General features: G+C 54.4%; 1 protein-coding gene across 4 annotated transcripts; it reads left to right on the forward strand.

Moving 5' to 3' along the window:
- The first annotated feature begins 3955 nt into the window (after positions 1–3955).
- CDHR4 (cadherin related family member 4) lies at positions 3956–35893 on the forward strand. 4 transcript variants are annotated; one of them, XM_054033445.1, is made up of 20 exons: positions 3956–4028; positions 4456–4476; positions 8489–8691; positions 10217–10382; positions 11022–11110; positions 11557–11652; positions 12047–12150; positions 18194–18330; positions 18736–18919; positions 19590–19740; positions 20716–20812; positions 22017–22235; positions 23582–23721; positions 25183–25333; positions 25782–25996; positions 26599–26741; positions 26977–27018; positions 30198–30285; positions 31206–31239; positions 34036–34172. In XM_054033445.1, the coding sequence occupies exons 1-20, from the start codon at positions 3974–3976 to the stop codon at positions 34089–34091; spliced, it is 2391 nt and encodes a 796-aa protein (XP_053889420.1). In that variant the 5' UTR covers positions 3956–3973; the 3' UTR covers positions 34092–34172. The 4 variants fall into 4 exon arrangements, with proteins under 4 accessions (XP_053889420.1, XP_053889421.1, XP_053889418.1 ...); XM_054033446.1 differs by having other exon boundaries at positions 26602–26741; XM_054033443.1 differs by lacking the exon at positions 31206–31239 and having other exon boundaries at positions 34036–35893.
- The last annotated feature ends 34702 nt before the right edge of the window (positions 35894–70595 follow it).

Here is a 70595-nt window from a genome sequence, read left to right on the forward strand (position 1 = left end):
TCGGAGCTCAGAGGATGAAGCAGAGAGGCTGCAGGCCCAGAGGTCCAGTTTAAGGAGGCAGTGAAGCTGCATGGCTAACAAGGAGTAAGAGTGAGACCCCTAGGGAGTCTGACACACTGAAGAGTTCCTCCCAGAGACTGTTCCAAAGCTGGGGCCATAGCGCTGGTCAGGACCGGCTCCAGGGTTTTGGCCAGCCCAAGCAGCCAAACAAAAAACAAAAAGCCGCGATCGCGATCTGCGTTGGCAATTTGGTGGGAGGTCCTTCGCTCCGAGCAGGAGTGAGGGACCGTCCGTCGAATTGCCACCGAACAGCTGGACATGCCGCCCCTCTCCAAAGTGGCCACCCCAAGCACCTGCTTGGTAAGCTGGTGCCTGGAGCCGGTCCTGGCGCTGGTATCAAAGGAGTCACCGGGGCGATGCTCTGGAACTTCTCCATACGAAGCCAGCCAGGACTCTGGGGGAGCATGACTCCTCTCTGAGCATACTGTCTCCAGGGCAAGAAGCTCACACAGCTTCAACCTTCCTGGGTCTGACCTCAGAACATTCAGCATCCTCTTCCACACTGTGCGGTTCCCACAGTGAGTCTGCCCGGGCGGGGCTTCTGGGGAAGCCAGAGGGCCCTGCACCCCAACTCTGCAGTCAGATGTGACTCTCAGCCTGTAACGATGCTGGTTCTTGCGGGACCCTACTGAGAGTGCCTATTCAGGACAAATTGCAAAAAAACAGGGCAGTTACAGCCCTAGGCTGGGGTTTTTCCACCTCTAAGGCAAAACAAACCAGCCAGACAGTGAAGACTTTGGTCTCACCCCACTGGCTAACCACAAGTTACACAAGCAATTCGCTTAGACACTCCAGTTTCCCAGTATCACCACCAGTGCCACATGTTATGGGGACAAATGGTTATGAAAACCAATACCCCAATAAAAGAAAAAAGGTTCTCTCGATCCCAAAGGACCAAGCCCTAGATCCAGGTCAATATACAAATCAGATCTTACCCAAAAATCACACTGTTGCCAGTCCTTTAGAATCTAATGGGGAGGGATAGCTCAGTGGTTTGAGCATTGGCCTGCTAAACCCAGGGTTGTGAGTTCAATCCTTGAGGGGGCCACTTGGGGATCTGGGGCAAAATCAGTACTTGGTCCTGCTAGTGAAGGCAGGGGGCTGGACTCAATGACCTTTCAAGGTCCCTTCCAGTTCTAGGAGATGGGATATCTCCATTAATTTAATTTAAAATCTAAAGGTTTATTCATAAAAGGAAAAAGATATAGATGAGAGCTAGAATTGGTTAAATGGCATCAATTACATACAGTAATGGCAAAGTTCTTGGTTCAGGCTTGTAGCAGTGATGAAATAAACTGCAGGTTCAAAATCAAGTCTTTGGAGTACATCCCCAGCTGGGATGGGTCCTCAGTCCTTTGTTCACACCTTCAGTTTGTAGCAAAGTCCCTCCAGAGGTAAGAAGCAGGATTGAAGACAAGATGGAGAGGAGGCATCAGCCTTTTATATTCTTTTCCAGGTATAAGAACACCTCTTTGTCCTTACTGTGGAAAATTACAGCAAAATGGAGTCTGGAGTCACATGGGCCAGTCCCTGCATACTTTGCTGAGTTGCAAAGTGTATTTGCCTTCTCTCAATGGGTCAATTGTATAACCGATGGTCCTTAATGGGCCATCAAGCAGGCTAGGCAGAGCTAACACCAACTTGTCTCGGATGTTTCCTAAAAGCATAGCATAAGTTTGAAATACAGACAGTATAGAGCCAATATTCATAACTTCAACTACAAAATTGATACACACATATAGACAGTATAATCATAACCAGCAAACCATAACATTGTCTTAGACACCTCATTTGACCCCCTTTATACAAGATTTGGTGCCACTACAGGTCTTTGGTTGCAACCATGTTCTATATGGTCCCAGATTATGTCAATAACGTCACACAGCCAGCTGGTAAAACGGAAGGTTTATTAGTCGACAGGAACACAGCATAGAACAGAGCTTGCTAGCACCGAAATCAGTGACTTTCAGCCAAATCCATCTCAGGAAGAGGGGAGCCCAGAGCCAGGGCTCTGACCCTCCCCCTGCGCCCCAAGGCAGCCAAGACTGTTGCTCCTCCTCCGGCCTTTGTTTTGCTTCCTGGGCCAAGAGTCACCTGGTCGCATCCCCATGAAAATCCCCATATCGTCATACCGCCACCTAATGCTTCCCCAGGCTTTTGTCTCCTTTGCTGGTGAGAGGCAGGGAAGTCCATCTCACTCTGGGGCAATGCTTGCTAAGTGTCAGTGTCTGGGCAATTGGATCTGCCCTTGTATTCTCAAAATTAGCACTGATATGGGACCTAAGACCCAGATAGTCAGGCGACACCCAGATCTAGGTCTCTCCACCTGTCCTGAGAGCAAACAGCCCCTTTCCACCCAGTAGGTAACAATGCCACATAGAGGGGAAACTGAGGCACAACCAGGACTCATAAAAATATTACAGAAAATTCCCACTTCATCACAACCATCTCCTGGCCACAAGCCTCTGGACTGAGGGCCTCCTGCTTCGCCCCATGAGCTCTGCCCAGCAAGTGCAGCTGAGACAGATGCCTGAGAGAGATTTGTCCCCTCTGCTGGGACTAAGGCAGCCAAGCAGTACTGGCAGTGCCCCCAGGAGGTGGTTTCAAACAGAGGAGGGTTCTTAGTCAGATGCAGAGTACCTGGGCCATCCTTCGGCCAGCACCGAGCCAGCAGGCTTCAGCATCGCCCACGCTGGTCACGTCAGGGCAGCCCACCAGCCTCGTCTCGGGCTCTGCCTCTCTGATCCCTTCTTAGTCCCCAGAGAGAGCAACCAGCCTCTTCCAGAAGCCAGCTCTTTCTCCTCTCCTGGGCACAGCTCAGCCTGTTGTGCTTGTGGGGAAGGAGCCAAAGAACCAAGCATGAGCTGAACTGATCCAAAGGCCTAGCCCGGGCAGCTCCTTCTGGGCTGAGGGGAATGGGCATGGTGCCCCAAGCCCGCTATGGACCTCCCCACATGTGCAGGTGGGCACTGGTGCAGCCTAGCTAGGGGAGCAATGGGCCCAATAAGAGGGCTGCTTGGGACGGGCAGTCCCACAAAGGAGGCTTGCTTGGAGGCGAAGGCTGGGCAGAGCTTTCCTAGGGCCCTGGGAGTCAAGGATCAGTGCTCCATGCCCAAGCTTCCCCATCAACCTGCCACCTAGCAGTCTCTGCAAGGAGCTGGGTGGGCCTAGGGCACAGGCAGGGGAGAAGAAGAAGGGCCCCTCAACCCAGGGCTCAACCTGTGCTCATGGGAGAAGAGTCCCTGTTGTGGGGGGACAGACCCCAGGGCTTGGCTGAGCTGGGCTGGGGCAGGTTCCTGGGGCGGGTGGTGCAGCTCTCAGGGCTGGGGGAAGCCCCTGGGGTGGGAGGCGCAGACCTCAGGGCTCAGCTGGGCTGGGGGAGCCCTGGGGTGGAGGGCGCAGACCCCTGGGCTGGGCTGGGCTTGGGGAAGCCCCTGGGGTGGGGAGCACTGACCACTGAGCTCAGCTGGGCAGGGAGAAGTCCCTGGGGTGGGAGGTGCAGACCCCACAGCTGCACTGTGGGATCCCCTGGGGTGGGGGACACAGACCCAAGGGCTCAGCTGGCCTGGGGCAGACCCCTGGAGTGGGTGGTGCAGACCCCAGGGCTGGCTGGGGGAGGACCCTGGGATGGGACGCACAGACACCAGAGCTCAGCTGGGCTGGGAGAGGCTCATGGGGCGGGAGGCACAGACCCCAGGTTGAGGGCGGATGCCCTGGCTGGGGCTGTCTCTGTGTGAGCGGGCGGTGTGTCCCTGAGTGCAGCTAGGGCCCGGGTGAATGGGTGCTGCACTGGGCGCTGCCCAGCATCCATAGCAACAGCCTGGCAACCTGCTCTGGCTTCCCAAACAAGGGCAGGCAGAGCTGAGATGAGCTGAGCTGCATCCAGTCTCTCGGCACTGCCCCTTGGGGAGTCATGGGGCCACATGGGCACCAGTCCTTCCTGCTGCTCCTGGCTCTCTGTGCCACAGGTAGGCAGCTCGATACCCAGCGATGGGCCACCCACTTGGTAACAGGGGGAATCCACCTGCCAGCCTCCCTTACCAGGGTGCTGAGGGCAGGTGGAGGGCATGGCTCTGCCCCAGGGAGCCAGCGCAGCCAAAACCCTGTGTCACCGGCAGCCCTCCCACCCCAAGGAGCCAGCACTGCCCGAGCCCCATGGCAGCGGCAGTCCCCTGCCCCAGGGACCCAGCACCACCTGAGCCCAATGGCACTGGCAGCCTCCACCCCAGGGAGCCAGTACAGCCAATGTCCCATTGCACCAATAGGGTCCCCACAGAGTGTTGAGGAGCTGCCCATACAGGGAGGGGTGCCAGGGGCTGGGAGCTGCTGCAAGTCTTGGCTGGGCAGCGGTGGGCACGAGCCATCCCAGATAACAGTGTCTCCTTCTGCTTCCAGGGGCTTTCGTCAGCACCACAGGTAAGAACTGAGTGCCCAGGAACTGCCACCAGCAGCCCTAGTGCCCGGCATGCCCGGACGTGTGTGTGTGGGGGTGTGTGCTTGCACCCACCCAGGTGTATATGTGTGTGTCTGCGGGTGTGCCCTGTGAATGTGTGCCAGGTGTACGCTCCCCCTCCCTTCTCCACCCACTCGGACAGCGCTGCCCCTCCCCCTCGGACAGCACTCCCCTTCCGTCTCCACCCCCACAACAGTGCTCCCCCTCTGCCCCATCGGACAGCGTGCCCCCTCTCCCTCCGTACCCTTGGATAGCACTCCCCCTCTCCCTCGGACTGCACTCCCCCTCCCCCTCCCACTCCTGTTCAGTGCTCCCCGTCTACCTCTGTCCCCTGGGAGAGTGCTCCCTTTCCACCTCTGCCCCCTCAGACATCTGCCGCCTCCGACAGCTCTCCCCCCTCCCTCTGCCCCCCTGCACAGTGCTCCCCCTCTCCCTCCGCCCCCTTGGACAGTGCTACCCCTCCCCATATGCCCCCTCGGACAGCGCTCCCCACCCCCTCCATTCCCTCGGCCTACACTCCCCCACTCCCTCAGCCCCCGGGACAGAGCTCCCCCTCCCTGTTTGCCTCCTCGGACAGCGCTCCCCCCCTCTGCCAACCTCGGACAGCGCTCCCCATATGTCACAGAGTTCCCGGGCGATGCTCTGGAATTACTCCATACGAAGCCAGTCAGGGCTCTGGGGGAGCATGACTCCTCTCGCTGAGCATACTGTCTTCAGGGCAAGAAGCTTACCCAGCTTCCACCTTCCTGGGTCTGACCTTAGAGCATTCAGCATCCCCTTCCACACCGTGTGCTTCCCGCAGTGAGTCCACCCGGGTGCGGCTCCTGGGGAAGCCAGAGGGCCCTGCACCCCAACTCCACTGTCAGACGTGACTCTCAGCCAGCTGGTAAAACAGAAAGTTTATAGTCAGTTGATAGCACAGAAATCAGTGACTTTCATCCAAGTCCATCTTCCGGGGAGGCAGGGCTCTGGTCCTCCCCCTGTGCCCCAAGCCAGCAGAGACTGACTTGCTTCCAGCTGCCTGGCCCCTGCCCTGCCCATTGCTCCGCCTTTGTCTCGCTTCCCGGGCCAAGAGTCACCTGGTCGTATCCCCCTCCTGGGTCTCAGGTTACGAAGGGCCAGCCATAGCATTGCTGCAAGCAGCTGGAAAATCCCCTGCAAAAGTCATACCCCCTTATTCCCACCACCTAGACATTGATGCAATACACAGGGAAACTGAGGCACACACAAAAAGAACAGGAGTACTTGTGGCACCTTAGAGACTAACAAATTTATTAGAGCATAAATTTGTTAGTCTCTAAGGTGCCACAAGTACTCCTGTTCTTTTTGCGGATACAGACTAACACGGCTGCTACTCTGAAATCTGAGGCACACACAGCATTCATGCAAAACAGTAAGACTCCCCTAAGCTCACATACAACATAACAAGGAAGAATCCCCACCCTCTCCCTCCACCACCTGGACTGTGCTCCCCCTACCCTCCATCCCCTCAGACAGCGCTTCCTGTCTCCCTCCGCCCCCCCCAGACAGCAATCTCCATCCCTCCCTCTGGACAGCACTCCCCTTCTCCATCCACTCCCTTGGACAGCGCTCCCCCGCTCCTTCTGCCCCTTCGGACTGTGCTCCTCCTCTCCCTCCACCCGCTGGACAGCACTCCCCTTCTCCCTCCGCTCCCTTGGACAGCGCTCGCCCCCCCCCTTCCCCCTGGACAGAGCTCCCCGTCTCCCTCTAGTGCCTTGGACAGCACTCCCCGTCTCCCTTTGCCCCCTTAGACAGCGCTCCCCGCTCCGTCCCCTCAGACAGCGCTCCCCCTCTCCCTCTGCCCCCTGGACAATGCTCCCCGTCTCCCTCTATTTCCTTGGACAGCACTCCCCCTCCCCCCTGCTCCTTTGGACAGAGCTCCCCCTCTCCATCCGCCCCCTCAAACAGCACTCCCCCTCTCCCTCCACCCCCACAGACAGCGCTCCCCCTCTCCGTCCGCCCCCATGGAGAGCGCTCCCTCTCCCTCCCCCTGGACAGCACTATCCCCCTCTCTCCGCCCCTAGGCCCACATTCCCCCTCTCCCTCCGCCCCCTGATCAACACTCCACCTGCCCCTCTGCCCCCTCGGACAGCGCTCCCCCTCCAACTCCGCTCCCTAGGCCCACACTCCCCCTCTCCCTCTGCCCTCTTGGACCTCACTCCTCCTACGTCCTCCTCAGACAGTGCTCCCCCTCTCCCTCTGCCCCCGATCAGTGCTCCCTCTGCACCCTCGGACACCTCCCCCTCCGCCCCCCTAGACAGCTCTCCCCTTTTCCCTCCACCCCCTCTGTAACGATGCTGCCCTTGATGGGACACAACTGAGAGTACCAATTCAGAACAAATTGCTTAGAGACGGGCAATCTCAGCCCAAGGCTGGGGTTCCTTTGCACACCAAGGCAAATCAAACCAGCCAAACAGAGAAGACTTCAGTTTTACCCCACCGGCTAACCAGAAGTCATACAAGCAATTCCCTTAGACACTCCAGTTTCCCAGTATCACCACCAGTGCCACTCATTATGGGGCTGAATGATTATGAAAACCAATATCCCAGTAAAAGAAAAAAGGTTCTCCTGATCCCAAAGGACCAAGTCCCAGACCCAGGTCAAATGATAACTTAGATCTTACACACTTATAGCCAATTTATTAACTAAACTGAAATTTATTAAAAAGGAAAAGAGAGGGAGCTGGTTGAAAGATCAATATACATAGATTTGAGTTCAATTTCTTGAGGTCCAAATACATAGCAGAGATGGTCAGTTTATAGTTGCCAAAGGTTCTTTTAGAAATAGTCCATAGATTATAGTCCAATGTCCATATTCAGGATGACTCCAGTCAGTGACTGGGAACTCAATTTTTATGGTTTAGGGTTTCCGCTTCTTGAAACCCAAAGCAGATCTGAGATGAAGATGGATTGTACATTTCCAGCAGCCTTTTGGCCTAAAAAACCAATAGGCTTAACTTTCCTTCTCCCAAACATCATGGCAATTAGCACAGAGTAATTTATCCATTAAACAGTTCAGATACAGGTTACCACAACCTTCAAAGAGACATATAGACAATACTATTTCACTCAAGTGTCTTCCTAAATATTAATACGCCTTTTTTTAAATCTTTGAATCAAAGCCATGACAAGACTTGTTTGCTTACATCACAAGACCTGAACAAACAGCTACCATTCTATCTCTAACAATGCAGGCTTGCATTTCAAAGCTCTATTCATTTACATATCTTCCTAACAAGTCTTTAAAGTTTGGCCATGGGTCATGTTAGTCTGTGAGTTAATTAACTCTTTCTGGCCCTCTGTCACCTTTCAATGAGATATTATATGTTATATTATATTACACTCATAATGTCACACCCTCTGAGCGCGCTCCCCCACCCGCTCCATCCCCGTGGACAGTGCTCCCCCTTCTGCTCCGACCCCCTTGGAAAGCACTCTCCCTCCCCCTTCCTTCCCTCTCGGACAGCGCTCCTTGTCCCCCTCCGCCCCCCTGGAAAGCACTCCCCAACCCCATCCGTCCCCCTTGAACAGCACTCCCCCTCTCCCTCCGTCCTCCGAGTCAGCGATCCCCCCGCTCCCATCACCCACCTGGACAGCACTCCCTCGCCCCTTCTGTCCCCCTGGACAGCAGTCCCTGTCCCTCCCCCTTGGACCACATTCTCCCTCTCCCTCCGCTCCCCTGGACAGCACTCCCTCTCTTCCACCGCCCCCCTGGATAGTGCTCCACCTCTCACTCCCATCCCCCTGATCCCCCCACATCCCCAGACAGCACTATCCCCTCTTCTCACTTGTCATTAGCCGCACAGCCCGCACAGGTGTGGGGTGGCGTGGCCCAGGCCCTGTCCGCGCAGGCACCCCTGGGCACACCCCCAGCTGTCCCTGCTGCTCTGGGGGTTTCGTGGGTGCCCGCTGTGGCGAGGGCTGGACGGGCTTATTGTGCGCCTTTCTGTGCAGTGCTGTCTGGCCTGCCCACCACAGTGAGTGTGATGGAGAGCGTGGGACCGGGTACGATCATCATGGAGTTCAACCTGACCTGCCAGAATGAGAGCAGCGTCCCCACTCCTGCCCCCACCCTGCAGAGCACCCCCCCAACCTCCTTCTTTAACCAACCCATCGTCACCCGCCACACCAGCCCAACTGTCCACTACAGCGTGCAGGTACGTGCTGCCGCCCACAGTCCCCAGGAGGACAGACCTAGGCCCCAGCTGGCAGGGCAGCCCATCCTGGCAGTGCCCTGTGGGGCTGTGCTGCCAGACGCAGACACCAGACACCAGCAGCGATAGGCCAGATCAAGGCCAGTCTGGAGGCCTGGGCTCAGTGGGGACAGTGTCTGCAATGGGAACAAGGGGCGGCTGCACCGTCACCCTGCCCCCAGAGGCGAGAGAGGGGTATGTGCGCCCCCTGAGGGTGGTACATGATGCTGGGCAGTGAAGACCCAGGCGCCAGGGTCCCAGCCAGGCCAGCCGCACACAGCCAGCTCCCCCAGCCTCTGAGCCAAAGGCCCATTCTGAGCCAGTCAACACCTTGCCAGCCCAGGCCTAGGAGCCGTGTCCAGCAGGGCTGCACCAGCCTGGCACCCAGCATCCTGGAAGGGCAAGGGGGGTATTTCAGTCACACAGCCCTGGCTGCCAGTCCACTGGATCCTGGCACCCCTTGGTGCCAATGGCCCAGGGCCCATCCTGTGCAGTGCCAGGTCCCAGGCCCTAGCTCCTGCTGGCCCAATGCGTCCAGTGACAAGTCCCTGCCCCCCTCCCTCCCCACATGGGGTCAGCAGGCTAGCAGCAGAGCCACAGAAAGCAGAGCCTGCACGGCCTCCACCAGGGGAATCCCTGTGGTGCCAAGGGGGACCAGGGTTCTGCTCTTGGTGAGAAGCAGGCCCATTCCCTGCATGGCACCCAGGGGTGAGACAAGGGCAAAGGAGGAGACACAGGGGGACTAAGAGGGGGCTGTGGGCTGGGTCTGAGGCTGGGGAGTCCGGAACAGGAGCCCTCGCTGCATGCAGGATCAGGGGTGGGGAGGCAGAGCCCCATTACATGCGGGGTCGGGGGCAGAGCCCCTCTTACATGCAGGGTTGGGGGCGGGGCCCCGTTACATGCAGGGCCGGTGTGGGGGCAGGGCCCTATTACATGCAGGATTCTGGGCAGGGCCCCATTACATGTGGCGTCAGGGGTGGGGCCCTGTTACATGCAGGATTGGGGGGGGGTTACATGTGGAATCGACGGCAAGGCCCCGTTACATGTGGGGGTGGGGCCCCATTACATGCAGGATGGGAGGGGTGAAGCCCTGTTACAATGAGGGTTACATGCCCCATGTGGGGATGGGACTCTGTTACATGAGGGATTGTGGGGGCAGGGCCCCATTACAATGAGGGTCAGGAGCAGGGCCCCCATTTCATGCGGGGTTGGGGGAGGGGCTCCGTTACATGCGGGATTGGGGGAGCAGGGCCCCATTACATGCAGCCCTGTTACGTGTGGGGTCGGGGTGGGGCCCTGTTACATGCGGAATTTGGGGGGCGGGGCCCCGTTACATGCAGGGTCGAGGGCAGGGTCTTGTTCCATGCGGGATTGGGAGGAGGCAGGGCCCCGTTCTATGCGGGGTCGGGGGCAGGGCCCGCTGAATTGGGGAGGCTGGCATAGCTTGTGCTCGGTGCCAGAGCCTGCTGAGTGCTCGGGTTTCTGCTAGATCACGCTGAGTCCCAGTGCAGCGCTGGATGCTCAGCAGGTCAATCAGTACACACTGACCATAGAGGCCACCTGCCCAGGGGAGATGCCTGCCAATGGCCAGCTCTTCGTCGTGGTCCAGACCGTGGACGGGCCCCCCCAGTGCATGGCCAGGTTTGCTAGCCAAGGTAAGGCCCACCCTGTGCTCTGCCATGCCCAGCCCCTGCGCTCTGTGCCCAGCCCCTGCACTGTCCCCTGCTCAGCCCCTGCACTATCCCCTGCTCAGCCCCAGTGCTCTGCCCTGCCCAGTCCCAGCGCTCTGCCCCACCCAGCCCCTGCGCTCTGTGCTCAGCCCCTGCGCTCTCTACTTCCCAGTCCCAGCGCTCTCTCCTGCCTGCCCACCCCCTGCACTCTGCCCCACCCAGCCCCTGCGCTCTGAGCCCAGCGCTCTCCCCTGCCCAGCCCCAGTGCTCTGCCCTTTTGTTCTTTCCTGCCCAACCCCTGCGCTCTGTGCCCAGTCCCTGTGCCCAGTGCTCTGCACCACCCAGCCCCTGCCCTCTGAGCCCAGCGCTCTCCCCTGCCCAGCCCCTGCGTCCTGTGCCCAGCCCCTGCGCTCTGTGCCCAGTGCTGCCAGGGGCATTGGGGATCCAGGCCGGGATGGGGAGCCCTGCCAGGGCAGAGGGGGCACTTCTGGCGCTAACAGGACTCGCCTCCTGGCTCTTTCTGCTCTTGGCCAGTGGAACCCAGTGCAAAGCGTGGGGAGGTGGGTCCAGGATGGGTGGAGCAGCTTCTGAGCACACTCTGCCTGGCTCTGTGCTTTGCTGCAGTGGGGGACCTGGTGCAAGTCCCAGAGGATGTGGCACCCCTGACGCCCATCTACACCGTGGTCCTGCGGCGGCCGGCTAGCGGGCTGAGGGTGAGCATGGAGCAGGGCCTGGCCTCTCATCCCTGGGTGGGCGCTATGGGATGGCCCTGCACAGCCTGAACCTAGGGGGCGGGGGTCTGACAGGGCCCAGGGGTGGGGGAGAGGCTGTAGGGGCGGGGGGATCGGATGGGCCCCAGTGGCAGGGGAGGTGCTGTAGGGGCAGGGGGATCCAACAGGGCCCAGTGGCGGGGGAGGGGCTGTAGGGGTGGAGGAATCCAACAGGGCCCAGTGGTAGGGAAGAACCTGTGGGGGCAGGGGGGATCTGATGGGGCCCAGTGGCAGGGGAGGGGCTGTGGGGATGGGGAGAATCTGAGGGGCCCAGTGGCAGGGGAGGGTCTGGTCCAATGGGATCCAGTGCGGGGGGAGGGGCTGTTCTGGGCTGGGGGTCTCAGTAAGGGGGATCCAGTTCTCTGGCTCAGTCCCTTTCTCCATGGCAGTTCACCATAGAAGACAATGACACGCCCCTCACCATCGACCACGCCGGGCAGGTGCTGGCACCAGGTTCAGGCTTCATCCCAGCCCATGCCGGCCAGGTAAGTGCTAGGGTCTGCCCCCGCTTGGGCACCCTCCAGCCCTGCCTTCTCAGAGTAAGCCCGTCACCACCAGGCCTGCTTCTGGGGCATGCCTTCCCCGAGAACCCCCTGTACTCCATCTACCCCCAGGCCCCTCCCAGAACACCCCACCTCCTCTCCTCAGGCCAGGGCTCCCTCCCCACACCCCTGTGGCTCTGGGGCTCCCCCTTCTCTCCAGCCATCTGGGGAGACCAGATCAGTGCCCATGGGGCTTCAGCCCCCCCCCAACCCACAAACTCCCTCTCTGCCCTCGCCCATGGGCCCGCAACGCAGGGCCAGAGCTGGGCAGCACCACCCCATGCAGCATGGCCCAGGCCAGGGTCCTGCCAGCCTCACCCAGCGCCTGTATCTCCAGGCGTTCAGGCTACAGATCCTGGTGACCGACAGGAGCGGAAGAAACTGCAGTGGGGCCGTGACAGTGAGGGTGCTGCCCATCCACCACCCCCGCATCAACTTCACGTAAGGGTACAGGGTGTGGGGCGTGGAGGTGTGGGTCAAAGGGGTGCTGGAGGCAGGGGTGTGGGGTAATGTTGCCAAGGTGTAGGGCGCAGGGGGCAGAGTTGTGGGGTGCAGGTAATGTGTGCAGGGGGCAGGGGTGTGGGGTGCAGTATTTGGGGCACAGGGGGTAGAGTTGTGGGGTATGCGGCTTTGGGTCATGGGGGTGTTGAGGGGCAGGGGTGTGGGGCACAGGGGTGTGGGGTACAAGGTGATGTTTCCAGGGCGTAGGGGACAGGGGGCAGAGTTGTGGGGTGTGGGGATTTGGGGTGCGGTGGTGTCATGGAGTCACCGGGGCGATACTCTGGAACTACTCCCTATGAAGCCAGTCAGCACTCTGGGGAAGCCTCCTCTCTCTGAGCATACTGTCTCCAGGGCAAGAAGCTTACACAGCTTTGACCTTTCTGGGTCTGACCCTGGAGCATTCAGCGAGATCTTCCACACTGTGCGCTTACTGCAGCGAGTCTGCCCTGGTGTGGCTCCTGGGGAAGCCAAAGGGCCCTGCACCCCAACTTCGCAGTCAGACGTGACTCTCAGCCAACCAGTAAAATAGGAGGTTTATTAGTCGACAGGAACACAGTGTAAAACAGAACTTGTTAGCACAGAAATCAGTGACTTTCAGCTAAGTCCATCTTGCGGGGAGGGGAGCCCAGAGCCCTGCACCCCAAACCACCTGAGACTGACTTGCTTCCAGCTGCCTGGTCCCTGCCCTGCCCATTACTCCTCCTCCGGCCTTTGTCTCGCTTTGCCAAGAGTCACCTGGTCGCATCCCCCTCCTGGGTCTCAGGTTACGAAGGGCCAGCCATTGCATTCATGCAGGCAGCTCAAGCATCCCCTGCAAAAGTCACACCCCCTTATTCCCACCACCTAGACATTGGTGCAATACACAGGGAAACTGAGGCACACACAGCACTCATGCAAAACAGTAAGACGCACATAGGCTCACATACAACATAACAAGGGAAAATCCCAACTTCATCAAATCTCTCCCCTCTTCGAGACCAAACTGAGCGGGGGTCACTTTAGTCAGCAACCTGGGGAAGTTCAGGCCCCGCTCTCCTGGACAAAGCATCAGCTATAACATTTTTACTCCCCTTAACATGGACCACCTCCACCTCATAACCCTGGAAGGACAGACTCCACCTCAGAAGCCTAGCATTGGCCCCTCTCATCTGGTGCAGCCACGGCAGGGGTACACAGTGAAGCGCCACCCAAATAGATCCGGCTGCAGCCTTTTAAGAGCCCACCCCAGGGCCAGGCATTCCTTCTCTATGGCTGCATAGCCCCGCTCCCAGGACAGCAGCTTCCTGCTCAGGTGTACGATGTGGCCTTTCTCCCCATTTGCATTGGCCTGCCTCTGCACCGTGCCCAGGCCTGTGACTGGGGCATCGGTGAACACCATAAAGGGCTTTTCAAAGTCTGGGTTTCCCAGCACTGGACCCTTGACCAGATCCTACTTCAGTGTGCAGAGAGCCCTCTGGCACTGCCCAGTCCAGACCAGCTTGTCTGGCTCACCCTTCTTGCATAGATCAGTGATGGGAGCTGACACAGAGCTAAAGTGGGGCACAAGCCTCTGGTAGCACCTCGCCATCCCAATAAAGGCCTGGGTCTGTTTCTTAGTCTGGGGAGTAGGCCAGTCTCTGATCGCCCCCACATTGGCTGGCTCTGGCTTTAGGTAGCTGCTCTTCACCTTGTGGCCAAGGTACGACACCTCTGCCTTCCCCACCTTGCACGTCCCACCTTTTACAGTGAGCCCTGCATCCTGGAGGTGACTCAGCCCCATCTTCACCTGGGACACATGGTCCTCTCAGGTCTGGCTAATGACAGAAATATCATCAATGTCCACTAGAGTAAAATTCTCCATCCCCCTCAGTAACTGATCCGCCTGGCGCTGGTAGGTGACCGGTGCCTCCTTGAGGCCGAAAGGTAGCTCCAGGGACTTGTACAGCCCCAAAGGGATGACAAGAGCAGGTTTCAACCTGGCATCTGGATCCAAAGGCACTTGCCAGTAGCCTTTGGTGAGATCTCTGGTGATGGGGTACCAACTTCCCCCAACTTGTCTAGGATCTCATCAGGTCTAGGAATGGGCAAGCACCAGACATGGTGATGGCATTGAGCTTCCAAAAGGCACACAGAAGCGGATTGACCCATCTTTCCTGGGGACCAGCACAACGGGAGAGGCCCCCGGGCCTGGTAGATAGCTGGATCACCCCTAAAGCCAGCATGTCTCTGATCTCTCCCTCCAGGATCTGTGCTGTGTTCCCCATTACTCTGAATAGGAAACACCTGATGGGGGGCCTGGCTCCTGTCTCCAGCCAGTGGACAGCTTGATTAGTGAGCCCAGGCCTCTTGGAAAACAGCTGTGGGTTGGAAAACAGCTGTTGGTACAAATGCTGCATCTCTCGGATCTCTGCCTGCTGGGCAGGGGTTAGCTGGTCAGAGAGGGGATTCCAGCAAGGGACTGGCTCCTGTTTCAGGAAAGAGACCCACCACTGGCCACACACGGCCAGTACCAGCAACTCTCCCTGTCACAGTACGGCTCCATCATGTTGACCTGGTGCCCTCGATGGCTGTGAGCACGGTTGGGCAGTTCCACCACATTGTTCTCATTCATCTGCTTGATGACCTTGAAGGGCCTGTCCCAGGCAGGTTGCAGCTTGTTCTTCCTCACCGGGATGAGAACCCACACCTGGTCCCCGGTGCCATAGGCTGAACGGTCGTACCAGACCTTCTGCCTCCCTTGGGCCCTGGCCAGTTTCTCCCTGGCTGGACCCATGAGCTCAGTGAGCTTTTCCTGCAAGGTCAGTACATACTCCACTACTGATTCTCCGTCGGGGAAGGCCTTTCCCTCCCATTTGTCCCTCACCAAGTCCAGAGCCACCTTCTGAAAAGGCTCCTCTATGACAGGCAGGTGTCTCAAGGCTGCTTTATCCTTGTCCCAGGTCATTTGCACCTCTGGACAAGGGAGCCCTGGTTGGCAGCTGTCCCGCCCTGGCTGTGGTTCCCCACACTCAGCTGGGGTCTCCAATCCCCCTGGGCTCAGCTTTGCCCCTGCTGTCTCAGTAAGGGCAGGCAGCGAGCCCACTGCTTTGCTCACAGCATCAGAGCCAGCGTGAGCCACCTCCCTCATGTGCAGGGGGGCGTGGAGCATCTCTCTGTCCCACTCAGATCCAGGGCTCTGGTTACAGACAGGCAGGTACCCTGAGCTTAGCAGCTCCTACCTCCTGGCAGCCAGGTCATTTGCATTTTAACTGACCGCTTCTGTCTCAGCCGATTGGTTCCCTGGATTCAAATTCAAATCCTCGTCTGTTACAGGAGCAGGGCCTGTTCTGCTTCATGCCTTCCCTGTCTCTAATGGTCCTCTGACTCCTTCAATCTCAGCTCCAATTCCATCCATCTCAGAACCACGATGGGGAACCCAGTGGAGACTTCCTACTGGTTGGGGACGAGGCGGGGAGGTCTCAGCCCGCCTGCCCCCAGCCTCTCTCGCGGCCCCAGCTCAGTCAAGAGCCGATGTGGGCCCCAGGGTTGCCTGGCTGCTCCCAGCCACTGTCGCACCCCCAGCTGGATCAGGAACCAGTGTGGGCCCTGGGGCTGCCTGGCTGCTCCCAGCTTCTCTCACGGCCCCAGCTGGGTCAGGAACCGGCTCCTTACAGCAATCCTCCTCTTCCAAGTGAGCAATCAGCTGTGCCTTAGTGAGCTTTCCAATGCACAGCCCTCTCTCTCTGCACCACTCTACAATGTCCTTCTTAAGGAGATGGTTATAGGCCATCTCCACGGTTTTTCCCAAGTGGTCATGGACTCACAGGCCTGTGCTCTCTCAGCTCCCCACGGTCCCTGGGAGGAACCCCTTCAGTGTGACAGCCCTTGTCGGGGGTCCACTGTCTCTCGGGGTTAAGCCGTAGGCTCCTCAGCCTCCTGGAACCGCACCTCTCAGAGCCTTCGGCACACCCCCTTCGTTTTACTGCTCTCCAGTCACTTCACGGAATCACAGGGGAGATGCTCTGGAACTACTCCATAAAAAGCCAGCCAGGCTCTGGGGGAGCTTCCTCTCTCTGAGCATACTGCCCTCAGCCAGCCAGACTGTTTCTCTTCCAGCTGCCTGGCCCCTGCCCTGCCCGTTGCTCCTCCTCCAGCCTTTTTCTTGCTTCCCAGGCCAAGAGTCACCTGGTTGCATCCCCCTCCTGGGTCTCAGGTTACGAAGGGGTGGCCATAGCATCCATGGAGGCAGCTGGAGCAGCCCCTGCAAAAGTCACACACATCACCTAGACATTGGTGCAATACACAGGGAAACTGAAGCACACACAACATTCATGCAAATCAGTGATTCACATAGGCTCATACAAAACAACAATAAAAAATCCCCACTATGTCACAGGGCGTGTGGATTACAGGGTGATGTGCACAGGTGATGTGTGCAGGTGTTATGCTTATAAGAAGCACATGGGATCTTTTTCAGGGGAAAAGGCAATACGCCGCATTTCCTGAAGATACAACAATTAGCATATGCATTCAATCACACACACACTCTGTCCCGCCAGTCAGTGTTAATAGTTACCAGAGTCCGGATCAATCTAGTGGCCAGCTAGGTTGATCACTGGGGACTGGGCTGTCTTGGGATGTGGGGGGGATCAGCCCCCGTGGCCAGACTGTCTAGGGATGGGGAGACCAGCCCCCAGTTCCCCCCCGGGCCGGGCTGTCTGGGGATGGGGAGACCAACCCCCAGGGGCCAGGCTGTCTGGGGATGGGGGGGATCAGCCCCTGAGAACTGGGCTGTCTGGGGATGGGGGAGATCAGCCCCCACAAGGTCAAGCTGTCTGGAGTTTGGGGGTGAGGGTTCAGGGGCTGTCTGGGAATGGAGGGGAACAACCCCCCACAAACACACCTAGTCCGGGCTCTTGGGGGCTGGAAAGGGTGTTTCTTGCTGACAGCTCCATGGGTGGTAAAGAGGGGCCTCGTGACCCCCATTGTATTCTGGAAGTTGTGTCCCCTATGCCTGCACCTTCTGGCTAAGGGTTATGCTGGGATTGGTGCTGCCCTCAGTTGCCTGGCGCTGCCCAGCTCCCACTGCCTCTGCCCTGCCTGTGCGACTGGACTGAGGGGCCTGGGCCAGGCCAGGGATCAGTGGAGCGGGGGCACTCGCTGCTCAGGGGAGGCTGCCCACTGTTCATTACCAGGATGGTGGCCATGTACTGGAAGCGGGCACTGGCAGCTGAGTCATAGTCCAGGGTCTCGTTGACCTGCGGGATTCAAACCCAGGCAGCTCAGAGGTGCAGGGGCTGGACACTGTAACTCCCATAGTCAGGGCTGCCCACTGGGCCCTGCCATCCCCATGCCTCCCCCTGAACTCCACATGGGCCCTACTGGGGAGAGAACGTTGAGTCCTGGCTCCCAGGCCCCCCTCCCTCCCCACTCTAACCACTAGCCCCCACTCCCCTTCCAGAGCTGGGGATAGAACCCAGAAGTCCTGGCTCCAAGCCCCGTCCCCCCATCTCCCAGCCCCCATCCTCCATCCCAGAACTTAGGGTGCAGGGGGCAGAGTTGTGAGGCATCGGGATTTGGAGTGCGGGGGGTGTGGGGTGCAGGCTGATGTGCTCAGGGGCAGGGATGTGAGGCAAAGCTATTTGGGGCGCAGGGAACAGGGATGTGTGGCACAGGGGTGCCACAGACACAGGGAGATGTTCCCAGGGTGTAGGGCGCAGGGGACAGATTTGGGGCACAAGGGTGCAGGGGGCAGAGGTGTGGGGTGCAAGAATGTGGGGTGATGTTCCCCGGCATAGACCTGGAGGGGCAGGCAGCAAGGGGCCGTACGCAGGCAGCGCAGTGCGGCTGGGCAGCAGACCTGTCGGCCATGCCGGAGGGGGGGCTCTTGGAGAGCGCGTGGCAGCCTCCCCGTCCTGCTGGGGGACATGAGGGGGGCGAGGGTGCCTGGGGCAGGAGCTGAGTGGGTGCCTGGTGGTGGCGAGGGCGGCGGTGGCTGGGCTGACCTCTGCTGTGTGGTGAGCAGGGCGGAGTGGCGCAGTGTGGCCGTGCTGGAGAAGAGAGGTGCCATGCAGCTCGTCACACAGGTCCATGCCCAGGGAGACAACGTGCGCTATGAGATCATCGCCCCAGTCGCCCACGGGCTCTACACCATCGATGCAGGTGAGCCACGCTCCAGGCATACGGCCCCGGGGCTCTCTCATAACATGGCGGGGCCGTGGTGCATCTCTGGGATCCCTCAATATTGTGGCGGGGCCATCGCCATTGCCATGTGACTGCCGCCCCATTCCGTGGCAGGGCCGTGGCCAGGGGAGCTGTCTCTGCACCCACCCATAACGTGGCAAGGCCATGGCCAGGGACGTGTCTCTGCCACACCCCATAACATGCCAAGGCCATGGTCGCAGACATGTCTCTGCCTCCCCCATAACATGGCGGGGCCGTGACGCTGGCAAGTTTCCCTGCGGGCAGCCCTTCCCTTCAATCCCTGTCCCTGCCTCGTGGTACCGAGGGCTGCAGAGACCCCGGCCTGGTGCTGAGCATGTGGTGGCACCCTCCTGTCCTTGGCAGTGACTGGCGAGCTCCGCAACACCTACGAACTGGACCTGCAGCGCTCCCCAGAGGTGGCACATACCCAACTGCTGGTGCGGGCCTACAACATGCTGCACCCCAGTGACAGCGACACCATGGGCCTCAACATCACCGTGCTGTCCACGAACACACTGGCACCGCGCTGCTCCCCCGCCGTCTTCCTGTAAGGGTCCCTGTCCCCACACCCCATCACGTCTGGGAGCCAGATTCTGCCCCGGGTTCTGCCCTGGCTCTGGGAGGGCAGTGAGGTGTAGTGGTTGTGGGAGGGGTGTGTGGAGCCAGGACTCCTGGGTTCTGCCCCAGCTCTGAGAGGGAGTGAGGTCTAGTGGTTGGGGGGAGGGGGTGTGGAGCCAGGACTTCTGGGTTCTATCCCCAGTTGCGACACACCCTACCTTGCAACGCTGGCCAGGTCCCTGTAGCCAGGCCAGCTCCAGGGTTTTGGCTGCTCCAAGCAGCCCAAAAAAAAAAAAAAAAAAAAGCCGCAATCGCAGGAGTGAGGGACCGTCCGAGCAGGAGTGAGGGACCGTCCGCTGAATTGCCGCCGAACAGCTGGACATGCCGCCCCTCTCTGAAGTGGCCGCCCCAAGCACCTGCTTGGTAAGCTGGTGCCTGGAGCCGGCCCAGCCTGTAGCTCCCCTTGCAGAAGGGGCTACTGCCTGGGGTGCGGTGAATGGCCCGGCTGAAGCATCATGCAGACTGAGTGCTGGCCGCAGTGTGGCAGGGCTGCTGGGGGTACGCCTGGCACAAGGGCAGGAGAGAGGCCCCCTCCCTTTGCCCATGTCCTGTTGGCCCTTCACCTTCCCCACTGGTAACCCCTGCCCTCCTTCTGCCAGGGCTCAGGTATCTGAGGACACCCCCATCGGCTGGACTCTCGTGACGCTGACATGCATGGACCCAGATGCCAGCAACAGCTCCCTGCGCTACCAGGTGGAGGGCAATCAGCGCTCGCGCTACAGCTTCCGCATGCAGGGTCCACAGCTGCAGGTGAGCCCAGAGGGCAGGGCCAGGGCATGCCCGGACAGTGCCAGTGCCATCTGCAGCCAGCAGGGCACCATAGGGCATGGGGGCTGGATGCCAGGACTCCTGGCCTCTATCCCCAATTCTGGGAGGGGGAGAGGGGCTAGTGGTTAGACTGGGGGAGCGGGTCTGGGAGCCAGGCCTCCTAGGCTTTATCTGTAGCTCTGGGAGGGGGATGGAGGATGGGGGCTGGGAGACGGGGGGCTTGGAGCCAGGACTTCTGGGTTCTATCCCCAGCTCTGGAAGGGCAGTGCGGGCTAGTGGTTAGAGTGGAGAGGGAGGGGGCCTGGGAGCCAGGACTCGAAGTTCTCTCCCCAGTAGGGCCCATGTGGGGTTCAGGGGGAGGCATGGGGACGGCAGGGCCCAGTGGGCAGCCCTGACTGTGAGAATTAGACGAAGGTTTCTGACCGTCAGAGGGGTGAAATATTGGAACGGCCTACCGAGGGAAACGGTGGGGGCGACGGACCTGTCTGGTTTTAAGATAAAGTTAGATAAGTTTATGGAGGGAATGGTTTAATGGTAAAACATAGTAGTCAAGGAAAGCCAAGCAATGGTGGGTAAATAGTATAATGGCTAACGGGGTCGGGCTGGAGACTCTTGCCTATATGCTCGGGGTCTTACTGATCGCCACATTTGGGGTCGGGAAGGAATTTTCCTCCAGGGCAGATTGGCTGAGCCTCTGGAGGTTTTTCGCCTTCCTCCGCAGCATGGGGCAGGGATCTCTAGCAGGAGGGTCTCTGCCGATTGAAGTCACTAAAAACAGGATTGGGGACTTCAACAGCAGAGTCCAGGGAAGGGGTAGGGACGGTTTTATGGCCTGCAGCATGCAGGGGGTCAGACCAGATGATCATAATGGTCCCTTCTGACCTTAAAGTCTATGAGTCTATGAGTTTCAGTGTCCAGCCCCTGCACCTCCGAGCTGCCTGGGTTTGAATCCCGTAGGTCAACGAGACCCTGGACTACGACTCAGCTGCCAGTGCCCACTTCCAGTACGTGGCCACCATCCTGGTAACGGACAGTGGGCAGCCCGCCCTGAGCAGTGAGTGCCCCCGCTCCGCTGATCCCCGGCCTGGCCCAGGCCCCTCGGTCCAGTCACACAGTGGGAGCTGGGCAGCACCAGGCCAATCCTGGCATAACCCTTAGCCAGAAGGTGCAGGCATAGGGGACACAACTTCCAGAATACAATGGGGTCACGAGGCCCCTCTTTACCACCCATGGAGCTGTCAACAAGAAACACCCTTTCCAGCCCAGAAGAGCCTGGTCCGGGTGTGTGTGTGGGGGTCGTTCCCCTCCATTACCAGACAGCTCCCTCCCCCCCCCATCCCCAGGCAGCCTGGCCCCTGGGGGCTGGTCCCCCCATCCCTAGAGAGTCTGGCCATGGGGGCAGATCCCCCCGACATCTCCAGAAAGCCCAGTCCCCTGGAGCTCATCTCCCCCCATCCCCAGACATTTAGACCCAGAGGTCTGGTCCCCCCATCCCCAGACAGCCCGGCCCTGGAGGCTGGAAAGGGTTCTATCAAGGATTCACTGGGCGATGCTCTGGAACTACTCCCTATGAAACGAGTCAGGACTCTGGGGGAGCCTCCTCTCTCTGAGCATACTGTCACCAGGGCAAGAAGCTTACCCAGCTTCGACCTTCCTGGATCTGACCTCAGAGCATTCAGCATCCCCTTCCACACCGTGCACTTCCCGCAGCAAGTCTGTCTGGGTAGGGCTCCTGGGGAAGCCAGCGGGCCCTGCACCCCAACTCTGCAGTCAGACGTGATTCTCAGCCAGCATGTAGAACAGAAGGTTTATTAGTCGATAGGAACACAGCATAGAACAGAACTTGTTAGCACAGAAATCAGTGACTTTCAGCCAAGTCCATCTTGGGGAGTACTGGGTCTCCTCCTCCCCTTTGTCCTGCTTCCAGAGCAAAAGGTGTCACCTGGTGGCACCCCCCTCCTGGGTCTCAGGTTACGAAGGGCACCAGTCATAGCATAAGTGCAGGCAGCTGGAACAGTCTCACCTGCCCCACAGGTCTCAGCCAAAGTCACACCCCCCTATTCCCACCACCAAGATATTGGTGCAGCACACAGGGAAACTGAGGCACACACAGTATTCATGCAAAACAGTAAAACTGACATAGGCTCAACAGTAAGACGCACATACAACATAACAAGGGAAAACCCCACTTTGTCACACCCTCCATCCCCAGACAACCCAGCCCCACATAGTTGACCCCCCTAGCCTCTGTGATGCAGCCCGTGTGCCCGTGCTGGTGACGGTGACTCCGAAGAACGAGCACTCACCTGCATGCCCAGCCAGCGCCATGTTCAGCGTGCCAGAGGATGCTGCCTTCGGCGACACAGTGGGCCGGGTGAATGGCACGGACCTGGACTACCCCTTCGACAACATTGAGTACAGCATTGCTGGGGGTGCCGGCGCCAGCCCGCCCGCCTTCTATATCGGCCCACGCACCGGTAAGCTGCCATGTGTCGCGGAGTCCTCAGGTAATGCTCTGGAACTGCTCCCTACGAAGCCAGTCAGGACTCTGGTGAAGTCTCCTCTCTGTGAGCAGACTGTCTCCACGGCAAGAAGCTCACATGGCTTCCACCTTCCTAGGTCTGACCTTTGGAGCATTCAGCATCCTCTGCCCCTCCGTGCACTTCCCAAAGCGAGTCCACCGAGGCGGGGTCCTGGGGAAACCAGAGGGTCCTGCACCCCAACTTCGCAGTCAGACGTGACTCTTAGCCAGCCAGTAAAACAGAGGTTTATTAGATGACAGGAACACGGTCTAAAACAGAGCTTGTAGGTACAGGGAACAGGACCCCTCAGCCGGGTCCATTTTGGGGGCAGTGAGCCAGACAACCAAGTCTGCCCCTTACTCCATGTCCCCAGCCAGCTCCAAACTGACTCACCCTCCAGCCCCTCCTCCTCTGGGCTTTGTCCCTTCCCCCCCCCCCCCACCAGGAGGTCACCTGATTCCTTTGTTCTCCAACACCTTTAGCTATCACCTTGCAGGGGGGAAGGGCCCAGGCCATTAGTTGCCCGGAGACAGTGTTGGCCATTTATGCACACTTGCCCTTTGCGACAATCACACCCCCTTATCCCATCACCTAGAGACTTAAGACCTGCATAGGGGGAACTGAGGCACCCCTACAGTATTCAGAGGAAACATTAAGGACAGTCCCACTTCGTCACACCATGCCAGTCTGCATGGGCCTGTGCTAGCCTCTCCACCTGTCCCTGAGCCTGTTCCCATGCTCCCTGCCTCCTTACCCCTGCACCCGCCCCAGTTACTCCATCCCTCCTGACCCCATTACCCCTCTCCCACCCTGCCTCCTTACCCCTCCCACCGCTCCCATTACTCCATCCCCACCCTGACCCCATTACCCCAACCCTGCCCCAGCCCCAATTACTCCATCCCCGCCCTGCTCCATTATCCCTCCCCCATCTTGCCCTGCCCCTGTTATCCCTCCACCCGCCCGTTACCCCTCCCCCACCCTGCCCTGCCTCCGTTACTCCTCCCCCACCCACCCATTACCCCTCCATCCGCCCCACTACTCCATCCCCGCCCTGACCCCATTACCCGCCTCACCTTGCCCTGCCCCTGTTACCCTTCCATCCGCCCCCGTTACTCCATCCGCGCCCTGATCCCATTACCCCACATCCACTCTTATTCCTCCACTCCTCCCTCACCCTACCCTCCAGGCTAAGCCCCCTCCCCACCTGACCCTAGCCTGGACCCTGAGTCCCTCTCTTGAGGAGCCCAGGCTGTGGGTTTCTCCCCAGAAAGTTTCTGCATGGCTCCTTCTGTGTCATGCAGGTGAAATTCACGTGCTCGGGCCCCTGGACTACGAGAGCAAGCAGGTCTATATCCTGACTGTGCAGCTGCAGGATGTGGCCAATGATGCAGACCCACGGCACCAGCGCAGGGTGCTGTGTGACATCACCATCCAAGTGCAGGTGATGCTCCGCTGTGCGCCTCCTGGCCAGACCCGGGGCTGGTCCCACAACGCATGTGCGCCAGGGGGCTGGTTAAGGTTACTCAGGCCATCTTAACTTTGGCGTTCCCTAATTCTGGAGCGCTTGGCTCTGCCAACTCAGGGTGTCCTCGGCCCAGCAGTTTGGTTTGTGCCGTTCCAAGGGTTCAACAGGAGAAAACGGATCAAATCCCATGCAGGTATCTGCTAGGCGCCTCGGATGCTTGGGTTCAGCCCCTGGCCACAGGAGGGCAGTGTGCTCTCTATTAGCACAGGGGTGCTTTGCCTTTCCACAGTGCTCAGGCGTGGAGGGGGGTAGCTCTGCGGAAGCCTCCCTGGTTATCCCTCGAATTGGCCCGCTCTTCCCATGAGCCATGACAGCAGCCAGGCACCTAGAGCCCTGGGGTCCCTGGCCAACCCTGCCAAAGGCCCAGCCGGGAGCCCTCTGCCAGCCTGTGCCCGGTGCATGGCGGGGGCTCCCAGACTCGCCTGCCTCCTGAAGTGGAGGGATGAGGCTCTGCCACGTGGCTGAGGTGGGAACCCTGGTGGGTGGAGAGCCCAGACCAGGCTGGCTCTGCTGGGCGCTGGCCCAGTGTGGCGGACGCAGGGACCAGGCAGCCTCAGGGTCCCTCCAGGTGGTGATGAGGTTGCAGGAGGCTGTGCTGGTGCTCTGCAGGGACAGGCTCTTCATGGCCTCGGACCCAGCCCACCCGGTGCATTGGCAGCAAGGTCCCCAGCTCTGACCAGAGACAGAGAGCAGCATGGGGTCCCTCTGCGCCCCCCCCCCCACGGTGGGCTTGACAGAAGCTGGGGGGAGGAGGGGAAACCAACAGCCCATGGGCACCATGCCATCCACAGCTCTTTGGTGGAATCAATAGAAACATGGGTTACAGGCTGCTGCCAGCGTGGCCCTGCCCACACCCACTGGCAATGGGGCTGCCCCTGGATGCCGCTGGGTTGGCCCTGCCCGTGTCCACCAGCAATGGGGCTGCCCCTGGAGCATCACAAGCTGCTGCCTGGCATGGCCCTGCCTGTGCCCACCAACAATGGGACTCCCACCCCACCTCCCTCCTCTAGCACATGTCTGCCTGGCAAGAATGAGAGGTGAATCCATGCTGGTTGCGAGCGCAGTATAGGGCTGTGACACACACAGTACTGCTCTGGCCCTGCCAGCAGAGGGCAGTGCCCTGGCTTAGCATGCTGTCACTGTGTATCTGGAATGTCATGCTGCCCTGGTGCCCAGGGTCTGTCCTGCGGCCTAGTTCACAGGAAGGAGAGCTGAAAATGTGCCTGGCTCAGGGATGGCCCATTGCCCTGCCCTGGGACTGACCTGCCCAGCCAGGGGAATCCTGATCCCACCCTGGGCCCTGAGTGCCACTGCAATGCCACCCTTGCCACAGCCCTGGGGTGGCTGTTCCCAGCACAGGCCTCTGTGTGCCCCCAGGACACCAATGACCAGCCCCCGTGCTGCACGCCCCCATTCCAGGAGTTCTTCATCTACTCCACCCGGGACCCCAGCCTGCCCCTCGTGCAGTTGCAGTGCTCTGATGAGGACAAGAGCACTGTGCTGCCCCTGACCTACACCCTTGTGGGAGGTGAGTGGGTCCCGTCTCCATGCCCCTGGCCTAGCACAGGGCAGGGGTCATCTCTGTGTCCCTGGCCTAACCGTGGGAGGGGGAGCTGGGTGTCTCTGTGCCCTTGCCCTATCTGTCGGGGGGGAGGGGGGCGGAGGCTCTGTGCCCCGGCCTAGCCTCGGGGGGGGAGGGGGAGGAACTGGGTGTTTCTGTGCCCCTGTCTTACCTGTCAGGGGTGGGAGGGAGGGAGGAGGCTGGGTTCGGGCCTCGTAGGGGCTTGCGTCTCAGTCCATGCTCTGTGGGGACCTGGCAGGGCCTCAGAGGTAGTGTCTGCAGTGGGCATAAGGGGGCTCTGTGGTGGGGCAGTGAGGGGGGGCTCTCTGCAATTGGGGTGTGGGGCAGCATCCCCTCCCCACTACTCCCCCGGTGGGTGGTGGAGCCCGGGCTCATCAGGGCCTTTCCTTGCCAGGCAACACCAATGAGCGCTTCCGGCTGGCGGGCAGCACCCTGCTGCACTCCGCTTTCTCCTACCCACCCGACAGCATCCGTGAGCCCCACATCTTCGAGCTGCTGGTGGAGGTGACGGACAGCCTCAGCGCGCCTCGCCACAGCACCACAGCCACACTGGTCGTGCACGTGACGCCCTGGGCCACTACCACTCCCAGCACCACCACTACGCGCACAGTGAGCCAGGGAGCTCCGGGGTGCCCCCAACTCAGCCCCTGCCCATCAGCCTGCTCTTTTCTCCTGGGGTGGCCATATGGCCCAGGGTAACTCCCCCACCCCCCAGCATGTTCTGGCCCCCCAACCTGGCTGCCCCATGGCTTCTGTTGCCCCTTGTCTCCCCCCCATGTCCCCTCTGGAGGGCTGCTCCTACCCCCATTTGTTGTGGGCATGGCCCCTGGCCTTGGCAAGGGGGCAGGGATAAGCCTGCAGCTGAGGTGCCTGCTGGAGGGCTGGGCGGAGCCTGCGCTGGGATGTGGGGAGTAGTCTCCTTTCCTAGGACTCCAGTCTGTTTCCTGGAATCACCCCAGAGCCCATGCTGTGCCAGACTTTCCCGGCACCCCCCCTTTTCTGGCAGGGTGTCAGGCACAGGGATGCAGCTCTGGCAGGGTGTCGGCTGCAGGGATGTGACACGGTGCCCCAAGCCATGCTGAGGCCCAGTGCCCCATGTTGCAAGTGCATGGAGCTACTTTGTCTCATGAGAGCACAGCCCACAGAGCTCCCTGCCCCACCATGACCACACCCCAACTTGACAGGCCTCCCAGCACTTTGCTCTCTGCTAGCAGACCCTGCAGAAGAAGCCGCTAGTTGTCACCCGCATCGAGCGGTTCTGGGCACCCTCGCCCTGGTTCGTGGCGGTGCTGACCGTCTCCATGGTGCTGCTGCTGGTGGCGCTGGCATGGCTGTCGTGGAAACTCCTGTGCAGGTGAGTGTTGACATGCAGGGCAGCATAGGCTGGGCTGCCAGGCAGGACACACCCTGCCATGGCCAGTGGCCACCTGGCTGGGAGGGGCCTTCAGGGCTCCGTGTTGCGGGTCACCCATCTCTGCCAGGCACAGCAATCCACCCGGCCCCTGCTCCTGGCCCCTAGGACAACAGGGGCCCAGACCTCTGCCCTCCCCAACTCACCACTCTCCACTTCCCTGTGTTCCTCATTGCAGGCCTGCTCCAGGCAAGTCAGCGCAGCCACTCCTACAGGACAGGTGAGAACCTCCCCACACACCTCTGGGCACCATTGGGGCACTGGCCCAGCCTGAGGAAGTGCAGGGGACCCAGCCCTAGAGCTGGGGGTTGGGAACCCCATTGGAGCAAGTCCTGGGCCAGGGCCATTCCTGTTACCAGATTTGCTCGTTACTTTGGGGTATGCTAATTTATTAGGTTTCAGAGTAGCAGCCGTGTTAGTCTGTATCCGCAAAAAGAACGAGGAGTACTTGTGGCACCTTAGAGACTAACAAATGTATTTGAGCATAAGCTTTCATGGGCTACAGCCCACTTCATCAGATGCATAGAATGGACCATATGGTAAGAAGATATATATACATACAGAGAACATGAAAAGGTGGAAGTTCCCATACCAACTCTAAGAGGCTAATTAATTAAGATGAGCTATTAGCAGCAGCAGAAAAAAAACTTTTGTAATGATAATCAAGACTGCCCATTTCAGACAGTTGACAAAAAGGTGTGAGGATACTTAACATGGGGAAATATATTCAATTTGTGTGATGACCCAGCCACTCCCAGTCTCTATTCGAGCCCAAATTAATGGTACTTAGTTTGCATATTAATTCAAGTTCAGCAGTTTCTTGTTGGAGTCTGTTTTTGAAGCTTTTCTGTTGCAAAATTGCCACCTTTAAGTCTGTTACTGAGTGACCAGAGAGGTTGAAGTGTTCTCCCACTGGTTTTTGAATGTTATGATTCCTGATGTCAGATTTGTGTCCATTTATTCTTTTGCGTAGAGACTGTCCGGTTTGGCCAATGTACATGGCAGAGGGGCATTGCTGGCACATGATGGCATATATCACATTGGTAGATGTGCAGGTGAACCAGCCCCTGATGGTATGGCTGATGTGATTAGGCCCTATGATGATGTCACTTGAATAGATATGTGGACAGAGTTGGCAATGGGGTTTGTTGCAGGGATTGGTTCCTGGGTTAGTGGTTTTGTTCTGTGGTGTGTGGTTGCTGGTGAGTATTTGCTTCAGGTTGGGGGGTTGTCTGTAAGGGTTACTCTTCTGGGGGGGGCGGTGTTCTGTAATTCTATCAATATAGAATATTGTGTCACTTGTGTTTTCATATGGATCTCTACTTCTCCCTGCTGCAAGTCTCCTCCCAATGGAGCTATCCTGCAGGACCTAGGTTCCCCAGGGCTGGGCTCCTCCAGCCCCAGAATCAGATGAACACACACACACACACACACACACACACACACACACTAACAGAGCAAGTCTGAGTGGACCAAGTCAATCAGCACTCTCAAGCTGACCCCGTATATGGTCCTGGACTCAGTGGGCTGGGCCAAGCAGCACTTCCAAGCTGCCACCCTTATATGCCCCAGGTACTGCACTGGAACAGAGTAAGCCTGAGCAGGCTGGGTCGAGGAGCACTTCCAGGCTGCCACCCTCGTATGTCCCAGGTTCAGCACTTCCCTATCCCCACTTTCACATTACAATTGTTCTGGTAGTAACCCACTTGATGAGCAAACCCCACAGGATTTTTGGGCGCTACAGGGACCTTTAGCTTAGGTAAGAGGAGCATTGCTGCAGAGTAGATTGGGGAGCCAAAAACACAAAAGAGTAAAGTTCAGAGAGAGGGAGGAAAGCAACCAGCTTAACCATAAAAGTTATTGAATAATAGTGATAACCACACAAGGAGAGTCTAAACAAACATAACAGTTACATTATTAAAGATTATGAAAGTCAGATATAGAAAACTATACTTGAACAAACAAGTCAGGGTTAAAAAGTTATACATGAAAAGAAAACAGAGGGAGAGAGAGGGAGAGAGAGCTGGGGTCTCACCACTCCATGAAGCTTGAACTGGTCGGGGTTCCCAGGTGGTGGTGGTAGCTGAGGGTCCGGAGTGCTGGAGACAGGCAGAGTCCCCAGCACGATCAGGCAGGAAAAGATGAAGTCCCAGTGGAACTGATGCAGAGATTGGATCCAGGCATCAGAATACTTACTTGAGTGTGAGTAGGGGTTTTTGTAGGGAAACAACAAGGGAGAACACTAGATTTGTTTATGGGTAAACTGATGACTCAAGGGTTTTCTTTAGGCTAGACAATAGGAACTGATCATTCCTATGATGGGTGATGTTTCTTCAGGGAGCTTACAATGCAATTAGGCAGCTTCAGTATTTTGGATATCAATCAAGGATTCATTACTAGAATTGGTTTGATAACTGTGAGCTGGGTGTGTGCAGGCGTAGGTTCGTTAACATCTGGAGCAGAGATCCCCCATGATGCAGTGCTTCCCTGCTTTTCTGGTCCCAGAGTTCCGTGCGGTAATCTTTGTTCTCCATTCTGTATGCTAATGGAGATGCCTCCCTGTCCCATCTTTGATGCAGATGAGGCTAGGGGAGTACGTCTGGAGGGGGTTAGGTGTGTCTCCCACTGCCTTTTCATTGCTTTCTGTAAATCTTTCCTCTGATCTGTTTTGGTTCAAGCACAGGCTGGGGGGGGAGGGGGTCCTTCATCAGTCAGACAGGCTAGATACTGCATCCTGGTTCCCCAAGAACACAGAGCTAACTGGTATCATTTCCTAGGGAGGGGGATCCGCTCTGTCTCCGGGGCTGGGCTGCATGGGGGCTAGACATGCTAAACTGGGACTCGGCTGGCAGACAACGGATCCATCTGGGAGGGGCTGTGCCTTTGCCATGGGTTGGTACTGACCCTGGGCCCTTTGCCATGGTAGGGGTGCTGCGCTGCTGGAGACATTAGAGCTATCTCTGGCCAGTGTGGGTACTGGGTGCTAGGCTGCCCTGCTAGAGCAGAGGCTGGGACAGTCCCACAACAAATGGCACCTGCCTCCCATAGGGCCCTGCAGCTCCCAGGGGGCTTGGCACCCTACCACACCATGCTGTTTCCCTATGCCCCTCTCAGAGTGCCCTGTGCACCACAGCCTGCCCTGGTGCCTGTTGCCTGGCATGGGACCCAAGCCTCACCCGAGGAAGCTGCTTGTGCTCCATAGCCTGAAGGCACTGATGGCAGGGGCTACCCCACTGCCAGGCTGGGAGCTCCAGTGCCCAGCTCCAGTGCCTTGGTGTCCAGCAGAGGGTGCCCAGGCTCTGGGAGGGGCACACACCAGCGCAGGTGGTAGGGGCCTGGCTCTTTGGGGTCCTGCCCTACATGGGGCCCATGCCCTGACTGTCCTCTTACCCCCCTCAGGGCCTCGTCAGACTCACATGTGGCAAAGAACAACGCAGCCCCGGGAGAGCTGGACAAGGAGACAGGCCGCGCCAGCATCCTCAGCCTGGTACAGATGCCTTGTCCGAGCATGTGCCAAGCAGGAGCCCTGCCAAGGCTGCCCCCAGAGCACTGCCCCCAGCCTGTGCACCTGTCAGGCCCCCACTGCCACCTCGCCCCCTGAGGCTGGCACAGCCTGCGGTTGGCATAGCCCACGACAGCTCCCCCAAGATGTTGGGCGCCTTCCCCAGGCAGAAGGACCAGTTTGCGTGCCTTCCCTGTCCCCAGCACCCGCTGCTGGCTCTGCCCCCCCAGCGCACCTGCCCTGCCCCCCAGCACCCTCACTGGCTGTGCCCCCCAGTGCGCCTGCCCCACGCCCCCCAGCACCTCCTGCTGGCTAGGCCCCCGAGTGCACCTGCCCCACCCCCCAGCACCTCCTGCTGGCTGTGCCCCTGAGTGCAGCTGCCCCGTCCCCCAGCACCCCCTGCTGGCTGTGCCCCCCAGTGCGCCTGCCCCGCCCCCCCCCAGCACCTCTGCTGGCTGTGCCCCCGAGTGCGCCTGATCCGCCCCCCAGCACCCTCACTGGCTGTGCCCCCAAGTGCACCTGCCCCGCCCCCCAGCACCTCCCGCTGGCTGTGCCTCCGAGTGCGCCTGCCCCGCCCCCCAGCACCTCCCGCTGGCTGTGCCCCCGAGTGTGCCTGCCCCGCCCCACAGCACCTCCCGCTGGCTGTGCCCCCCAGTGTGCCTGATCCACCCCACAGCACCCCCCGCTGGCTGTGCCCCCGAGTGCGGCTGCCCCACCCCCCCAGCACTCCCTACTGGCTGTGCCCCCCAGTGTGCCTGCCCCATTCCCCCCTCAGTGCCCCTGCCCCGCTCTCACAGCACCCCCTGCTGGGGGAGGTTAGTGTTGCCCTATCCGTACAGCTCTGGCTCTCAGGTGGAGTTTGGGGCTCTGCACTGAACAGTCACTCTCTGCTCTTGTCTCCACAGCAGGAGCAGTTTGATGGCCGTGCCCAGGACCCCAGTGAGTGCCAGGCCCTGGCCCTCCCCCACCTCCTCCCAGCCACTGCCAGCTCCTTATCCTCCCCCACCTCCTTCCTTGTAGTGCCAGCTTCCTGCCCTCCCCCACTTCTTGCCAGTCAGTGCCATTTCCCTGCCCTCCCCCACCTACTCCCAGCCTGTGCCAGTCCCCTGTCCTCCCGACACCACCTCCCCCCAGCCAGTGACAGCCCCCTCCATTCACCTGCTCCTCCCAGCCAGTGCCAGCCTCCTGCCCTCCCCAACCTCCTCCTAGCACGTACCTGCCCCATGCCCCATGCCTAGTTTGCGTGCCTTCCCTGTCCCCAGCACCCGCTGCTGGCTCTGCCCCCCCCAGCGCACCTGCCCCACCCCCCAGCACCCCCTGCTGGCTGTGCCCCCCCAGTGCGCCTGCCTCAGCCCCCCCAGCACCTCTTGCTGTGCGCCTTCCCCCAACCTCCTCAATCATTGCTGCTGTCTTGGGCGGCATTTTGGCGGGGGGGTCCTTCCTCCGTGGCAGCAGTTGGGCTGCCGCTGAGGACAGCGGCAGGACTTCAGCGGCAGCTCCTTCGAGTCAGGCCCCGCGGTGCCTAAAGCTGGCCCTGATGCCAGTACCTATCAAAATTGAGTGATCCTCTGGCTGGCGTTCTCAATAGCCAGGGTAGGGATTGACCTGTGCATGGAGACTGAGTTATCATATCATCTTTGGGTGTATAATCCTTCCAAATCAGAGGTGAGGCACATCAGCAGTGTAATATGAAGAGGCTTACATCACTTATGCCCATTCTATACTTATCTTGTGGGGAGTTCTGAATGTTTTGGATATCATACTGACACCTTTCACTCAAAATATTTGCTTGAAAGCTTTCCTCAACTTAACAGGAAAATGAAAATGCCTCTGATGTGCCTCACCTCCTCCCAGCCTGTGTCACCTCTGCCCTTTCCTCACCACCTCCCAGACAGAGTCGGCCCCCTGCCCTCCCCGCACCTCCCGTCAGCCAGTTCCGGCCCCTACACTCCCCCCACTCCTCCCAGCCTGTGCCAGTGCGACGGTGCTGCCCTGGGAGCCAGCTGAGGTCACTCAATCAGGGTGAACTGCAAACAAAACGGGGCAGACAAACCCCAAACACTGGTGGTTATTCCAATACTTAGATTTACCAAGCCAGCACAAAACAGCTTCTATAGTACCTCACTGGTTACTCAGAAGTCCAAACAACGCAGTTCCCCTAAAGTACCCAGCCTCAGGCCTCTGTCCAGACACACCTGTCAGATATGATGATGATTACTGAAAATCTTATCTCATCATATAAAAGAAAAGGTTCTTCCAATCCCAAAGGATCAGCCACATACCCAGGTTCAATTATAACTTAGATCTTACCCCAAATACACGCTATAGTCAATTCTTATTAACTAAACTAAAATTTATTAAAAAAGAAAAGAGAGAGTGTGTTGGTTAAAAGATCAATATACATACAGACTTGAATTCAATTCTTGAGGTTCAGATGCATAGCAGAGGTGAGCTTGTAGTTGCCAAAAGTCCTTTTAGATATAGTCCACAGGTTATAGTTCAATGTCCATATTCAGGGTGGCTCCAGGCAAAGACTGGGGATCTCAATCCTTGTGGCTTAAGGTTTCCCCTCTTGAAACCCAAAGCAGATCTGAGATGCAGCAGGATTGTGTCCCAGGGTTCTTATACATTTCCAGCAGTCTTTCGGCCTGAGAAAACAATAGGCTTAATTCTCCTTCCAAACATCCTGGCAATTAGCACAGGGTAATTTATCCATTAAACAGTTCAGATACAGGTTACCACAATCTTCAAAGAGACATATAGACATTAATACTATTTCACTCAAGTATCATCACAAATGTTAATATTCCTTTTTTTGATCTTTGAATTTAAAACTATAGCAATAGACAAGACTTGTTTGCTTACATCACAAGCCCTGAGCAAACATCTACCCTTTTACCTCTAACAATGCAGACTTGCATTTCAAAACTCTATTCATTTACATATCGTCCTAACCAGTCCTTAAGGTTCACCCATGTGTCAGGTCAGTCTGAGTTAATTAACTCTTTCTGGCCCTGTCACCTTCCAATGATATATTATATTACACTCATAACGTCATAGCCAGTCCTTCCCCCACTCCTCCCAGCCAGTGCTACCCCCTGCTCTCCCCTGACATCCTCCTAGCCAGTGCAAGCCCCCTGCCCTCCCCCCACCTCCTCCCAACCAGTGCTACCCTCTTCCCTCCCCCACTTCCTGCCAGTCAGTGCCAGCCCACCCCCTTCCCTCCCAGCCAGTGCAGGCCCCCTGCCCTCCCCCCACTTCCTCTCAGCCAGTGCAGCCCCCTGCCCTCCACCACCTCCTTCCTTGCAGTGCCAGCTCCCTGCTCTCCCCCACTAAGCGAGAGGGCATGGCTGGAACCAGGGCTTTGCAGGTGAGACGCCATCCCATAGCAGACTCTTGCCCCCTCTCGGGTTGTGAGGGGAGAGCTGTGCATGTGGGCAGGGGTGGTCAAAGGGCCCATCGCCCCCTCACTTTGGAGAACTTGAGCACGTCTGGGGCACTAAGACGGTTGAGCCCGACCATAGGGGCGGCCATGCCACATCTGAGTGCGGGCCCTTGGGGCAGGGGCAAAGTGTCACTCCCACTTGGCCCCTTTTGATCACTCATGTCCCCGCCACGTTACAGCCCTTCCAGCCCCACAGCCTGTGTGCAGAGCCGGGCGGCTGCCCCTAGCAAGAGCCCAAGAGGGATGTGGGCCCTGCCCAGTCTCATGTGTGCTGTGCTTTCTGTCTCAAGTTACAGGTCAGGATTACCTCTTCAACAGCAGCACCGGAGCGCGCCGCTGGGTCTGAGCAGACACTGCCCCCCGGGTGTGAGTGGGCACCCCGCCCCATGACGCTCCCCCACCCTGCACTGGGTCATAGCAGACACCACCTGCCTTGGTCTGAGTGGACACAGCCCTCCCCCTCCCCCCCACTGCTATCCCCCTGCACTGGGTCTGAGCGGGCACATCCCGCCCTGGGTCTGAGTGGTCACAGCCTCCCCCCTCCCCCCATCCCCGAGTCCTCCTAGCACAGCCTCTGCGGACAGACCATGACTGTGTCCCTAGAATGGGCCAGGCTGTAACTTTCTGCTCTGTGCGCTAACCAAGGACCATCTGCGTGGGGTCCCAGACACCCAAAACACCCTCCTACTTGTACCGTGCCGGCTGAGTCACTACAATGCCAGGGGCGCAGTGCTCCCTTTGGGGGTGCAGGTCTCCCTCAGTGCCCATCGCAGGGGGACTCGCTGTGGGGAGCTTACAGAAGCAGGGGGGCTGGAGGCTCCAAGGGTTGGACCCAGGAGGTGATGAAGCTGCGTGTCTTACCATAGGCAGCGAGACCCTAAAGGGGCTGGCAAACTGAGGGGTCCTGCCAGGACAGCTCCAGAGCCAGGAGGCAGGGTTCCACCCAAAAGAAGCGAAGTCGTCTTGGGGTACCAAGTTAAGCACCAGGTTCACTGGCCATTTGGGCCCGGCTAGAGTAGAAGGTTTATGGGGCCAGCCATGCCCCATGTCATTCACTGCACCAAGCCATGCCTGGGAAAGGGGAAGAGTCGTCTGGGCGCCACCGACACAAAGGGCCGTGGCTCAGGCCAGAGGCGCTGAGAATGGTGTTCAGGGGAGGAATCTGCTAAGGAGCCAGTTGGATTTTAGCTTTAAAATCTAACAAATGGACTTTGCGAACTGGAGAAGGGCCCTGGCTCACAGTGCTCAGGATAGCAGCACCTGGCACGAACCAGCCCCTCTGCACCCCTGAGCAAACCAATGGCGACTAGTTACCCGCAACTGTCCTGAGCAAACCGCCAGCCCCCCACAAAAGTGTCCTGAACCAAACACCAGCCACCAACCCCACCTCCCAACTGTCCTGACCAAAACACTAGCTGCCAACGCCCCCCAACTGTTCTGAGCCAAACACTGACCACCACTCCTCCCCCAATTGTCCTGAGTAAAACACCAGCCACCACCCCCCACGACTGCTTTCAGAAAAACACTGGCCGCCAAACACCACCTATACAATGGTCCTGAGTAAAACACCAGCTGCCACCCCCCACAGCCCTCTAAATGTCCTGAGCAAACCACCAACCACTAACCCCACCAACTGTTCTGAGGAAAACACCAGCCGCCAACCCCCTGCAGCTGTCCTGGCAAACCTCTGGCCACCCTCCACACTCAATTGTCCTGAACCAAACACCAGTCGCCAACCCCCACTCCTGACTGTCCTTAGCAAACCACTGGCTGTCAGCCCCCCTCAACTGTCCTGAGCAAAACACCAGCCGCTAACCCACCTGTGACATTGCACTCCATAATGTTTTATGGAAATATGCTTATGAGTGTGAATATAATGTAACTGGAATATGCTTTATAGAAAAGGTCTCTTTACAAAGCTTATAATCTACTGAGTGTGTTCATCCTATTTGTATGTATGTATATATCATTCTTGTATCGGAAGCTAGAAATATAAAGTATAACTCTGAGGTCCTATTGTAATTACGCAAAGTGCGGGCCATTAATGGTGGTGTAGAATCTTGATGGCTCCCATTGACTAGAACAATTGACTGTAAATGGCTCTGTTTACCTGCAAGCCTGCCTGTATAGGTGTAGACCAGCCCGTGGGTAATGAAAAATGAGGTCTTACAGGTCCTGATACTGGAATCCATCTTAAACCTGGTGCTTTTCCATTTTAGAAGGAGGGGTGGGGATCCAGAGAGACAAAAGATTCCCACCTTGTGCCAAAGCTATAAAGGGGGTGGAACAGAAAAAACAAGGTCCCAGTCATGAGAAAGCCCCTGCTTTTCACCTAAGATGCCTGCTGGAACTAACAAGGACTGTACCAGGGGAGAGGATTGGACCCAGACTAGGAAGGAGTTTAGTCTGTGAAAGAAGCTTTTGGAACATCTCTGAGGGTGAGATTTACCTGTAAACAGTTTCTTAATACATTAAGCTTAGACTTGCATGTTTTGTTTTATTTTGCTTGGTAACTTTGTTCTGTCTGTTATTACTTGAAACCACTTAAATCCTACTTTTTATACTTTTTATGCAATCACTTTTGTTTATTAATTAACCCAGAGAAAGTGATCAATACTTGGGGGAGCTGTGCATATCTCTCTATCAGTGCTATAGAGGGCAGACCCTGTATAAGCTTTATACAGAGTAAGACAGATTAATTTGGAGTTTGGATCCCATTGGGAACTGGAAAAAAGAACAGGAGTACTTGTGGCACCTTAGAGACTAACAAATTTATTAGAGCTTCGTGGACTACAGCCCACTTCTTCGGATGCATACCATTGGGAACTGGGTGTCTGAGTGCTGGAGATAGGTGACCTGCTGAGCAGTTTTTGGTTAAAGTCTGCAGCTTTGGGGGCGTAGACCAGACCTGGGTCTGTGTTGCAGCAGTCTAGTGTGTCTCACTCAACATACAGGGTTCTGGAGGTTCCCAGGCTGGCAGGGAAAATGATCTCAGAGATAATCTCAGCACTTCAAGTGACAGTCCCAAGGAGTTCTCTGTGACCGAACCCGTCACATCGCCCCCCCCTCCCGACTCTCCTGAGCAAACCACCAATGCCACTCAACTGTCCTGAGCAAAACACTGGACACCCCCGCCCTCCCCCCGAGACTGTCCTGAACCACTAGCCAACAGGACCCACCCCCCCAACTGTCCTGAGCAAAACACCGGCTGCCAGCACCCCCCCTTTCCTGTACAAAATATCAGCCACCAGCAAAACAGCTGCCATTCCCCCATTCCTGACTATCCTGAACAAACCACCAGCTGCCAAACCCCCTCCATCTATTCTGAGCAAAACACCAGCCGTCAACCCCCCACAACTGTCCTGAACCAAACACCAGCCACCAATACCCGCCCCCGCGACTGTCCTGAGCAAAATACCAACTGCCAACCACTCCCTGACTGTCCTGAGCAAAACACCAGCCACCACCACCCACAATTGCCCTCAGACGAACACCAGCTGCCACCCCCCTGACTGTCCAGTGCCAAACACCATCCACCTGCCCCCCCCATTGTCCTGACCCAAACACCAGCTGCCAGCACCTCCCAACTTTCCTGAGCAAAACACTGGCCCCCAGCCCTCCCCCCAGAATGTCCAGAGCGAAACACCATCTGCCAGCTCCCCCAAGCTGTCCTGAGCTAAGCACCAGCCACCACCACCCCACCCCAACTATCCTGAGTAAAACACTGGCTGCTAACCTCTCCCGCCCCGCACTGACTGTCCTTGGCCAAACACCAGCTGCCAACCACCACTTCCAACTGTGTTGAGCAAAACACTGGCTGCCAACTCCCGCTCGACTGTTCTGAGCCAAACAGCAACTGCCACCCCCCTGACTGTCCAGTGCCAAACACCGTCCGCCAGCCCCCCCAATTGTCCTGAACCAAACACCAGCCGCCAACCCCCTTTCCGGATTATTGTGAGGAAACCACCAGCCCCCCAACCCTCTCTCCCTGATTGTCCTCAGCAAAACAGCACCCCCCAACTGTCCTGGGAAAACCACCAGCCGCCAACCTGCCCACTGTCCTGAGGAAAACACCAGCCACCAACCCCCTGTAGCTGTCCTGGCAAACCACCGGCCACCCCCATCCGATTTTCCTGAGTCAAACACCAGCTAACAGCCCCCCACACACACCTCCCCAACGTCCTAAGTAGCCCTTCGGCCACCAATCCCCACCCCCAACTGTCTTCAGCAAAACACCAGCTGCCAACGCCCCCAACTGTTCTGAACCAAACACCGGCCACAAATCCCCCACTCCCTGGCTATCCTGAGCAAATCACCTCCCCCACCCGACGACTATCCTGAGCCAAATACCAGCCACCAGCCCCCCCCTACTGTCCTGAGCAAAACACCAGCCGACAGTCCCCTCAACTATCCTGAGCAAAACGCCAGATGCCCGACCCCTCCCTCCTGACTGCCCTGCACCAAACACCATCCATCAACCCCCCCCAACTGTCCTGAACCAAACACAAGCCGCCAACCCCCATCCCAATGTCCTAAGCAAAACAAACACCCCCGCAACTGTCCTTAGTAAAACACCAACCACCAATTCCCCTCACCCCTCACCGACTGTCCTAGGCAAAACACCAGCCGCAAGCCCCCCCACTCTCCAGAGCCAAAAACCAGCTGCCAGCCCCCGTCCCGACTGTCCTGAGCAAAACACGAGCTGCCAACCGCCCACAACTGTCCTGAGCCAAACACCAGCCATCGAACCCCACCTGTGACTGTTCTGAGCAAACCAATGGCAGCCAATCCCCCCAACTGTCCTGAGGATAACACCAACCGCCAACTCCTTACAGATGTCCTGGGAAACCCCCGGCCACCCCACCAGACTTTCCTGTGCCAAAAACCAGCCGACAGCCCCTCCCCCCCACCATAACTGTCCTGAGGAGCCCACCCAGCCGCCAACCTCCCACCCAGATTGTCCTGAGCAAAACACCAGACACCAGCCCCCAAACTGTCCTGAGCAAAACACCAGCTGCAAACCCTCCACCCACCCACTGCCCAGAGCCAACCACCAACCACCAACGCCCCTTCAACTATCCTGAGCAAAACACCAGCTGCCCGGCCCCTCCCTCCCGACTGTCCTGCACCAAACACCATCCATCAGCCCCCTCAACTGTCCTGAGTAAAACACCAGCCGTCAGCCTCGTCGACTGTCCAAAGTAAAACACCAGCTGCCAGCCCCCGCAAAACTGTCCTCAGCTAGACAGCAGCTACAACTCCCCACCCCAACTATCCTGACCAAAACATCAGCTGCCAACACGCCCCCCCATTGACTGTCCTTGGCAAAACACCAGCCGCCAACCCCCACTCCCGATTGCCCTGAGGAAACCACCAGCCGCCAGCCCCCCCAACTGTCCTCAGCAAAACATCAGTCGCCAACGCACCGCTCCTGGACTGTCCTCACCAAATCACCTGCTACCCCCACACCTGCCGCCGACTCTCCTAAGCAAAACACCAGCCGACAGCCCCGCCCCGCAAATTATCCTGAGCAAAATGCCAGTTGCCTGCCAGCCCACCCATCAACAGTCCTGAGCGAAACACCAGCCGCCAAACCCCATCCCCGACTGTCCTGAGCCAAACACCATCCGCCAGCCCCCCCCCAACTGCCCTGAGCCAAACACCAACCACCACTCTGCCCCCCCACCCGCAACTGTTCTGAGCCAAACCCCAGCTGCCAGCACCCCCTGACAGTCCAGAACCAAAAACCAGCCACCAGCTCCTCCCTCGGCTCTCCAGAGATAAACACTGTCCGCTAGCCCCCCCAACTACCTTGAGCTAAGCACCAGTCACCAACCTCCAACCCCGACTACCCTGAGCAAAACATCAGCTGCCAACCCCCACTCCCAACTGTCCTAAGGAAACCACCAGCCTGACCTTAAAAACCTCTACAGAAGGAGATTCCACCACCTCCCTAGGTAACCCATTCCACTGCTTCACCACCCTTCTAGTGAAAAAGTTTTTCCGAATATCCAACCTAAACCTCTCCCAGGTGACTCTCTCTTTCTGCATCATGGTGGGCTTATTCTTTAGGGACTCCTCCTTTCCACCGCCTGACCAGCTGTCCACAAATTTGTGGCCCGCTGCCCTGCGCTCTGCAGGTCCTCTGGCTTTTTGTCCCACAACCATATTCTCAGGTCGGATGGGCAATGTTCATACAGTTGCTCCAGTACAATCAGTTTAACCATGTCCTCCTCACTCTGGGCCCCATCTGCCCACTTATGGACATATCCCTCCATTCGGAGGATCAGTTCCAGATATGTGAACTCAGGGGTTTTGCGCTGACTTCTGAACTTTTTCCGGTACACCTCGGGAGTCATCCCACACTTGTGTAGCAGGGCCTTTTTGAACAGGTCATAGTCCCCTGCCTCCACCCCTTCCATTTGGCTGTACATCCCCATGGCTTTGGGGTCCAGTAACGGGGTGAGAAACTGGAGCCCGTCTGCAGGGTCAACCCTGTGCAGCTCTCAGGCCTTCTCAAAGGCTATCAGGAATTCATCTATGTCCTCCCCTTCCTTAAACTGGGACAGGATGCGGTTATCAAAGCTCCATGCAGTCTTGGGTCCCCCTCAGTCACCGCAGCAGGGGGCTCTCTGCTTCTCAGCCTTGCCAACTCCAGTTTATGCTGCCACTGTTTTTCCCGATCCTCCCACTCCTTCTCCTGATCCTCCAGATCTTTCAGTTTGAACTTCCTCTCCCATTCCAGCCGCCTCAGCTCCAGCAATGAAGAGCTCTGCCATGAGGATCCCCTGCTGGCCACAGTGGTCACAGTGCCCTCGGCGTTCGCCGGGCTCCTTCCAGCCCCTCCCCTAGCTATAGGTAGGAGGGACCTCGGAATGTGCTCAGCAGCAGTCTGACCCCTCCCAGCCGGGACAGACACGGGTGCCCGTGCTGCATCTGCCAGGCTGCTTCCCTCAGAGACAGGGATCAGCTTCTCTGAGCAATCTTCCTCCTTCAGCTGGGGAATCAGTTGTGCTTTGGTGAGCTTTCCAATGCACAGGCCTCTCCGCTTGCACAGCGCGACCAGGTCCCTCTTAAGGAGATAGTTATATATCTTCCTGCTGTTCCCATGTTGCTGTGGACTTGCAGGCCTGTGAGCTCTCAGCTCTCCACAGATTCCAGGAAGAACCCCTTCTGTGCCAGCCCTTCTCCAGGTCACCACCTCTCTCCCAGGGTCAAGCCACAGACTCCTCCACCCCTGCAACCACTTACCGCGGTCCCCAGGGGGACCCTGTTACTGCAACAGTCCTTCTCGCTGGTCATACCCTCCCAGGGGTTAAGCGTAGCTTCTCCACCCCCCGAAACCGCTCCTCTCTGAGCCTTCAGCATGCCTGGTCCTCGTTAATCCCCCTTCATTTTACTGCTCCCCAGTAACTTACTGCAGGAAGTGCTATCCACGGGGTATAGTACATCTCACCACTGCCACCAGTTGTCATGAAGTGTGGGGGAGTCAGGGCCCCACCCTGACTATCCTGAGCAAAACATCGGCTGCCAACTCCGCCCCCAACTGACTGTTCTTGGCCAAACACCAGCTGCCAACTCCCACTCCCAACTGTCCTCAGCAAAACACCGTCCGCCAACCCCCCAGTCCCTGACTGTCCTGAGTAAATCACCCCTCCCTGCCACACACTCTCCTGAGCAAAACATGTTACACTGATAAAAATACACAGGATCTTTTCAGGGGACAAGGCAATATGCCACGTTTATTATGAGAACACAACTTGATTTATAACCAATAGCTAATATCTACAAACACATACACACACATCAAATGTTCTGCAGCTGCTGTATCGTTACCAGTCCTGAACGTAGCTTGAGTCCATAGCTTGAGTTTGCAGCTTGAGTTCACAGCTCATAGTGGCTAACTGGCCAGAAAAGCCAGGCATGAGGAAGAACTGGGTCTCTGTCGGGCGCGCACTGATGCCTTTCGATGTTGTCAGCAGATCGTTACCTAAAGTCTTCCATCTTACCCATTCTTTTTATAGGCTTTAGTTTGAACAAGAGTCTTGCTGTGTCACATTGCCTCTGGGTACTGTGTGACTGATCACTCATCAATTGCAGATGTGACTTTCAGCCTTGGACCTGACTTTGATGTGGTTTCAATTGCACCTTTGTTCTTTTCTTTTAGGGTGGACTCTTCTCACTTTGTCAGGGCTGTTGTCTGCATCTTCAGCCGTTGGTGCGTGTTTGCACTTCACTTTATCAGGACAGGCTGGGGCTGGAGGTTGATGCCATCATCCATGCATACCTCATTCACACATCTGAACTAAGGCCTTGTCTACACTTGCAAGTTAGAGTGCATTAAATTAGCCCCGGGCACCCTAATTCCTGAGGTGTCCACACTGGCAAGGCACGTAGAGCACCCTGACTCCATGCCTGGAGCACCCCCGGTACAGCACGCAGCTGTAGCTGTGGGGATGTTGTCATCGACCAGGTCCAGCTTCCCATACATACCGCGTCAGCAGCCCTTTAAACAGCCAAAAGCACACTCAACTGTCATTCTGCACCAACTCAGCCTGTTGTTGAACCACTCGTTGCTGCTGTCAAGGCTCCCTGTGTAGGGTTTCATGAGCAATGGTATTAAAGGGTAAGTAGGGTCTCCAAGGATCACAATGGGCATTTTGACTTCCCCTATGGGGATATTCTGGTCTAAGAAGAAAGTCCCGGCTTGCAGCTTCCTGAACAGGCCGTGTTCTGAAAGATCTGTGCGTCATGCACCTTTCCGGACCAGCCTGCATTAATGTCCATGAAATGCCCAAAGTGATCCACAAGTGCCTGGAGAACTATAGAGAAATATCTCTTCTGATTTATGTATTCAGAGGCTAGGTGGTCTGGTGCCAGAATTGAAATGTGTGTCCCATTTATCACCCCTCCCCATTTCTGCAAAGCCAGCCACAATGTCACGCATGTTGCCCAGAGTCACAGTTCTACTGGGCAGGATTGAATTAATGGCCCTGCAAACTTGCATCAACAAAATTCCAACGGTTGACTTTCCCACTCCAAACTGGTTAGTGACCGATCAGTAGCTATCTGGAGTTGTCAGCTTCCAGATTGCAATAGCCGCCCACTTCTCCACCATCAGGGCAGCTCTCAATTTCGTGTCCTTGTGCCCAGGGTGGGGGAGAGCTCAGCACACAGTTCCATGAAAGTGGCTTTTCTCATCTGAAAGTTCTGCAGCCACTGCTCGTCATTCCAGACTTGCATGACAATGTGATCTCACCACTCAGTGCTTGTTTCCCAAGCCCAAAAGCAGTGTTCCATTGTGGTGAGCATGTCCGTGAATGTTACAAGCAATCTCATCTCATCTGCGCTATGCGAGTCGACATCATCCTCGGACTCCTCACTGTCACTTTGTAGCTTAAGGAGTAACTCGACTGCAATTCATGAGGTGCTGGCGAGACCCATCAGCATATTCCTCACAAGTTCAGGATCCATTCCCGCAGACCAAAAGGGAAGACAATGCCCCCTCGACAGTTCTGAGCCAGGTGTCCAGCGCCAAACTCCATCTGCCAGTCCCCCCAATTGTCCTGAACCAAACACCAGCCGCCAGCCACCATCCTGACTGTCCTGAGGAAAACAACGTCTGACAGCACCCCCACGACTGTCCTCAGCAAAACATCGGCGGCCAATCCCCTGCTCTTCACCTGCACCCCCCCCACTGACGACTCTCCTGAGCAAAACACTAGCCGTCAGCCTCCAGCCCGCAAACTGTCCTGCGCAAAATGCCACTTGTCCCCACCCCCACGGCCGACTGTCCTGAGCCAAACACTGGCCACCAAACTCCATCCCCGACTGTCCTGAGCAAACTACTGGCCGTCAACCCCCACAACTGTCGTGAGGAAAACACCAACCACCAACTGTAATAATGCTGCCTTTGGTGGGACACTTCTGAATCAATTCAGGACAAATTGCTTAGAGCAGGGCAGTCACAGCCTAAGGCTGGGGTTCCTTTACACACCCAGGCAAACCAAACCAGCCAAACAGAGAAGACTTTGGTTTTACCCCACTGGCTAACCATAAGTCATACAAGCAATTCCCTTAGACACTCCAGTTTCCCAGTTTCACCACCAGTGCCACTCGTTATGGGGACGAATGGTTATAAAACCAATACCCCCCAGTAAAAGAAAAAAAGGTTATCCCCATCCCAAAGGACCAAGCCCCAGACCCAGGTCAATATACAAATCAGATCTTACCCACAAATCATGCTGTTGCCAATCCTTTAGAATCTAAAATCCAAAGGTTTATTCATAAAAGGAAAAAGATATAGATCGCTAGAAAGCTAGAATTGGTTAAATGGAATCAATTACATATAGTAATGGCAAAGTTCTTGGTTCAGGTTTGTAGCAGTGATAGAATAAACTGCAGGTTCAAATCAAGTCTCTGGAGTACATCCACAGCTTGGATGGGCCATTCAGTCCTTTGTTCAGAGCTTCAGTTTGTAGCAAAGTCCCACCAGAGGTCATAAGCAGGATTGAAGACAAAATGGAGGAGATGCAGCAGCCTTTTATAGCCTCTCTCCTGTGGGTGGAAACCCCTAGGTTCTCCTGTGCAAGATCACAACAAGATGGAGTTTGGAGTCACATGGGCAAGTTACATGTCCATGCATGACTTTACAGGCCGATGCCATTGTTTATATGTTAGTTTGAATGTTCCCAGGAAAGTTCAGGTGTGGATTGGCGTCTACCAAAGTTAATTATCAGTTAAGTGTTTCTTGATTGGGCACTTATTGAGAATAGTCCCTGTGACGGGTTGAGTCACAGAGACCCCCTTGGGACTGTCACCTGATCTGCTGGGACTATCTCTGAGCCCGTTTTCCCTGGCAGCTTGGGACTTCAGTACCTTGCCTTGTTTGAGCCAGACACTCTTGCCTGCCGCAAACACAGATCCAAGTCTAAACCACGTCCCCCACAAGCTGCAGGTTTAACTGCAAACAGCTTAAGAAGTGCTCCTGTCTCCAGCACTCAGAAACCCAGCTTCCAATGGGGTTCAAACCCCAAATAAATCCATTTTACTCTGTATAAAGCTTATACAGGGTAAACTCATAAATTGTCTGCCCTCTATAACACTGATAGAGAGAGATGCACAGCTGTTTGCTCCCCCATGTATTACTTACTTACTCTGGGTTAATTTAATAAGTAAAAAGTGATTTTATTAAATACAAAAAGTAGGATTTAAGTGGTCCAAGTAAAGACAGACAGAACAAAGTAAATTACCAAACAAAATAAAATAAAACACGCAAGTCTAAACTTAATACAGTAGAAAACTGAATGCAGGTAAAACTCATCCTCGGAGATGTTCCAATAAGCTTCTTTGACAGACTAGCCTCCTTCTAGTCTGGGTCCAGCAACCACTCACACGCCTGTAGTTACTGTCCTTTGTTCCAGTTCCTTTCTGGCATCTCTTGGGGTGGAGAGGCTATCTTTTGAGCCAGCTGAAGTCAAAATGGAGGGGTTTTCCAGGGTCTTAAATAGACTTTCTCTTGTGGGTGGAAACCCCTTCTGCTCTCCTATGTAAAATCCCCTCCACAAGATGGAGTTTTGCAGTCACATGGGCAAGTCACATGTCCATGCATGACTTAGTTTTTTATAGGTCAACGCCACATTCCCAGGAAAGCTCAGATGTGGACTGGTGTCTTTAAAAGTCCATTGTCAGCTTAAGTGTTTCTTGACTGGACAATTACTGAGAATAGTCTTTTCTCAAGAAGCTGACCAAATGCTTCACTGAGGCTACTTAAAATCAAACAAATACATAGCTAATATTCATAACTTCGGATACAAAAATCATACATGCCTATATGCAAATAGGATGAATATATGCAGAAGAACATAACCTTTGCACAGCTATGTTACACATCATATCTAGCATAAAACATATTCCAGTTATGTCATATATACATTCATAAGCATATTTCTATAAAGCATTATGGGGTGCAATGTCACAGTCCCTTCTCAAGAAGCTGACCAAATGCTTCACTGAGGCTACTTAGAATCAAAACACTTTGAGATACAAGTACATAGCCAATATTCATAACTTCAACTACAAAAATGATACACACATAAAGACAGCATAATCATAATCAGCAAATCATAACCTCTCCATAGACACCAACCTCCCATCCCGATAGACCTGAGTAAAACACCAGCCACCAGCCCCCCCACTGTCCTGAGCAAAACACCAGCCGACAATCCCCCACAACTGTCCTGAGCAAAACACCAGCTGCCTACCCCACTTCCCGACTATACTGAGCAAACCACCAGCCGCCAACCCCCCCCAACAGTCTTGAATGAAACACCAGCCGCCAGCCCCCCAAAACTGTCCTGAGCAAAATACCAGCCCAGCCCCGCACAACTGTCCTGACCCAAACAACAGCCACCAACCCTCACCCCTGCTGACTGTCTGGAGCAAAACACCATCCACCAACGCCCACCCCAACTGTCCTTAGTAAAACACTGACCACCAACGCCTCCCACACCCCCCACTGACTGTCCTAAGCAAAACACGGGCTGCCACCCACCCTCCCCCAACTGGGTTTGTGTGTGTGTGTGTGATTGAATGCATATACTAACTGTTGTATTTTCAACAAACACGGCGTATTGCCTTTTCCCCTGAAAAAGATCCCACATGCTTTTTATAAGCATAACATTTTTGGTGAAAAAATTGTGAAAGGGGGAAGACATGCACTGTGATTGTTAAAAATACTGCTAAATATTGCTAAAAGGTATACCATACATATAAAGTGATTGATCATTCAGGTGTGCATGCCCCCGGTCATAGAAGTGCCAGGCAATAGGGGAAGAATTAGAGTATTTTCTCTGACCTGTCTGTTGGGGAAAACTATACAGAGAAGGTATATACAAATGGTCTAGCTATATATACCCCCGGTTGTAGAGGTGCCGGGCCATAAAGGGGAGGATTAGAGTCCTCGCCCTTACCCATCTGTCGAGGAAAAATTGCATACGTCAATATACTGTCAGTCGTAGCAGGATTGAGCCCAAAAGGTAGGGTGCTTAGCGTTCCCCCCTCCTGCTCTGTCAGGCAGAGTTTTTAGTGAGTATAGACTGTGTGTGTTTTGTAAGTCCCAGCACACTCATGGGCAAATAAGGAGTAGATTTATGTAAGACCTAAGTCTGAGGGATATAGGAATGTGGGATATTGTTGCAATTTCACAATTTTAAGAAAAATGTTTAAGAAAAGGGACCAGTGGGGGTGGGGGCTAGTTGAGGAGCCCACCCTCCTTGCTAAATTGTTAGTGGGACAAAACCTGTGCCCGTGGGAAGTGATGGTTCAGCGAGGAAAGCAGGATCAGGCCCAGACAAGCAGGCAGGCAACAGATAAGGCAACAGATAAAGAGACTGGAAAACAGGTTGGGAGCCCTGAGAGGCATAGTGGCAGGAGTAAGGAAAGGAGTAAGTACAGGCATGGGGATTTCAGATCCCTGGGACAATACTTGGAATGGTGAAATGTGAGTCGATACATGTTTTCATTTTGGGAGATAAGCAAGCAATTTAAGGAAAGAGAGTGAGAAGTTAACTCTGCAGATTCTGGAGGGAATTAAGCAGTTGAACGTTGTGAAATTGTTAAAAGGGGAAAGTATTATAGGAAGAGAATTCTTGCTTTCTTTGCAGCCTTCTGAAGGGAAAATGGGCCCTTTTCCGAAGGAATGTCTGTAAATAAGCCAGGCAAAGAGACAATCTGATTTAAATCACCTGACTATGAACAATTTAGTCAAATTCACTAAAAGAACATAAGGGGTTTCTATTGGAATTTAACTGCCCCCAAATGTATACAAATGTAATCTATGTACAGCTGTGTAAAAATTAAAGCAGTGTAAGGGATGTTAACTAAAAGAATGTGTGTGTAAATATATTGTGTAAATATGTGAGGTTTTTAAGGACCTAAATCAACAGTTCTAGTTTGTAAAACTCTGTTTTGTAGGTTTAAAATAAATTGGTTTTTATTTTTTGTTTTTAAACAATACCAATAAAATCCGCTTGAATCTTTCATTCAAAGTTGCAAAACCGAGAGACACTTTTTGCCAGACATAGGTAACTAGTGTTGTTTGGCTTTGGTATTTAGCATTTAACATTTAACCCTTAAGGTACCTCAATGCTTTATAAAGTTCAATATCTTTTTAAAGACCAAAGTCGTGGCTGTGCAGGGCAGTCAAACCAAGGAGAATGAAAAGAGAGTCTGGATTTGTTTTTTGGTAACAAAATAGCAGATAAGAGCCGTAGTAAAAGAATAAGGAATTTAAAAAAGACAGTGTCCCTCTGGAGCAATAGCAGGGGTGAGATGCACAAAGAAGCAGTGTTAGAAACACTGAGACTTAAGAAAAAACAACTTTTGTGGGCTAAAACCCATGAAAGCTTATGCCCAAATAAATTTGTTAGTCTCTAAGGTGCCACAAGGACTCCTCATTGTTTTTACTGATATGGACTAACACGGCTACCACTCTGAGACCTGAGCCTGAGTAATCAGACTGTCACTTTGATAAGGGTACATGAAAACTCTGTGAGCACAAAAGAAACAGTTACACCTTATGTAAAAATTGATATGGCTAATATAATATTATAAAAGTTAAACTATGAAAGGAATGTGTATTTTTTCCAGGACATGTGCAGTGTATATGTTCGAAAGGGTAAAAGAAAGGCAAACAAAACATGCTACTTAATTAAAATCCTATTAGGGCTCCAAAAGGAGCCACAATAGGTTGAGTTTTCTTTTTCAAATCGCTGTGTGTTTTGGAAGGAGGAGTTGAAAGTGAAAAGTAATCAAATCTCTGGTTAAAGTTGATTGTGTCCCTTTTAAGACAGAGTCTCTGAGCTGCTGATGGCTTTGGAACCAAAAGCAAGCCAGTAAGCGTCTGTGTTGATGCAAATTATCTAACTGATAGAGAAAGGAAAGAACTGCCCATAAATGGCAGTACAAAGAAGCTGCAGATAAAGGACATACCTGGTCAGCAAACAAAGTACCTGAAACGAAAAGGCTCAAACTATGACCCTCCAGAGGAAGGTTAAAAAAAAAAAGGAGTCAAACCTAAGAATAAGAGAGGGACAGGTAACCCTAAATAGAAAAACATATTTGTTTTTTATGTGTGTATGCACAGATACAAAAGGTATAACAAGATACCTTTAATAGATTTGATTCTAATGTTATTGTTAATATTAAACATTGGGATAAATTTAATGTTAATAAGTACCCCTGTAACAATGTATAGTGTGTATGATTTGGGGGAACAGGGGGGAAACAACCTTTAAGGTCATATGATAATGATGCTTCTCATCTATTACCGGTGAATAAACTTAAAGCTTAGCACAGCAGAAAAAACATTACAAACTTGGTCTGCTGTATAAGAGGGGAAACTGAGGTACACCACCTCATGAATTTAATGACTGAACCATGGGATAATTTCCCCTAAATCCTTAAAAGGTAGAAGCCATTGAAATCTGGCCTGCCTATAGAACAAAAAACACAGGAAAGTATGGCGGTAATTCCTCTGTTTTGCCTGCAATCAGCAAAGGTATTTGTAAAAGAAAGGGATATTTTAAGCAATACTCTGCCACCCCAAAAGGGGTAGAAACATGTTCTTTTTGTCTTTTAGAAAATCAGAAAAAACTGGTACCAGCTGAAGAACAACCCAGAATACCATGAATCTACTGTTGCGACAAAGATTGTGTTTTATGTTTTGTGTTATTTGTCTTGTTGCTAGCATTGTTGTGCATTGTGTTACAAAAAATAAAATACTGCATTAGGCAGAAAAGGATTAATAAGCATTTTAACTGTATTTACAGAAACCAATGTTGCAGAAGGGCGGAGGTCAAGGAATGCCAGTCTGTTGACAGGGAAACATCCACAGGTGGTGCAGGCATATTTAAAGGCAAAATATGCATGGGACATGAGGATTATCTGTTGGTAAGAATGTAAAAAATGGACTATCCAACAGTGGATAAGCCCCACCTTGCCAATCCTAGAGGAGTCTTGCTCCGTGCAAAACAAGAAGCTAGCAACATGCTACTGAGATAAATTGAGTAACAGCACCACCAAAGTATACTATAATGGAAGGAATTGTGTCGGTGCTATTGGGCCAAAAGAAGTTGTAAGAATGGTATACCATAAAGCTCCCTGTGCAACAATGTACGTGTAATGTAACCACGCTCTGCACCCCTGAGCTGACATACTATTTCCTGGTGCACGAAGATAAAAATATTAATTTAATGGCTAAAAACATAATGTTATTAATTTTGATTTATCATTAGAAGTTAATTGGACAAAGCTATATAATTAAATTTATAAAAATAAACAAATTAGCCAACTAGCTAATGCCACTCATGTTCAAATTCAAATACACAGTTTGGCAATTTTATATCAAGGGTCTGAAATTTCAGATCAAGATATACAAATAAGTATTCATCTCTGGTATAATATTTTTAGGGGATGGTCACCAACCTGGACCTCCATGTTAAATATTGCATTTCACCCTATAATTGTTATTATGGTGCTTATTTCACTCATGCTCATCGCAATGTGTTGTATGTATTGTTACATAAAAAAATGTACTTGAAGCTAAAACCACAAGCTCAAATTGCCTCTCAGTGCATTGCTTTGAGACAGCTGTATAAGATATGACCAATCAAGAATTGTTCTTGAGGGGTCAAAAGGGGGACATGTAGTAGAAGGATTTTATGTGTGTATTTTGTATAACTTAGAATGAAGGATAAAGGATAATAATGTAGTATGTATTAAATGTATTTGATGTATGATATGATTTGATTGTATTCTGCCGGCCACCCTGACTGGATAGCAGGAAGGAATGACCCTGGTTTGTTGGAAAAAAAGCATCAGACAGGCTGCCTGTGTCTGAACTGATGTTAAGGCAGGAACAGACCAGAACAGTTCTTATAGCTGATTATGGTCACCTTTTGTCTTAGGATAAGTTTTTATTACAGTATTTGCTATAAGGTCTTGTTTCATATCTTCATTGCAAACGAAGTTGTGTAAGGTTCTTTTGTAATCCATTTGGTAACCATATAACCCTTTCTAAAATGTAATCCTGTCTGAAATGCTCTGTAAAATTGTTTGGTGTGAGTAAAGGATGTGTGCATAGTTAAGGATGAGTGTGAAAGCCATCACAAATGTCCAGATGGTCAAGAAGAAGTGAGAGACTTAGAGAGACAGCAGGAAACAATCAGAAAACATCTATTGTATCTGATGCTAAACGAGTTAGCAGCATTGACACTCTCAGAGGTGAGGCAAACACCCCCGAAGGCGAGACAACAAATAAGAGATAGAGGAAAACCCCAACATTAACACCACTCAAGGTCTAATGATTACAGAATGACATTGCAAAATGCATAGACTAAAGTGGGAATTTACAAGTATAAAGCTGGGGTGTTTTGCCATAGAACTCTGGGCTCAGTCCTGCAAAGCCTCGGAGCATCGGATTATGACCAACAGAGCCCAGCTCCTCACTTGTGCTTAATCTAACTGACCATTAGTTAGACTCAAGCTACGACAGACTGGTAACTATAAGAACATCTGCAGGACCTGTGTGTGTGTGTGTGTGTGTGTGTGTGTGTGTGTGTGTGTGTGTGTGTGTGTGTGTGTGTGTGTGTGTGTGTGTGTGTGTGTGTGTGTGTGTGTGTGTGTGTGTGTGTGTGTGTGTGTGTGTGATTGAATGTATATGCTAACTGTTGTATTTTCAATAAAAGGGTCATATTACCTTTTCCCATGTGCTTCTTATAAGCATAACAACTGTTCCAAGCCAAATACTGGCTGCCAGCCTCCCGCCCCAACTGTCCTGAGCCAAACACCAGCCACCAGCCCCCTGCAATTGTCTTGATCTAAAAACCGGCCACCAAACCCCCATCCCGACTATCCTGAGCAAAACATCAGCTGCCCAGCCCAAGCCCCCCCATTGTCCTGAGCCAAACACTGGCCGCCAAACCCCACCCACGACTGTCCTGAAAAACCACTGGCCACCAACCCCCTCCAACTGTCCTGAGCAAAACACCAGCTGCCAGCGCTCCCCCTGACCGTCCAGAGCCAAACAAAAGCCGCCAGCCCTCCCAACTGTCTTGAGACAAACACCACCCACTAGCCCCCACAACTGTCTTGCACTAAGCACCAGCCACCAACCCCCCAACCCTGATTATCCTGAGCAAAACACCGATTGCCAAACACTCCCCGCGACTGTCCTTGGCCAAATACCAGCCGCCAACCCCCACTCCTGACTGTGATGAGGAAACCAGCAGCCGCCAGCCCCCCCCGCAACTGTCCTGAGCAAAATACCAGTTGCCAACCCCCCCCAACTTCTGAGCCAAGTACTGACTGCTATCTACCCAACTGTCCAGCCCCAAACACCATCTGCCAAGCCTCCCCAATTCTTCTGAACCAAACACCAGCCACAACCTCCGTCGCAACTTTCCTGAGGAAATCAACACACACCAGCCCCGCCAACTGTCCTGAGGAAAACACCAGCAACCAACGACCCCCAGCTGTTCTGAGCCACACACTGACTGCCACCTGCCCGACTGTCCTGAGCAGAACACTGGCCACTAACTCCCTGCTCCCAGACTCTGCCGAGCAAAACACTGGTCACCAACTCCCCGCCAACTGTCTTGAGCCAAACACCAGGCACCAATCCCCCCGATTCTCCTGAGCAAAACAACAGCCACTAACCTGCCTCCGCCCCGGACTCACCTGAGTTAACCACCAACCACCACCACCCCACACACACTGTCCTGAACAAAACACTGGCCGCCTACACTCCCCAGACTCTACTGAACCAATCACCAGCCTCCAGTCCTACCCCCCCAACTGTCCTGAGCAAAACACGAGCCACCAGTCCCCCCAACTGTCCAAAACCCAGCACCAGCTGCCAACCCTCGTCCCCAACTGTACTGAGCAAAACACCGGCCACCAACCTGCCCACTCCGACTATCCTGAGCAAAACAGTGGCTGCTAAACCACCCCCCCACACACACACCCCGACTGTCCTTGGCCAAACACCAGCCACCAACCCTCACTCCCAACTGTACTGAGCAAACCACCAGCCACCCAAAGACTATCCTGAACCGATCACCAGCCGCCAACCCCCCGACTGTCCTGAAGAAAACAGAAGCCGCCAATGCCCCCCAACTCTTCTGAGCAAAACACTGACCGTCACCCCTGTCCCGACTGTCCTGAGTAAAACACCAGCTCCCAACCCTCCCTCCCGAAATGTCCTAAGCAAAACACCAGCCTCCAACCCCCCCGCGACTGTCCAGAGCCAAACACCGTCCACCCCCACAGCTGTCCTGAGCCAAACTCCAGCTGCCAGCCCCCCCAACTGTCCTTAGCAAAACAAAGGCTGCCAACCCCCCCACAGACTGTCCCAAACCAATCATCAGCCACTGTCAGGGTTCCCTCCCCACTCTGAACTCTGGGGTACAGATGTGGGGACCCGCATGAAACCCCCCCCTAAGCTTATTTCTACGAACTTAGGTTTAAAACTTCCCCAAGGCACAAATTCCTTCCTTTCCCTTGGTATCGCTGCCATTACCAAGTGATTTAAACAAACATTCAGGGAGGGCCACTTAGAGCCCTACCTCCCCCAAAATATCTCCCCAAGCCCCTACCCCCCTTTCCTGGGGAGGCTTGAGAATAATATCCTAGCCAATTGGTTACAAAGTGAGCATGGATCAACCCCCCTGGGTCTTTAGGGCACTGAAAAACAATCAGGTTCTTAAAAGTTTATTTAAAAAAAAAAGATAAAAGAATCACCTCTGTAAAATCAGGATGGAAGATAACTTTACAGGGTAACAAAAAGATTCAAAACACAGAGGATTTCCCCTCTAGACAAAACTTTAAAGTTACAAAAAAAAAAAAAAGGATAAACCTCCCTCTTAGCACAGGGAAAATTCGCAAGCTAAAACAAACGATAATCTAACGCATTCACTTGCTATTACTTACTATTTCTGTAATATTAGATGCTGAGTTCAGATATGGCTTAGGGAGATGTATTTTCCCTGCCATGGTTCCTCACTGTCCCGGAGAGGACAAAGGAACCCAAAACAAAAAACCTTTCCCCACAGATTTGAAAGTATCTTCTCCCTTCATTGGTCCTTTTGGTCAGATGCTAACCAGGTTATCTCAGCTTCTTAACCCTTTACAGGTAAAGGAGGGATTTTATGCTATCCTTAGCTGTATGTTTATGATGCCACCAACCCCCACCCCCACAACTGTTCTGAGCAAACCACCAGCTGCCAACGACCCCTAAATGTTCTAAGCCAAACACCAACTGCCCCCCCCGACTGTTTAGCACCAAACAGCATCCGCCAGCCCCCCCAACTGTCTTGAACCAAGCACCAGCCGCCAACCCCCGTCCTGACTGTCCTGAGCAAAACACCAGCTGCCAACGCTCCCAAAAGTTCTGAGCCAAACACCAACCATCACCCTCCTCACCGTCCTGAGCAAAACACCAGCCCCAACCCTCCCTTCCCAACAAAACACCATGCACCAACCCCCCCGCAACTGTCCTGAGCAAAACATGAGCCACCAGCCCCAGCAACTGTCCTGATGCAAACACCAGCCACTAACCCCGCCTTCCAACTCTTCTGATCCAAACACTGACCACCACCCCCATGACTGACCTGAGCCAAACACCAGCCGCCAACCCCCCCAGCCCAACTGTACAGTTGGGGGTTCACTCTCAACTGTCCTGAGCAAAATACCAGCTGCCAGCCCCCCACAACTGTCCTGAGAAACCCACAGGCCGCCAGCCCCCACCCGACTGTCCAGAGCCAAACACCAGCCATCAGCTCCCCCGACTGTCCCGAGTCAAACGCCAGCCACCAATCCCCCCACCCTGACTGTCCTGAGCAAAACATTGTCCGCCAGCTTCACCCAACCGTCCAGAGCCAAACATCAGCTGCCATCCCCCACCCCCTTCAACTGTACATAGTCGAACAGCAGCTGCCATCCCCACCCCAAGTGTCCTGAGCAAAACACCAGCTGCTAATCCCCTGCCTCAAACTGTTCACTGGGACCCTGCATCCCCTCCCACACCCCAACTCCCTGCCCCAGCCTGGAGTCCCCTCCTGCACCCAAACTTCCTCTCAGAGTCTGCACCCACATGCCCCCTCTAGCCCCTCCTCCACATCCCCACCCCAGAGCCCATACCCCCAGCTGGAGTCCTTACCCCCCCTCTGCACCTTAACCCCCCCGCCCCGAGTCCCCTCCTACACCCCAAACCCTTCATTCCCAGCCCCACCCCAGAGTCTGCACCCCCAGCCAGAACCCTCACCCCCACCCGCAACCCTGCCCCCGCCCGGTGAAAGTGAGTGAGGTTGGGGGAGAGGGAGCAACAGAAGGAGGGAGGATGAAGCGAGTGGGGGCAGGACCTTGAAGAAGGAGTGGGGCAGAGGAGGGGCTCAGGGCAGGGGTGTTTGGTTTTGTGCAATTAGAAAGTTGGCAACCCTTGCCAGCCACTGGAGCAGCCCAGAGCCAGCAACTGGAGAAACCCAGAGCCGGGAGCCGGGAACTGGAACAGCCCGGAGCTGGGAGCTCGGAACTGGAGGAGCCTGGAGCCGGGAGTTGGGGCACCACAGACCAACTGCGCTGACAGGGAGCCAGGGCTGAGCTACAGTGCGGAGCTGAGGGCCCAGAGTTGGGGAGCGAACACCAGATGTGCCACAAGTGACACCGGCGTGGAGAGCAGTGAGCAGCTGGGAGAGCGAGGGGGCCCTGGGCAGAGGGCCCAGTGTGGGGAGACCTCACCAGACAAGAGGCCTTACAGGATGGACTTGGAGAGGGGTCATGACCCTGATGCGGGGGGGCAATCCTGGGGAGAGGGGACCCTGCCACCTAGCACCAGAGGGTGCATGGCCACCTCCAGAATAGTGTCTGACCCCCAGTGTCACCGCAGTGCAGCCAGGGACTGGGATGGGTGAGGAGCAACCCCCAGCCGGCTGGTTGTCCCCCTGCCTACTGGACAGGTGTGACGCGCTGTACCTTGGGGGAGCGCCCAGCACCCCCATGTTCATCATTGTAAAATGATTGTGTGGTATCTAAGGCAAAGTTTGTCGTGTTGGGTGTCTTTGGAAGGCTCATGATGTACTGAGCATTGTTGTTATGCTAATGTTATAGTAATTGTTATTATAGTAATGTTATAGGTTGTAATTGCTCTTTGAGCTGTGGCCAAGTGAAAAATTCTCTAAGTTATGAGGCTGAGAATGTGTCCTCATGGCTTAAAGCAAGTCCAGGCATAAACTCTCCAAGAGCAGAGGGGCAGTTCACACCTCATCAGGGCATGTATGGGACAAACCAGCCCAGTCTCACAGGAACAAAGGACACTGACCTAGGCAACAACAAAGGATATGTTGGACTCCCAAGTGAGTCACCCCCCCTTTCTTTGGTCAGTTTGGGACTGCAATGAGGTAATGCTCACCTGCCTCTGAAGGGGCGGGGGGAGAAAGCCAAGAGGGAAGAAAGAACATGATAAAAGGGAGAAACATTTGCCATGCTCTTCCTCTCTCATCCACCTACATCTACAGACACCCCACCAAGTGACTGAAGTGCTGATCAAAGGGGAGAGCCTGTCTGAAGAGCAACCAGCCAGCCTGTGGTGAGAAGAATCTAAGTTCTTAAGGGCATTGAAAGCATTAAGATCAGCGTAGAATGCGTTTTGCTTTTATTTCATTTGACCAGATCTGACTTGTTATGCTTTGACTTTGTGTAGCGAGGTCGAGACTCACCGATGCAGCGCTTCCTGCTGGTCATCTTGGGAATTAGCTCTTGTCCAGCATGGATCGCCATCTGCAGGTCAATGTCTTGCCTGCCTTAGTGCCCCTGTGTCCCTCCCAGACCCTGGTGCCTCTTACCTTGGGGTTCTGCCCCAGCGGTACCCCCACACTCTGGGTCTCCCCTCCCAGGGGGAACTCCCAGCCCTTTAAACCCACCTTGCCTCAGTAGCTACTGCCAGTCATCATCTAGCCTCCACTCACTGGGGCAGACTGCAGTCTGTAATGGCCATTCATCATTGGCAAGCTGTTCGGACCATCTGCCTCCGCCTAAGCCCAGGCTGCAGCCTCTGCAACCCCAATACCTGTTTTGGCCTTTTCCCAAGGCCGGCAGCCTGGGGAGTTGCCTGGCTGGAGCTCCCCAGCTCCTCTTACCTTTCCCCAGCCCTGCTCTGTTCCCTGTACCCTGAGCTCCCAGGCAGCCAGGTCCTTCTCCCACCAAGGCTGGAGAGAAACTCCTCCAGCTTCTGGCCAACAGCCCTCTTATCAGGGACAGCTGGGCCCGATTTGAGCTGGCCACAGCTGTGGCTGCTACTCCAATCAGCCTAGCTTGGCTGTTTTGATCCCTATTCTCCAGGAGTGGGGCAGCTGCCCCACTACACTTATAATCACTTAGAATCTATCATTTATAGTTAATAAATTTGTTTGTTTATTCTACCTGAAGCAGTGCATTTGGTTTGAGAGTGTCAGAGTCTCCCCTTGGGATAACAAGCCTGGTACATATCAAGTTCTTTGTTAAATTGGCGAACTCATATAAACTTGCAGCATCCAGCGGGCATAACTGGACACTGCAAGGAGGTTCCTAGGGTTGTGTCTGGGACCAGAGCTATTGGCTAGTGTCATTCGGTTGCACAATCCAAAGAGCTAAGCCCAGGAGTGGGGGTTCTCCCAGGAGAGCAGGGTAAGGCTGGCTCCCAGAGTCAAGGATTGGAGTGACCTAGCAGATCACTGGTCCGGACAACACCATGGGAACGTCACAATGGGATCCTTGCTTCCTTTAACTGTTCCCATTTTTTCCTTATTTTTCTTACCGCTTCTTGCTGTTTAATAAATTGTATTTGGTATGAATTTAATGTAGGCCTCCCTGGGCCAGGGACATTACTGGTGCAGAGCGAGCACCCCAAAGTAGGACAACCTAGCCCCCATCCTAAGTGACCATGACAGGCCTGGGGAATCTGGCCCCTAAGATCCTGGGCCCAGTCTTGTGGGGGGTTACAAGGACTCTGCTGCTCAGGGGAGTAGAAGGGGCATCCTCGAGGTAAGGCAAGCCTCTGGGTGAAGGGAGTTGGAACGAGGACTCAGACCCTTTCTCTAGCCGAGTCTCCTAGTGTAGTGCAGGAGCCAGGAAGGGGCCCCACAATAGTGGGTCTGTCTGTCACGGACTTACAAGTCATACCCACTCTTGGCCCTGCACGGTCCCTGGCGGGGACAGCCCTTCTCAGGGGTCCACTCTCTCTCGGGGGTTAAGCTCCTCCACCTCCTGGAACCACATCTCTCTGAGCCTTAGCACACCGGTCTCTCACTGTGGGCCCCCTCAGGAAGTCCACTAGCTCTGGACCTCCGGGGCCTCCACTCCCAGAAGGAATAATGCAACCCTGTTCTCTAGACAGGAGCGACTCTCAGCCAGCGTAAAACAGAAGGGTTTATTGAGCATCTGAACACAGCATAGGAAACTCTCATGGCCCTCAGCACAGTAGATCTAAGTCTCCTCTGCATCCAGGTGGGTTCTGGCTACTCTCTCTCTCCAGTACATTGTCTTCTATCCAGGTAAACAGGATCGCCTGGGCCTCCTTTCCTCTCAGCCATCCTATGTTCTCCAGGTCAGGTCACCAGGATCCTCTCTTTGCAGCCCATTGTCCTCCCACTGGCCAGAACCGACTGTGACTCCCGAGCTGGGCCTCCCGGTCATCAGGTCATCAGTCACTGGGGTATCCATTTCCCAGGCCATTCGCGGGGGTCCCAAGTTCTGTCACTGGTCGTCTGTAACAACAAACTCCTTCTTCCATCACCTCATTAAACCAGTAACACCCAGGGAAACTGAATCCCCCCCGCCCCCCGCATGCAAACCATTGAAAAAAAACAAGAAACCCCCCCACTTCGTCACATCTCTTGCCCTTTGAGTCTGAACTGAACGGGGTCATTTAGCCAGTGACCTGGGGAAGTTTAGGGCCCCTGCTCCATGATAAAGCATTGGCTATAACATTGGCACTCCTCCCTCACATGTCATAACCCTGGAGGAGCAGGCTACATCTCAGGAGCTTGGCATTAGCCCCTTTCATTGGGTGCAGCCACTTAAGGAACGAATGATCAGTGTACACAGTAAAGCGCTGCCCAAATAGATATGGCTGCAGTTTTTTTTAAGGGCCCACACCATGGCCAGGCATTCCTTCTCCATGGCCAAATAGTGCTGCTCCTGAGGCAGCAGCTTCTTGCTAAGGTACACAGTGGGGTGTCTCTCCCCATTAGTATCAGTTTGCATCAGCACCACACCCAGCCTGGTGTCTGAGGCATCGGTGAACACCAGGAAGGATTTGTTAAAATGTGAGTTTACCAGCACCGGGCTTTGGATGAATGCCCCCTTTAGCACACAGAGAGCCCTCTGACACTGCTCGGTCCAGACCACCTTGTCCAGCTTTTCCTTCCTACAAAGCTCCATGAGGGGAGCTGCCAGGGAGCTAAAGTGTGGCACAAACCTCCAGTAGTACCCTGCTGTGACGAACTGGGCCTGTTCTTACTGTGGTCTGTGAATGCTGACAGGGGAGTGTGGCTGGGATAGTCTGCATTGGAGGATGGGAGTCTGCCCGAGGGCGAATACCTGAGTGTGTAACATGAGAACCCAGGAAGGGGTTGGAGGCCAGGTGACACCTTGGCCCGGGAGACTGAAAAAAGGCGGTGGGAGGGGCCGCTGAAGGCAGAGTGCTGGAAGCGGGCTGGAGAGATGGCTGGGAGGCAGAGATGGCTCTGACCCCCCCAAAGGGGGGGTGGGCTGGGATGCCCTGGGACCCCAAGCTGGACCTAACTGAGGGGGGCCCTGTTGTCTGTGCCTGCAAGACCTGTCTTGGACTGTATTCCTGTCATCCAAATAAACCTTCTGCTTTACTGGTTGGCTGAGAGTCATGGTGAATCGCAGGAAGCCGGGGGTGCAGGGCCCTGAGTCCCCCAATACTCCGTGACACCTGCCATCCCAATGAAAGCCTGGACCTGCTTCTTAGTCTGGGGAGCAGGCCAATCCTTGATTGCCTTCACTTTGGCCAGCTCAGGCTTCAGGTGGTTGCTCCCACCTTGTGGCCCAGGTATGACACCTCTGCCATCCCCACCTTGCACTTTCCAGTTTTATGGTCTGTTCTGCATCCTGGAGGCAACCCAGCACCCTCTTCACCTGGGACACATGTTCTTCCCAGGTCTGGCTAAAGACACAGATATCGTCAATATACATTAGACCAAAGTCCGCCATCCCCCCTAGTAATTGGTCCACCAGGCGCTGGAATGTGGCAGGTGCCCCCTTGAGGCCAAAAGGCAGGACCAGGAACTAGAAGAGCCCCATTGGGGTGGTGAAGGAGGACTTCACCCTGGCCTTCGGGTTCAAAGGCACCTGCCAGTAGCCTTTGGGAGATCCATGGTACTGAGGTACCAGGTGCCCCCCAGCTTGTCTAGGATCTCATTGGTCCTAGGCATGGGGTAGGCATCGGACACGGTGATGGCATTGAGCTTACAATAGTCCATACGGAAACAGATCGACCCATCCTTCTTGGGGACCAGCACCACGGGAGAGGCCCCGGGGCTGATGGATGACTGGATCACCCCTAAAGCCAGCATGTCTCTGACTTCTCTCTCCAGGTCCTGGGCTGTTTTCCCAGTGACCCTGAATGGGGAACAGCTGATGGGAAGGTTGGCTCCCATCTCCACCCGGTGAACAGCCAGGTTAGTGAGCCCAGGCCAGGTCGAGAACAGTATGAATGCAACACCCCTCTGATCTCAGCCTTCTGGGCAGGGGTTAGCTGATCTAAGAGGGGAATTAATTCCAGCGAGGGGTCAGCCCCCACTCAGGGAGGAGTCCCACCAGGGGATCCTCTCCCTTTTCCTCCCAATGCCACACACAACCAGCACCAACGTCTTCCTGTCCCAATATGGCTTCATCATGTTGACAGGGTACACCTGGTGGCTGTGTGCCCGGTTGGACAGTTCCACTACATAGTTCACCTCGTTTACCTATCTGATGACCTTGAAGGGGCTGTCCCAGGCAGCTTGCAGCTTGTTCTTCCTCACTGGTGCCCGGTAGCATAGGAGCAGGCATGTGCGGAGCGATTGTACCAGACCTTCTGCTTCCTCTGTGCCCTGGCTAGGTTTCCCCTGTCCAAGCCCATGAACAAAGCAAAGTTTTCCCAGAAAGTCAGTACATATTCCACCATTGATCCTTCATCGGGAGAGGCCTTCCACTCCCACTTGGCCCTCATCAAGTCTAGGGGTCCCCTCACTCTCCTCCCATACAGCAACTCGAACGGGGATTCCTGGGGCACTTCCCTGTATGCAAACAGCAAGTGGGATAAATACTTGTCCCAGTCCTGTGGGTGCTGGTCCATAAATGTTTTCAGCATCATCTTTAGGGTCCTATTGAACCTCTCCACCAGCCCGTTGGACTGAGGGTGATATGCTGAGGCCCAGGTATGTTGGACCCCACACACCGCCCACAAGCACTGGAGCAGGTTTGACATGAAGTTCGACCCCTGGTCTGTAAGGACCTCCTTGGGGAACCCCACTCTGCTGAAAATGGTCAGCAGAGCATCTGCCATGGTGTCTGCCTCAATAGAGGACAAGGCCACCGCCTCGGACTAGCGCGTAGCAAAATCTTCCACCACCAGAATGTATTTCTCCCCCAACCGAATTGCCCTGCTGATGGGCCCCACTATGTCCATAACCACCTTCTGGAAAGGCTCCTCAACGATGGGCAAAGGTCTCAGAGATGCTTTACACTTATCCCGGGCCTTCCCAACCCTCTGGCAGGAGTCACAGAACCTGCAATACTGTTGGACTGTGTCAAAGACCTGGGGCCAGTAAAACTTCTGCAGCAGCCTCTGCCTGGTGCGCCTGATGCCCTGAAAGGGGAATATTGTGGTCCAAGTTCAACAGTCTTCAGCGGTACATCTGGGGGACCACCAACTGCCTCCTGGCCTTCCAAGGTTCAGTTTACCCCAAACCAGCCCATTTCCGGTACAGGAATACCTTCTCCCAAAGGAATCTCCCCTGGTGGTCCTCCCTTTGGGATCCTGCACCGCTGTGGTCAGCAAGGGCCCTCAGCTTCTCCTCCTGCAGCTCCGTCTGGAATTCAGCTGCTCGGTTTGAGGGTACAGCCCTGGTTGGCAGTGACTCTGGTTCCCCACCTTGGGACAGAGGCTTTGTCCCAGCCCTGTCAAGCCCTACCCTCAGTGCTTTGGTCCCCCCCCTTCAGGAGGTCCCATGTCCCCCACTGGCTCTGGCTCCGGGTAAGGACTAGGACGCTCTGAGTGCCATTCGGCCAGTCCTCCAAGTCATTACCCATTAGCATCTCGGTAGGCAGGTGATCGTGCACCCCAACCTCTTTGGGTTCCTCCTTAGCCCCCCATTTCAGGTGTATCCTTGATACAGGCACCTTGATGGGGGGCCTGAACACTCCCCTCAGGGTCATGTATGCATCGGGCACTAGCTTGTCTTGGTCCACCACCTCGGGCCATACCAGTGTCACCTCTGCACCCGTGTCCCAGAATCCCTGGACACTCCTTCCCCCCACCTCAATGGGGATGATGTGGTGATTGTCCCCCGAGGCCTGTCCCACGCTCACCCGGCGGATTGAGTACAGGTGATCTGGACCTGGATCCCCGCCTTCCCCTGCTGGCCTGGCCCGGCGGTCCCCTCCCCCTGGCATAGCCCTATCGACTGCAGCCCCCTGGACCAGCGGTGCCCCCTCTCGGTTTGCTTCCACCCAGTTGATACCCCATGGGTTTTGCATGGCTGTCATTTTCTTCATTTCCAGGCATTGTGCCACCTTGTGTCCTTTTTGGTCACAGTAATTACATTTCAGGTCTCTCAAGTCCCATGAGGAGGGTTGGCCCACCCCGGCATTCATGGGCACCCCAAGTTGGGCTTCCTGGAGTCCCGCCTTTGAGAGGACTCTGGGTGCCTCCCCTTATAAGTCCCTGATGTGGGGTCTCCCTCCACACCCAGATCTGCTGTCCACAAACTTATCCACCAGTGCACCCTCACTGCAACGATCTTTAGTCTTCCAGTCCACTAACCACATCTTAAGGTCTGGAGGGCAGGTGTTATACAGCTGCTCTAACCCCACCAGGTTATATACGTCATTGGCACTCGTGCCCCCTGCACCCTTCCCCCGCTTACGGAGATATTCCCCCAGCAGGGGGACCTCCTTTTAGGTGACACCTGGGGTCTTGCATACACCACAGAATCATTTCCTATATGCCTGGGGGGTCAGTTCAAACTTCAGCTGCAAAGCCTGTTTGTACAGGTCATAGTCCCCCGTCTCAATACCATCCATTTGACTGAATGCCGCTATGGCCTTGGGACCCACATATGGGTTTGTCATAACTAAAAGGGAAGGGTAACAACCCTCCTGTGTACAATACTATAATCCCTCCTGGCCAGAGACACCAAAATCCTTTTACCTGTAAAGGGTTAAGAAGCTCAGGTAACCTGGCTAACACCTGACCCAAAGGACCAGTAAGGGGACAAGATACTTTCAAATCTTGGTGGGGGAAAGGCTTTTGTTTGTGCTCTTTGTTTTGGGGGTTGTTTGGTTTTGGGACTAAGAGGGACCAGACATCAATCCATGCTCTCCAAATCTTTCTGAACTAGTCTCTCATATTTCAAACTTGTAAGTAACAGCCAGGCAAGGCGTGTTAGTTTTATCTTTGTTTTCTCAATTTGTAAATGTTCCTTTTGCTATAGTGTTTACCTCTGTTTGCTGTAACTTTGAACCTAAGGCTAGAGGGGGTTCCTCTGGGCTCTTTGAATTTGATTACCCTGTAAAGTTATTTTCCATCCTGATTTTACAGAGATGATTTTTACCTTACATTCTTTAATTAAAAGCCTTATTTTTAAGAACCTGATTGATTTTTCCTTGTTTTAAGATCCAAGGGGATTGATCTGGACTCACCAGGAATTGGTGGGGGGAAAGAGAAGGGGGGGGGAAATGATTAATTCTTCCTTGTTTTAAGATCCAAGGGGTTTTGGATCAGTGTTCACCAGGGAATTGGTGGAGGAGTCTCTCAAGGCTACCCAGGGAAGGGAGTTAGCACATTGAAAGTGGTGGCAGCAAAAGCAGATCTAAGCTGGTAGACAAGCTCAGAGGTTTTCATGCAGGTCCCTACAGCTGTACCCTAAAGTTCAGAGTGGGGAAGGAACAACGGAGCCTGTCTGTGGGGTCAATCTGGTTCAGCTCACAAGCCTTCTCAAAGGATGTGAGGTAGGCATCAATTTTCCCCCCCCAACCCCCGCTCCTGAAACTGGGGCAGCAGTTTAGTGTCTAGATTCCCCACAAAAATGGCGTCTCGGGGCCCTTACTCACTTAACTCCCTGGGAGGCCTGTCTCTCCTCCAACTCAAACTCATGCTTTCGCTGTTCTGTATGGTCCCCCAGCCTCCGCTCCTCCAGCTCCTTTGCTTTCAGCTCCAGCTCCAGTCTCCGCATCTCCTCCAGGGACAAACCTGACTGGGGCCCCCCTTGCCCACTGAGGCGTCGGGTTTGATAGACTCCCTGCTGCTACACGGACTGCCCCCACGACTACTCCCTGGCTCTCCTGCCCCCCAGGAGCTCCCCTCGGGTCTGGAGCCTGTTCCGCAGACAGCCAGCCACGGGTGGAGCAGATGGACACACAGACAGAGAGACAGCCATGGGAAAACAGACAGACACACACACACAGAGACAGCTATGGAGGGAGCGGACAGACACAAAGACTGTCAGCCGCGGGGGTGAGCGGGCAGACAGACAGATGCATGGGGAGTGGATAGACAAAGACATATAGATGTGGGGGGGAAGATGGACACACAGACAGACAGCAGTCGGGGGAGAGGACGGACACACAGACAGACATGGAGGGAGTGGACAGAGACAGACAGCCACGGGGGGGGGAGCAGATCAATCTTACTGTTTTGCATGAACCGCTGTATGTGCCTCAGTTTCCCTCAGTTTCCCTGTGTATTGCACCAATGTCTAGGGAATAAGGGTGTGTGATTCTTGAAGGGGCTACTCCAGCTGCCTGCACAGATGCTATGGCCTCACCTTCGTAACCTGAGACCCAGAAGGGGGATGTAACCAGGTGATTCTTGGCCTGGGAAGCAAGACAAAGGCCAGAGGCGCCGCAACGGGCAAGGCAGGGGCTATGCAGCTGGAAGTGAGTCAGTCTCGGCTGGCTTGGGGCGCAGTGGGAGGACCAGAGCCCTGGCTCTGGGCTCCCCTCCCCGCAAGATGGACTTGTCTGAAAGTCACTGATTTCTGTGCTAGCAAGTTCTGTCCTACTGTGTTCCTGTTGACTAATAAACCTTCTATTTTATTGGCTGTCTGAGAGTCACTTCTGACTGCAGAGTTGGGGTGCAGGGCCCTCTGGGTTCCCCAGGAACCCCACCTGAACAGACTCACTCTGGGAAGCGCACGCTGTGGAAGGGGATGCTGAATTCTCTGAGGTCAGACCCAGGAAGGTCGAATCTGTCTAAGCTTCTTGCCCTGGTGACAGTTTGCTCAGAGAGAGGAGGTATGCTCTCCCAGAGTCCTGGCTGGCTTTGTATGAAGTAGTCCCAGAGCATCACCTCGGTGACTCTGTGACAAATGGTGGTAGAGGTGGGGTAAACTGCACCCCGTGGACAGAGCATCCTGCAGTAAATGACTGGAGAGCAGTAAAACGAAGGAGGATTAGCAAGAGACAGGCGTGCTGAAGACTCCGAGAGGTGTGGTTCCAGGAGGCGGAGGAGCCTATGGCTTAACCCTGAGAGAGAGTGGACGCCTGAGAAGGGCTGTCACATTGAAGGGGTTCCTCCCAGGGACCATGGGGAGCTGAGTGAGCAGAGGCCTGTGAGTCTGTGACCACCTGGGACCAGCGTGGAGATGGCCTATAACCACCTCCTTAAGAAGGATATTGTAGAGCTATGCAGAGAGAGAGGGCTGCATATTGGAAAGTTCACTAAGGCACAGCTGATTGCTCAGTTGGAAGAGGAGGATTGCTCTGAGGAGCTGGTTCCTGACCCAGCTGGGGGAGCAAGACAGCCTGGGAGCAGCCAGGTGTTCTGGAGACCCATGTTCCCGACCAGCAGGGGGTCTCCACCAAGTTCCCCATTGGTGAGACGGATGGAATCAGAGCTGAGATCGAAGGAGTCAGAGGACCATGAGAGGCAGGGAAGGCATGAGGCAGAACAGCAGGAGAGATGACAACAGCATGAACTGGCGATGGCTGAGCTACAAGGCATAAGGACCCATCCAGGGATGAGTGGGGTGCCAATTCCACAGGGAACCTCGACACTAAATTGCTGCCCCAGCTTAAGGATGGGGAGATATAGATGACTGTTTCGTGGCCTTTGGGAAGGCTGGAAATTGGTACCAGGGTGGTCCTGCAGAAAGACTCTGGTGTCTAGCCCCCTTCCTGGATCCCAAGGCCATAGAGCTGTTTAGCCAGATGGGCAGGGTGGCAGACTGGCCCTCACTCCCGGCCCCAGCAAATATGTCTGCGTGGACTCTCCTGGGCTCAGGCCCCTTGGACACCCAGTGGGAGCGGACGGTGGTGGTCAAGTGGGAGACATTCCTGGGGTGGCAAGATCCTGGGACAGAGACAACTGTTGTCAGGCCCCAGATGGAGGGGTCAGGCTGGCTGGTAGTTGGGGTTCTCCAAGATATAGTCTGTGAAGTCCTGTTGGGGAATGATTGTGTCTCTTTGGGACATGATCCAGGCTCTGCTCGTAACAGCCAAGGATTTGAATTTGAATCCAGGGAACCAATCTGCTGAGACTGAAGCAGTCAGTGAAAATGCAGATGACGTGGCTGGTGGGAGGCAGGAGCTGCTAAGCTCAGAATACCTGCCTGTCTGTAGCTAGAGTCCCCCTGGAGCAGCTGAGTGGGACAGAGAGATACTGCCCACCCACCTGCACACGGGGGAGGTGGATCACACTGGCTCTAATAGGTTTCAGAGTAACAGCCGTGTTAGTCTGTATCCGCAAAAAGAAGAACAGGAGTACTTGTGGCACCTTAGAGACTAACAAATTTATTAGAGCATAAGCTTTCGTGGACTACAGCCCACTTCTTCGGATGCATATAGAATGGAACATATATTGAGGAGATATATATACACACATACAGAGAGCATAAACAGGTGGGAGTTGTCTTACCAACTCTGAGAGGCCAATTAATTAAGAGAAAAAAAACTTTTGAAGTGATAATCAAGCTAGCCCAGTACAGACAGTTTGATAATAAGTGTGAGAGTACTTACAAGGGGAGATAGAGTCAATGTTTGTAATGGCTCAGCCATTCCCAGTCCTTATTCAAACCGGAGTTGATTGTGTCTAGTTTGCATATCAATTCTAGCTCTGCAGTCTCTCTTTGGAGTCTGTTTTTGAAGTTTTTCTGTTGTAATATAGCCACCCGCAGGTCTGTCACTGAATGACCGGACAGGTTAAAGTGTTCTCCCACTGGTTTTTGAGTATTTTGATTCCTGATGTCAGATTTGTGTCCATTAATTCTTTTGCGTAGAGACTGTCCGGTTTGGCCAATGTACATGGCAGAGGGGCATTGCTGGTACATGATGGCATATATCACATTGGTAGATGTGCAGGTGAACGAGCCCCTGATGGCGTGGCTGATGTGATTAGGTCCTATGATGATGTCACTTGAATAGATATGTGGACAGAGTTGGCATCGGGGTTTGTTACAAGGATAGGTTCCTGGGTTAGTGGTTTTGTTCAGTGATGTGTGGTTGCTGGTGAGTATTTGCTTTAGGTTGGGGGGTTGTCTGTAAGCGAGGACAGGTCTGTCTCCCAAGATCTGTGAGAGTAAAGGATCATCTTCCAGGATAGGTTGTAGATCTCTGATGATGCCCTGGAGAGGTTTTAGTTGGGGGCTGAAGGTGACAGCTAGTGGTGTTCTGTTATTTTCTTTGTTGGGCCTGTCTTGTAGGAGGTGACTTCTGGGTACTCGTCTGGCTCTGTCAATCTGTTTTTTCACTTCAGCAGGTGGGTATTGTAGTTTTAAGAATGCTTGATAGAGATCTTGTAGGTGCTTGTCTCTATCCGAGGGATTAGAGCAAATGCGGTTATATCTTAGAGCTTGGCTGTAGACAATGGATCGTGTGGTGTGTCCTGGATGGAAGCTGGAGGCATGTAGGTAAGTGTAGCGGTCAGTAGGTTTCCGGTATAGGGTGGTATTGATGTGACCATCGCTTATTAGCACAGTAGTGTCCAGGAAATGGACCGCTTGTGTGGATTGATCTAGGCTGAGGTTGATGGTGGGATGGAAATTATTGAAATCATGGTGAAATTCCTCAAGGGCTTCTTTTCCATGGGTCCAGATGATGAAGATGTCATCAATGTAGCGCAAGTAGAGTAGGGGCGTTAGGGGATGAGAGCTAAGGAAGCGTTGTTCTAAGTCAGCCATAAAAATGTTGGCATATTGTGGGGCCATGCGGGTACCCATAGCAGTGCCGCTGACTTGAAGGTATATATTGTCCCCAAATGTGAAATAGTTGTGGGTGAGGACAAAATCACAAAGTTCAGCCACCAGGTTAGCTGTGACATTATCAGGGATACTGTTCCTGATAGCTTGTAGTCCATCTTTGTGTGGAATATTGGTGTAGAGGGCTTCTACGTCCATAGTGGCCAGGATGGTGTTTTCTGGAAGATCACCGATGGATTGTAGTTTCCTCAGGAAGTCAGTGGTGTCTCGAAGATAGCTGGGAGTGCTGGTAGCGTAGGGTCTTAGGACAGAGTCTACATAACCAGACAAGCCTGATGTTAGGGTGCCAATGCCTGAGATGATGGGGCGTCCAGGATATCCAGGTTTATGGATCTTGGTGCTGTCGTCATCATGAATAAATTGGAATATGACCAGGAGGCTGCTAGACAGCTCTCTAACACCACATTCTACAGGCCATTATCCTCTGATCCCACTGAGGATTACCTAAAGAAACTACACCATCTGCTAAAAAACTCCCTGACAAAGCACAGGAACAAATCCGTACAGACACATGCCTAGAACCCCGACCAGGGGTATTCTATTTGCTACCCAAGCCCTCACTCGGACAGCAGGGCAAAGCTGAGCCCAGGGGGATCGGAGACCCCAGCCGAGTGTGGGGTGTGATGTTATTGACATGAACTGTGACCATATAGATCATTGTTGCAATCAGAGTCCTATGGTTCCTCCAGGTCTTATACAGAGGAGGTCATGGGGGGTGTCTATGGAAAGGCTGTAGTTTGCTGGTTATGATTATGCTATCTGTATGTGTGTATTATTTTTGTATTTAAAGTTTTGAATATTGGCTATGTACTTGTATCTCAATGTGTTTGATTATAAATAGCCTCAGTGAAGCATTTGGTCAGCTTCTTGAGAAAGGACTAGTCTCAGTAAGTGCTCAATCAAGAAACACTTAACTGACAATGGACTTTGGGAGACACTAATCCACATCTGAGCTTTCCTGGGAACATTCAAACTAACATGTAAACAATGGCATTGGCCTGCAAAAAACTGAATCATTCATGGACATGTGACTTGGCCAGGTGGCTACAAGCTCCATCTTGTTGCTGTGACTTTGCACAGAAGAACAAAGAGACAATATAAAAAGCCCTGGAAGCCTCTCCATTTTGTCTTCAGCTGGCACAAGAGATGGCCTCTCCACCCCAAAGAGATGACTGAAAGAAACTGCAACAAAGGACAGTAACTACCGGGGTGTGAGTGATTGCTGGACCCAGACTAGGAAGGAGTCCAATCTGTGAAAGAAGCTTATTGGAACATCTCTGGAGGTGAGATTTCATCTGTAATCAGTTTCTTAATGTATTAAGCTTAGAATTGTGTGTTTTGTTTTATTTTGTTTGGTAACTTACTTTGTTCTGTCTATTATTACTTGGAACCACTTAAATCCTACTATTTATACTTAATAAAATCACTTTTTGCTTATTAATTAACCCAGAGTAAGTAATTAATACATGGGGGAGCAAACAGCTGTGCATCTCTCTCTATCAGGGCGGACAATTTATGAGTTTACCCTGTATAAGCTTTATACAGAGTAAAATGGATTTATTTGGGGTTTGGATCCCATTGGAAGCTGGGTTTCTGGGTGCTAGAGACAGGAACACTTGCTAAGCCATTTTCAGTTAAGTCTGCAGCTTTGGGGGCGCAGATCAGACCCCGGGTCTGTGTTGCAGCAGATTAGCGTATCTGGCTCAACAAGACGGGGTTTTTAAATCCCAAGCTGGCTGGGAAAACGGGCTCAGAGGTAGTCTCAGCACATCAGGTGACAGTCCCAAGGGGGTCTCTGTGACCCAATCCATCACATGGGGAACGATAGCCAAGGCGGGACAGCTGCCAACCAGGGCTGCTTTGTCCAGAGGTGCAAATGGCTGGGAACAAGAATAAAGCAGGCTTGAAACACCTGCCTTTCATAGAGGAGGCTTTTCAGAAGGTGGCCCTGGACTTGGTGAGGGATGAATGGGAGGGGAAGGCCTCCCCTTATGGAGACTCAGTAGTGGCGTATGTACTGACCTTCCAGGAAAGGTTTGCTGAGCTCATAGGTCTAGCCAGGGAGAGCCTAGCCAGGGCCCAAGGGAGGCAGAAGGTCTGGTACGACAGCTCAGCCTATGGCACCAGGGACCAGGTGAGGGTTCCCATCCTGGTGAGGAAGAATAAGCTGCAAGCTGCCTGGGACAGGCCCTTCAAGGTCATCAAGCAGCTGAATGACGAGAACGATGTGGTGGAACTGCCCAACCAGGCTCACAACCACCAAGGGGATCAGGTCAACATGATGGAGCCATACTTTGACAGGGAGAGGCTGGTACTGGCCACATGTGGCCAGT

Source organism: Malaclemys terrapin, chromosome 7 (assembly GCF_027887155.1).
Source record: "Malaclemys terrapin pileata isolate rMalTer1 chromosome 7, rMalTer1.hap1, whole genome shotgun sequence".
Lineage (NCBI taxonomy): Eukaryota > Metazoa > Chordata > Testudines > Emydidae > Malaclemys > Malaclemys terrapin.

Excerpts from the sequence above, each read along its gene's own strand:
- CDHR4 (XM_054033443.1), top strand. The coding sequence starts at position 3,974 with ATGGGGCCACATGGGCACCAGTCCTTCCTGCTGCTCCTGGCTCTCTGT. Across the intron at positions 8,692-10,216 it reads CTGTCCACTACAGCGTGCAG|ATCACGCTGAGTCCCAGTGC; the intron begins GTACGTGCTGCC and ends GGTTTCTGCTAG. Across the intron at positions 11,111-11,556 it reads GGCCGGCTAGCGGGCTGAGG|TTCACCATAGAAGACAATGA; the intron begins GTGAGCATGGAG and ends TCTCCATGGCAG.